At 45.7% G+C, this 67,124-nt stretch overlaps 2 protein-coding genes and 1 pseudogene across 2 annotated transcripts; 1 reads left to right on the top strand and 2 right to left on the bottom strand.

Annotated features, from left to right (window-relative positions):
- The first annotated feature begins 22,123 nt into the window (after positions 1–22,123).
- LOC120686806 (probable methyltransferase At1g27930) lies at positions 22,124–23,544 on the top strand. Its single transcript, XM_039969017.1, has one exon. The coding sequence runs from the start codon at positions 22,333–22,335 to the stop codon at positions 23,245–23,247; it is 915 nt and encodes a 304-aa protein (XP_039824951.1). The 5' UTR covers positions 22,124–22,332; the 3' UTR covers positions 23,248–23,544.
- A 17,827-nt stretch (positions 23,545–41,371) lies between these two features.
- Positions 41,372–42,842, bottom strand: LOC120684951 (annotated as a pseudogene).
- Positions 42,843–43,066: 224 nt separating this feature from the next.
- Positions 43,067–45,527, bottom strand: LOC120686424 (translation initiation factor IF-2-like). Its single transcript, XM_039968626.1, has 2 exons — positions 44,636–45,527; positions 43,067–43,186 (listed from the first exon to the last, which is right to left on the bottom strand). Exon 1 carries the CDS (start codon positions 45,383–45,385, stop codon positions 44,636–44,638), a length of 750 nt encoding a protein of 249 aa, XP_039824560.1. The 5' UTR covers positions 45,386–45,527; the 3' UTR covers positions 43,067–43,186.
- Between the last annotated feature and the right edge of the window lie 21,597 nt (positions 45,528–67,124).

Here is a 67,124-nt window from a genome sequence, read left to right on the forward strand (position 1 = left end):
CATGAATACATGAAAGAGAGATTACATCATATGGCAGCCTATTACATGACTACAAAAGAAAAGTCTTCAATCTTCTCGCCATAGTGATGAACGCTTGCCGAATGATGACGTAATGATATAGTGACCATTTATACATAGAGCGTGATCAATAATTTGCACATGTTTAGATGTATTAGCAATTCCAGTTTAATGATAACACACTCATGATTTATTTATTTTTTTACTACTAGCACTATAGCATATATGCGTGTAGTGTACTTTGGAGAAGGATATTTTATTTATATATCCATATTTGTTTTGATCATGGCATGGCATGCATATAATCTAATCACTTCTTTATTTGTTTTGCTAGCAGGACTACTCCAATCATGCACGGAGCTTATTTCATCCATAGCATTTCAGATATTTGTTGGTTTATGCATTACCAAAAACGAGCATATACATATACCAATTGAGTGATAATGCAGCATGCTCCTAGATGGTGCTTTATATATATATATATATATATATATATATATATATATATATATATATATATATATATATATATATATATATATATATATATATATATATATATATATATATATATATATATATATATATATATATATATATATATATATATATATATATATATATATAAGCTCGTAGCCAACACTAAACTGTATGAGTGCATGCCGTGATTCATTTGAAGCATGTATCTGTGTTTCTATACATGCATGGATGCCATTTAGTAGCATTTCTTTTATCTTTGGTGGGGAATATTGCCAGCAAACAAAATGATCTAGTGCAATTTATCATGCCTAGGACCATAAATAACTCCCGGAGGCTAAGATGGAGTTTATTTGTATATTGTATTTGGTCCGGTTCATGAGCGAGAAACCCAAACATGAGTACGGCCATTTTATGATTTATGCAATGCCGCTATGCACGACCTCAATTTGTATCCATGGTAGGGACCGAGCCAACATTTATGACTTGTATCCACTAACTAGACCAAATTGAAGGGCATAATGATATCAATAATGCAAATGCAATGAGAATAAATTTAGTTTATCTAAGCTTGTATCCAACATGGGGGATCGAACCTAGATGGTAAAATCATTATACATAGCCTCCGTTTGTATCCATCATAGGGACCGAGCCAACATTCATGCCTTGTATCCACTAACTAGACCAAACCGCAGAGCTTATGCAAAATTTGGTGGAGAATGGGTTGATGATAGATTTAATGCATGAGCCCTAGTTTGTATCAAAGTAGGGACCAAGCCAACATTTATGACTTGTATCCGCTAACTAGACCAAACCGCAATACTCATGCGAAATATGGCGTGAACACGTTGATGATGAATTTAATGCATGAGGCCCAGTTTGTATCAAAGTAGGGACCAAGCCAACATTTATGACGTGTATCCACTAACTAGACCAAACCGCAATACTCATGCGAATGCGAAGTGTGATGGCAAGAATTATATCATGAAGATGAGATAGAGGGAGATCCGGAGAGACGCCGATGGAGTGTCTCACCTTCCCGCAGCGAAGTTTGGTGCAGCAGTGGTTTGATGATGACGAGCGAAGCGATCTGTCGGCAAGGAGCGCAGCAACCTTCCGGCCTTGCCTCTCCCTGATCGATTATTGTTGATGAAGGTTGGTTGTAGACTGCAGAAGCTCTTCACGCCCGCAGCTGGACGATGCTTCAGATGGCGATTGCTGAATCAGCGGAAGTGCGCCGGTGCCTTATTGGCAGCCTGACGGTACTTCTCGGTGATGGATTACCAGGGCAGCCTATCAGTGGTTTGGATGGTGAATGGCGATCAGCGGAAGTATGCCGGTGCTTTTGGGCAGCCTGGCTGTACTCCTCAGTGATCGAATTGTGTGGGTGTATGAATGCTTTGGACGAAGGATGGCCGGGGGATTCATCTCTCTCTAATCCTGTATTTATAGAGTTGAGAGAGGGGCGATCTCTTGGGGAGTGGTGAGCGGCAGGCGCGCCAGCGCCGCGGACGTGCGCGCGCAACCAGCGACGTGCGTGGATGTGTCTCGTGCAGAGACTGGGCCAAATCAGTTTGCCTTTTCTTTTCACCGAAAGTGCCACACACTAGAGGATGATTTGTGGACCAATCAGATGATTAGTTAACGTACTCCAATATCCATTCACGTAAGCAACATCTTATCAATCATCAACGGGCCCGGCTGCATGCAACGAGTCCACACGCGTCTAACTAACCGGCCGTGTATCTTTTTTTAGCGGCGATGGTTATGGTGCAGGTACTGAGCCATGGGCCCAAAAGCTAAAAATCTTTGACTAATTAATTTAGTTGGATTTGTTTACCACAGATGATATTTTACTCCACGCGGAGGCAGATGGACATACCAGTTTTGATCAGCCTAGAGGCACGAAGTAACCATGTGTATTTTAGTTATTTTATTTGCATGGGTGTGACTTCTATTTTGATAAGCACCAAAGAGATATTTTAATGTTTTCACATAGCAAACATGATTCATTTAGCCTCCTGCATTTAATTTCCTCGCTAAAACAAGGCTACAACAATTTCACGCCCAATGTAAAATTATATTGATCTCTCACTATAGTTAGAAAATGTTTATATTTATATTTATAAGGGGTTTCATCACTGATATTATTTATATATCATTTAATATGTAAGGGAAGGCCAAAATCCGTGTCAACAGAAGCTTCCTTAAGTCGGTTCCCACTGCTTAGACTGCTGCAAACCAGCCGAGAAAGGGTGAGAATAGGAACACACATCCAAGTCAAGCTCAAGATCTCTTCTTGTTTTAGCTTTTAGGCTAGTGGTGTTTAGGTGAAGTAGTCGCCTAGTCCCCGGGTGTGCTTCGGAAAATAGGTATGAGTTCGATACTAGATCTCCTTTGTAATGCTCGATCGTTTCTAATAGACTTATCTTACTGTTATATTTTCATGATCTATGTCTTGCGGTGTCGGATATAGATTTCATGATTAGTTTGCTTTGTTCCTATATCCTTTGCATGGTTAGACAATCAGCTTTAGTTTACTTGTACCTGTTCCAGTATTTGAATGTTTGCTCAAGTATGATGTCTGTCCATCCGAAGGGCGTGGGGGCTCCGCGCGGGATACTAGAATATCGCTTATTAATATAGGCATGGTGTTTGGGTTAATTAAATATTGCTGGATATCGCCCTTTCTCATGGTTTGTAAAGGTAGCCTGCAGGTGGTGACAATCCTGTTTTGTGTCATCGTAACCCTCCACGTTCGGTTAGGGGGTAGGAGGTTTATAAAATGCTGTGATGGTTTGGCAGTAATATTTGTCTGTCATTATGCACAGTTCTCCCAGTGGTACTGTTGGTATTTCATAACATCTACTTCAGCAACAGGGTCGTTCAGCCTAATTTCGGTAAAGGCTTCAAAAATGCCCGGCATCGGCGCCAACAAATGCTTCGACATTTCATATAGCAATTACTGATAACCAAACTAATGAACCATGAATCATTCCGCAAGCAGACGGAATAACCTGTGTAGCATTTTACCCGGTGAGTATACCGGAGTGTTATTTATAATTCCACAGGAAAGGCAGTGACTAAGTTGTATAGATAGGCAACATGAAATTATCTCAATGGAATATTAATTGCATAAATAGGGGTAAGGTAATTATGGATGGAGGTAGTGTGCGAGAGAGACGAGCAACTCCTATTTCTAACACAAGGGTAAAAAGAAGGCAGGGAGCTAGGCAGAAGTTAGTTAGTCAAGGTCTATCTAATGTTCTTTTAATTATCTATACAGTTTACTAGCATTATATACTTTGCACAGATTAGTTAGGAACTATCAAATTATACCTAATTATATGGGAGCACTGTGCAAATGGCTGACAGATATGACTGTCAAGCCATCACAAACATTTATACCCACCTACCCCCTAAACGAACATGGAGGATTACAATGGCACTAAATAGGACTGTCACCACCTACAGACTACCTCTACAAATTGTGGGAAAGGGCGGCATCCAGCAACACTTAACTAACCCAGACACCATGTCTACACTAGTAAGTGATACTCTAGTATCCCACGCGGAGCCCCCACCCTTTGGATGGACAGACATCATACTAGAGCAAACATACGAACTGGAGCATGTAAAAGTTAACTAGAACTAAATCTCTAACCAGGCAAAGCACATAATAGCAAAGTAAACTAACCATGAAATCTATGTCTGTAACCACAGGGTATATATCATGCAAATATAAATAACTATAAGATAAGTTAATTACACACGACCGAACATTACAAAAGAGATCTTGTAGCGAACCCATACCTATTCCCTGACGAATGTCCGGTGACCCGACAACTACTTCACCTAAGCTCCACTAACCCTGAAACTACTCAAGAGAGGAAATGAGAGGAGTGCTCTTGTGCTCTTGTCTTCTCTCTACCTCATTCTTACCCCCTCCCCTCTCTCATATTTATAGGGGGAGCTCAATGGGCATCCTACAACCCGTTGCTTGACACGTGGCACCCAGAACCGACTCAAGGAAGGCAGTAGGAAGCTTCCCCAAAAGGCTGGAGGTCTGTGGAGGTGGGGCCCACTCGGCCGACCATAGTGGTCAGCCGACTGGCAGGCGGGCCCAACCACCTCCAGTCTTCTCTGGTTGCTTCCCACGTGTCCTCTTGTCCTTCTTCCACATGCTTGAGCTTCTGGTATGTCGGTTTGGTGCTGTATGTGGGCCCTTTGATTCATGTGAGCCTGAACTTTGCACTCTGATTGGTCGACGATTTTTCCCGTAGATCATAAGGTCCTACTAACCTGCACTTTAGTCCCATATTCCATCCTTACATAATTTCTAGGGGCATAGTGGATTTCTACTTTATTTTAGATAAAATGCATATGAATTATTTAAACTCTTAAGATTTTCTGATCAAATTGACACTTGAAATTGGTCGCTAGCAAGCATCAACAGGTAGTAGGATAACTAGAGCTAGACTAATGACATGCAAAGTATAAAATACTTTGTAAAACTGTATGAGTAATGTAAGTACATTAGAGACCTGATATGCTAACTTCTGACAAGCTCCCTGTCTTTTATCTTTACCTAAGCTGAGTTCACTTGTGTGTCACACTACTTTTTATCCAATATTTATCTTACCCCTGTTTATGCAATTGAATATTCCATTTAGATCAGTTCATTTGCCTACCTACACAATTTAGTCGCCGCCTTCCCTGCGGAAATATAACTGACGCCCTGAAAAACTCTCTGGGTAAAATGCTACACCAGTAATTCCGTGCGCTTGCAGAATGATTCATGGTTCATGAATACCTTTATTTCCAATAATTTCTCTAAGAAATGTCGAGGCATTTCTGGTGTTGTTACGGGGATTAGGCTAAATAACCATGTATCTTAAGTTGATGTTATGAAATACCAACAAGCTCCAGCTAACTTAACATAGGATATTTTAGTTCTTTCTTTTGTTCATTCTTTATTTTTATCCCTTCCTTGAGTGTGGTTGTGTGCTGTGTCACATTACCCTATGTATTTCTTTATTATGACTTACCCTTATCAGAGTTGTGCCTATTACTTAAGGGAAATTGTCATGATTATTACTAAGTACAATACCTTTGTCACTGTCGTCCTTTGGGAAAATATAAATAACGATACCCGAATACTCTTGGGTGAAATGCCACAATGGTATATTCGTGCGCTTGCGGATCTTTTTCTGTAGTCGTTAAATTATACACCAAAGCATGTCTACGCCGTTGCCGGGAACTAACAAACCTGGTGGCGATGCTAAGAAATGTCAACAATGTTATGACACGTATCGTACTCTGACTGGTCGAAACTTCAAACTTTGGATCATGCCTTGCCACTTACCTTCAAATTTGGCGTAAATTCACCTGGACACATTTTCAGACTAGAATATATGGTATTCGTTAATATTTAATCCTATGCTAGCATTTTTTCCTTTATATGCATGGTTTTTTTTGCAGAATTTGACTGTCAAAATAGGTCAAAATAGACCGTCAACAAGATCTCCACATTTAGTTCTTTGCTTATCCCGAATGAAGGCTAGGACTAAGGCGGAACGGCAACTCCTTGATAGAACATCCTGCACAAAGATTATTCAATATCTCACCTTTATTTGTGAACTTTAAAGTGTCTACCATGTTGCTTTGAATTGTTGAAGAATGGAACGATACTGATCCAAGTGCTCTCCCTGCTTTGCTGCTAGATTGGGGTTTTTAAAAGTTTTGCACAAAGACATTATTCATGGTCTTACCCCTTTTTTGAATCTCTCATGGTGGCTCATGTGTAAATCCTTACCAGAACTTGGCTTTCTCTTCCCTATGTATATGTGGATGGGCGAAGTGGAGCTCGATAGGGAGTATAAAGGCACAAACCTGTATCACATCTGTTGCAGGATCAAAGATCGGATTCATAGAGATAATACTTTTATTTACTAGCTGATCAAGCAAGTGCGCGTGTGGTGGCCATGGATATGAACTCCTTTCTTGAATGATTCTCTCTCTCCTTTATTTTTCTTCTTTTTGGGTCATGCTTCTTTGGCATGCCATCTTTTCTCTCCTTCTCTTCTTTCTTTTTTCCATCCTTGGAATGAGAGATTATCAATCAATGTTTTTAGAGAATTTATTTTGTGGAATATGTAGTGCTTGTGTACCTGAACTTGATCAGGTAAGTAAATAAAGCATGTCAGTCATGGGTCACAAAATTTGATAAAGCTCAATGTGGTAGCAAGTTCCACAGTATGGCTCTGGTAGGTGAACACAAGAGAATACAAATAATGAATTATTTTTCTCTTTTTAAAATAAATTCCCCAAACTTACAGACAAGGCAAGTTAAGTATCTTGAGAACAGATCATATCACATTAGTCAACAATTTAAACAGTATGGGTTGCTATAAAATATAGTTCACAAATTTAGGTTTAGTAAGGAATAAAATTTATGCAAGCGTTTATCAAGTTGAAAACCCCTTTTAATTTATTTATCAAGTTTTAAACAATTTTAGATTTTTATTAAGTTTGATCATGTTTAAATTTTATAGGGAGAAAATGAGTGAGAGCGTGCAAACTCGAGATACAGAGTAAGACGTGCACGTGACGCAGGGAGATGATCAAAGCGTATGTGTCACAACGTCACAGGAGTCTCCCCACACTTGTTTTCGACCTGCTCATGAATCAGACAAATACAAAACATAAAATTGATTGGGGCTCTACCGGCATTAACATCGGGGAGCCAAAAGTTTTTATTACTCATCATGACACCTGGGGCGCATACAAACTAAACTAACCGAAATGATGGCTAATGAACCTATTTGTTATACTAGTATAGTCCACGTAAAGCTTTCATGCATCGAACTAGCCTGAGGGGATTGTAATGGGAAATTTTGTACTACAATTTTCTGGATTATATAATAATTAAACCCATTGTAAGCATCTAGGCCCTCAAGGTATGTTTCGGTGATTAATGACAACCATTATTGTGACTAATGAGTTTGTGCAGCTTAATAGATCATTATCGCTCATTTGGTCATATGTCAAAAGAGGCCCCTAAATTTCGGTTATTCAAAAAGGCGATCTCGGTTTTCAACTTATATATGTCAAGGCTAAGGATCTTTCTAGTCCTAAGTGTCACAAGGTTGAGAAGGACACGTAGGTTAGTATAGGTTTTATAGTTTTGTAGTGATCGCACTATTAAGAGGGGTTAAGGCTAAGTAACTTGAGCATGGACATGGTCATTTGAAAATGGATGCACACTATGGTCACTCAGGTTTCTAGAAGTTCAAATAAGTGGTTCTCAAACTATATCTCAAGAATATTTGGATTTCATTCAAGACTCAGATCAGAAAAGACAAAATCAGAAAAAGTCTATACACCGGTTTAACCGACGCTCTCAATTTTCTATACGTCGGTTAAACGAAGTCAGCAGAGTCTGGACAAATTCAATACACCGGTTAAACCGACGTGTTTGAAATTAACGTCGGTGCATTAGTCCAGAGTTGGTTTTTCCAGGGTATTTCAAGTTCTATACACCGGTTAAACCGACGCTGTTTAAATCAAGACGTCGGTGCAATTGACCAGTGAGATGGTTTTTCAGAGGAATTCAAAAGTTGTACTCACCGGTTAAACCGACGATAGGTTTGAGTTAACGTCGGTGCAGTTGTCCAGAGACTTGGTTTTTCAGTTGATCAGTGGACAACTACACTCACCGGTTAAACCGATGATACGTCGGTTAATCTGCCCAAGTGGTAATGGCTAGTTTTCAGAAGTGGCAGTTTACATTCACCGGTTAAACCGACGATGACTATTGGAGGGACGTCGGATTAACCGGCGCTACGCAGTTTTCTGGCAGCTTTTCTCCAACGGCTCTATTTGTGTGAGCTGCCTATATATACCCCTCCAATGGGTCATTTCGCCCACTCTTGACACCAGGCAACATCCATACACTCATACTATAGTCAAGAGCCACATTGAGCTTCATCATTCACATACTTGTGCATTCAATCAATCAAGAAGCAAGATTAAGGACTTGAGTAGAGAGAAGCTAGTGTGCATCCGTTCTTGGTGATCGGTTCTTGCTCAAGTGAAGGCCTTAGCTTGTTACTCTTGGTGATTGGCATCACCTAGGCGATCTTGGTGATCGAGGTGTTTCTCGCGGAGCTTGCCAAGGATTGTGGGAGCCCGGAGAAGAAGTTTGTACGTGGCTTGAGCTCCACCACGCCGGGATGGTGAACGGAGATTCTTAGTGAGCGCCCAAGTCTCGGTGACATGGGAGGTTGTAGCGAAAATGGCCTCTCATGCCATATTTCAATATAATGTTTTGGCGATTGATGACACACGCAACACTTGAACTAATGTGTTTGCTTAGATGATATACTCAGGCTTTTAGGTTCAAGTGATGACAAAGAGAAGAGAGGCGAAGCTAGGCCCGAAGGGCCGCCCCTACGGGGGTTCCGCTACCCGGTTAGCGGACGGGGGTCGAGGGGGAGCCGCCCCTCGCGGGTCTCAGGGCAGCGCCCTGAAACCTAAAAGAAATCAAGTCACCGGTTGAACCGACGCCAAGCAAATTACACACGTCGGTGCATTGACTTGAGCACGTCTGGGAGTTTTAGTATCACCGGTTAAACCGACGTAAGGCAAAATGTACTCATCGGTGCAATGACAGAGATGGCCTGCGGGCTAGGGTTTGGCACCGGATGAACCGACGATAGCAAGTTTGAATACGTCGGTGCAATGGCAGAAGCAGACCAAGAAAAATGCATACATCGGATGAACCGATGATGCACCGGTTAATGGCATCGGTGCAGTTGTCCAGAGAGTTTGTTTTTCAAGGATCAGAGGACAGTTGCACTCACCGGTTAAACCGACGCTAATATTACATACATCGGTCGATTGCGTCGGTTGATTGCCCGTACACGTAACGGCTAGTTTTCAGTGGGCAGTTTAGTATCACCGGTTAAACCGACGATGCCAATTTGGGGAGCATCGGATTAACTGGTGTTAAGCACAATTCTGGCAGCTTTTCTCCAACGGCTATATTTGCTTGTGCTGCCTATATATACCCCCAAGGCCGGGTCATTTGAAGGTGCTGGAGTTCAAGGAAGTATACAAGAGCTAAAGATCATCTCCAACCACCATAGAGCTTCATTGTACATCATATAGGCTTAAGCACACTTGTGAGAGTGCTTAGTGCTTGATTAGGGATTAGTTCTTGAGAGAGCTCCCTTGAGAGAAGTCTTGCTGCGGCAAGCAACTTGTGTACTCGTCGTGTGACCCTCCGACTTGGTGTGGAGTGGCAACGACACTTTGTGCGGGGAAGGAGGCCCCTACTTGGTGTTAAAGCTCCAAGATAGTGAAGACGGTGCCGTGGTGACGCTTCGAGATAGACGGTGGCGGTGACCTCGTCTTTGTGACTTGGTGTCACTTAGCCTTTGCTTGTCGGGAGCCTTGGAGGCGTGGCAAGACGGTGATCAAGCGAAGAGACTCGGTATCACACTTGTTCTTTGTGAGCAAGTGGCCGTGGACGTAGGGAGGGACTTTGGTGTCCTAACCGAACCACGTTAAATCGTGTGTCTTGGTGTCTTCACGGGAGTTTGCATATCCTCTCCCTTACCGCTTTACTTACCACATTACGTTTCCGCATTTACTCTTTCTTGCTTACCTTTACTTTCCTAGTTAGTTTGATTAGGATTGGCTATAGGTTGCAAGTCTTTTGGGGTAAGTAGAGGGTAGCATAGATAAACCTTAGTCATAACTAGCATGTATAGGACGTGTTGGGTTTATCTTATGCAATTAGATTGAGCCCTAGGATAGAAAAGCGATTAGCGACCCTATTCACCCCCTCCCCCTCTAGGGTCGGACACCCCGGTGATCCTTACAGAGGTGACAAGACTCTTTGTGAGTGTCACAACGTGGATTAGGGGTTGTGCCAACACATCGATACCACGGGAAAAAATCCGGTCGTCTCTTGTCCACTCTCTTTATTCAAGCATTTTCTTTCATGCAATTTACTCATGTGCTTGACTTAGAGATCATAACTTAGCTCTACCTTGCTAGGCTTTACTTTGTTTTATCTCTCTTAGCTTGTGTAGGTAGCTTAGTTATCCGGTTGGTGAATTGGTGCCCTACTAGCATTGCCTAGGTTAAGGTTGCTTTACTTTGTTTTAGAAATTGAAAAAGGCCCAATTCACCCCCCCCCCTCTTGGTCCATCGATCCTTACAATTGGTATCAAAGACTCGTTGCTCATTTGGATCATTAGGCTTCACCGCCTAGAGCTATGGCCAAGATGGGTGGTTCGCCGCCTCACTTCGAGGGCAAGAACTTTGTTTATTGGAAAGTTCGCATGGCCGCATACCTTGATGCGATTGCCCCCGAAGTGTGGTTGGCCACTAAGACCGGGTTCACCGGAACTCCCACCACCGAACAATTAAAATGGAATGCCAATGCTAGAAATGCAATTTTCGAAGCCATTAGTGAGGAAGTCTTTGCTAGAGTTAATGGCATGGACTTAGCAAGTGATATTTGGAAGGAGCTCATTGAGATTCATGAAGGCTCCACTAAAGTTCGTGAGCAAAAATATCACTTGTTTAGAGCTAAGTATGATTCTTTTAAAATGCTAGCTCATGAAAATTGCAATGATATGTACTCTCGCTTGAATGTCATTGTCAAGGACATTAATGCTCTTGAAGTTTCCAAAATTGACAGTGGCTCCATCAACCGCAAGATTCTCATGCTTCTTCCTAAGCCCAAGTACAACATTATCAATGCTATACTTCAAAAGGAGAATCTTGATACAATGGAAGTGGGAGAGCTTGTTGGCGAAATTCGCGCTCATGAAATGAGTATCCTTGGTATGACCGAAGAGCCAACAACAAGCAAATCAATTGCTCTCAAAACCAAGGCCAACAAGCACCGCAAGCTCAAGATGGTCAAGTAAGAATCTAGCTCAAGCAATGAAGAAGAAGATCATCATGAAAGCTCATCCGATAATGAAGAAGATGGGGAACTTGCTCTCATGATGAGAAAGTTCACACGCTTGAGCGACAAGATAAACAAGAAGGGTTACAACTTTGACCCCAAAAGAAGGATGTTCCGGTATAGGGAAGATGTCAAGTACAAAACATGCTACAATTGTGGGGAAAAAGGACACATCTCTCCCGATTGCCCCAAGCCGGACAAAAGAAAGAAGGACAACAAAGGAAAACATCGCCATGATTCAAGCGATGATGAAGAAGATGAGAAGAAGAACAAGAACAAGAAGCTTGGGAAGAAGAAGAGCCATGACAAGAAGACCAAGCTCTTCCCAAAGAAGAAAGGGCACACCAAGAGAAGCTTCTTGGTGGAAAAACAAGAATGGGTGACCGATGTCTCATCAAGCGAAGATTCAAGTGATGAAGAAGACATCGTCACCATCGCCCTCACAAATGAAGAACCATCACTACCTCCACCTCCAATGTGCCTCATGGCCAAAGGTAACTCTAAGGTATGTGAGAGTGAAGATGATAGTGATGATGAGCTTGACCCTAATGAGTTTGCTAACCTCATTAATGAGTATACATCCGTTATCAAGAGGGAAAAGGGCAAAGTCAAGGTTCTTGAGAGCACTCGTGCCAAGTTAGAGCTTGCCCACTCCGATTTGCTTGGCAAGTACAATGACTTGCTCAAAAAGCACAATGAGTCACTTGTACTTGCTAAGCAAGTTGAAGAGAGCCACAAAAAGCTTAAACAAGGGCATAGGGAGTTGGCTCACAAGTATCAAGAACTTGAATTTGCCTATGAAGCAATTGACCCAAGTCTTGAGAACTTTGCTCATGAAACTATTGAGAAGGTCAATGCTTCTACTTCATGTGATGACCTACTCATTAATGCAAATGCTACTAATGCTTTGCCCGAGCTTGCACCTTCTAGGGAAAATGAATTGATAGATCAAGTTGCAAGCCTCAAGAGTAGTGTGGAGAAGCTCTCAAGAGGAGAATACATCCACAAAGAGATTCTCTTCAACAATGCCCGTGACTATGGCAAGAGAGGTCTTGGTTCATTTCCGGAGCCAAACATAGCTACTACTCCTTCTCCAGAGATAAAGATTAGCTTCATCAAGGAAGTTGGATCATATTGCCAACATTGCCAAGTCACCGGGCACCACACTAGGGAGTGCACTTTACCATCACGTCCTCTTCCTAAATTACCCAAGAATTACTCTTCAATGTTTCAAAATAACCATTTTCACTTGAGTAAAGTGAAGGGCAAGGTGAAGGCCAAATTCATTGGCAAACTCACTAAGGAGTCAAAGAAGAAGCTCCCCAAGCAACTTTGGGTCCCAAAAGCTCTTGTCACACATGTGCAAGACCCAAAGCTTGTTTGGGTTCCTAAAACTCAAAAGTGAATTCTCATGTGTGTAGGTGAACTACAAAGCTGGTGGAAAACATTGGGTACTTGATAGCGGTTGCTCTCAACACATGACCGGCAATGATAGCATGTTCACCTCCCTTGAAGACCCCGGCGATCATGAACATGTCACCTATGGTGATAACACAAGGGGAAAAGTTTTAGGTTTGGGTAGAATAGCTATCTCTAAAGATTTATCCATTTCAAATGTTTTGTTTGTAGAAGCACATAGTTTCAATCTCATTTCTATTGCTCAATTGTGTGATCTTGGACTAACGTGTACCTTTGACAAGAATGGTGTTATAGTAACTCTTGAAGAAGACAAGTCAATGGTATTCACGGGGTTTAGGCATGGCAACATCTATTTAGTGGACTTCTCTTCAAAACAAACAAGCACCATGACATGCCTCTTCACCAAGTCTTCTCTTGGGTGGCTTTGGCATAGAAGAATTGCTCATATTGGCATGAGCAACCTCAAGAAAGCCCACAAGAGAGGGATGATCACCGGCTTGAAGGATGTCACGTTTGACAAGAACAAGCTATGTAAAGCATGCCAAGCCGGGAAGCAAGTTGCAACACATCATCCCATCAAGACGATGTTGTCTACCTCCAAGCCGCTCGAGCTTCTTCACATGGATCTCTTTGGTCCAACTACATACAAGAGCATTGGTGGTAACCTCTATTGCCTAGTAATTGTTGATGATTTTTCACGTTACACTTGGGTCATGTTTCTAGGCGATAAGGGTGAAACTCTGGAAATCTTCAAGACTTTTGCAAGAAGAGCTCAAAGGGAGTACAACTCCCCAATTGTGAAGATCCGGAGTGACAACGGCACCGAGTTCAAAAATATGAAGATTGAAGAATGGTGCGATGAAGAGGGCATCAAGCATGAGTTTTCCGCCACCTACACACCTCAACAAAATGGAGTGGTGGAAAGAAAGAACAAGACACTCATCACCCTAGCTAGAGCAATGTTGGATGATTATGGCACGTCCGAGAAGTTTTGGGCGGAAGCAATCAACACGGCGTGTCATGCATCCAACCGAGTATATCCTCACCGACTCCATTGTAAGAATCTAGGCCCTCAAGGTATGTTTCGGTGATTAATGACAACCATTATTGTGACTAATGAGTTTGTGCAGCTTAATAGATCATTATCGCTCATTTGGTCATATGTCAAAAGAGGCCCCTAAATTTCGGTTATTCAAAAAGGCGATCTCGGTTTTCAACTTATATATGTCAAGGCTAAGGATCTTTCTAGTCCTAAGTGTCACAAGGTTGAGAAGGAAACGTAGGTTAGTATAGGTTTTATAGTTTTGTAGTGATCGCACTATTAAGAGGGGTTAAGGCTAAGTAACTTGAGCATGGACATGGTCATTTGAAAATGGATGCACACTATGGTCACTCAGGTTTCTAGAAGTTCAAATAAGTGGTTCTCAAACTATATCTCAAGAATATTTGGATTTCATTCAAGACTCAGATCAGAAAAGACAAAATCAGAAAAAGTCTATACACCGGTTTAACCGACGCTCTCAATTTTCTATACGTCGGTTAAACGAAGTCAGCAGAGTCTGGACAAATTCAATACACCGGTTAAACCAACGTGTTTGAAATTAACGTCGGTGCATTAGTCCAGAGTTGGTTTTTCCAGGGTATTTCAAGTTCTATACACCGGTTAAACCGACGCTGTTTAAATCAAGACGTCAGTGCAATTGACCAGTGAGATGGTTTTTCAGAGGAATTCAAAAGTTGTACTCACCGGTTAAACCGACGATAGGTTTGAGTTAACGTCGGTGCAGTTGTCCAGAGACTTGGTTTTTCAGTTGATCAGTGGACAACTACACTCACCGGTTAAACCGATGATACGTCGGTTAATCTGCCCAAGTGGTAACGGCTAGTTTTCAGAAGTGGCAGTTTACATTCACCGGTTAAACCGACGATGACTATTGGAGGGACGTCGGATTAACCGGCGCTACGCAGTTTTCTGGCAGCTTTTCTCCAACGGCTCTATTTGTGTGAGCTGCCTATATATACCCCTCCAATGGGTCATTTCGCCCACTCTTGACACCAGGCAACATCCATACACTCATACTATAGTCAAGAGCCACATTGAGCTTCATCATTCACATACTTGTGCATTCAATCAATCAAGAAGCAAGATTAAGGACTTGAGTAGAGAGAAGCTAGTGTGCATCCGTTCTTGGTGATCGGTTCTTGCTCAAGTGAAGGCCTTAGCTTGTTACTCTTGGTGATTGGCATCACCTAGGCGATCTTGGTGATCGAGGTGTTTCTCGCGGAGCTTGCCAAGGATTGTGGGAGCCCGGAGAAGAAGTTTGTACGTGGCTTGAGCTCCACCACGCCGGGATGGTGAACGGAGATTCTTAGTGAGCGCCCAAGTCTCGGTGACATGGGAGGTGACAAGACTCTTTGTGAGTGTCACAACGTGAATTAGGGGTGTGTGCCAACACATCGATACCACGGGAAAAAATCCGGTCGTCTCTTGTCCACTCTCTTTATTCAAGCATTTTTTTCATACAATTTACTCATGTGCTTGACTTAGAGATCATAACTTAGCTCTACCTTGCTAGGCTTTACTTTGTTTTATCTCTCTTAGCTTGTGTAGGTAGTTTAGTTATCCGGTTGGTGAATTGGTGCCCTACTAGCATTGCATAGGTTAAGGTTGCTTTACTTTGTTTTAGAAATTGAAAAAGGCCCAATTCACCCCCCCCCCTCTTGGTCCATCGATTCTTACACCCATGTTATGATTTAAATATGTGGTATGATTGTGATCTTTATCTAAAATGTGTTCTGTATATAATAGCATTTGATCCGGTAACTATCACAATGATACAGGAAGTTGGGTTCTCCCAGTTCGTTTCAGGGATGCACTACTTGCTAGCGATGACCCAATTGGCAAGTGATTTTCTTGTAGCCCGAGCATCTCCAAGAATCTTTCTAAATTTCACTGTCTAAATTCTTATTTGGAGAGTAATGTATATAAAAATCGCTCTTTATATATCTTCACTCTCCAATAGCTTTTTTATATTTTGCTTACACTCTAGAGAGATATTTTCGCTATCTATCTTTGGCTAGCGAGAAATCCGAAATAAATGATAGCTACATTTGGATAACCACTTAGAGAAACTCTTGGAGGCTATCTTTGGCTAACATGGCAGGATGAATATACGGAGCTGGTGGCCTTCCTGCACGCGAGAGAGTAAAATAATTTTTACCTTATTTCAGCTACATGGCTAGTGTTATTGAGGACGCACTAAACAATTAATATCCTCCTACCTAACATATGCTTCTTGTATCTTGTATGTTTGAAATTTAGGGGATACTTATTAATTAATACATTCATCAGAAAGGTACGTACTTCCATGCACAACATAAAATTAAAAAGATTCCAATCACCTCTGCCATATCGCCGAACCTATTGTTTAGAAACAATTTAATAGTACGTAGTAAAAGCAATGCAATAACTGCCTCGGTTACTAACAGTCCTAGGTAACAGCTGTAGCAAACTAGGTAGGAGTATGGTGAAGTGAAAGGCTGTGTTTGGTTTGGCGTAAAAAAGTTTTCGTGAAAATTTTTTCATGTTTTAACCACTAATTAGAGGTATTAAATAAAGTCTACTTACAAAATTACCTTCACAACTATAATACTGTAGCAGTTACTCTAGCTAATGAGGCATTTGACCGTACGATTAGGGAATGATTGAGCGCGGTCACTGTAGCATCACTGTAGCCAATCATGATGGAACTTGGCTTATTAGATTCGTCTCGAAAAGTTACACCCATCTCTGAAAAAGTTTTGCAAGTAGACTTCATTTAGTGCTCCATGCTGAAATTCGTCTTTTTTGTGAAATTTTGATGTGACATCTAACCAAGCAGGGCCAAAGATTCGTTTTCATAGAACTTTCGTTAGGAATCCCTAAGAAACTGTGCTATATAGGCCCTTGCCGGTTAAGATATTGAGGCCGTGTTTAGTTCCCTGGCGTGTAAACATAAATTTTTTTCGACGGAATCTTGCTAATTTAAAATACTAAATAAAGTTTATTTATAAATTTTTTTTGCATAGATGTGTTGTAAATCGCGAGACGAATCTAATGATGCTAATTAATCTATGATTAATTAATAATTAGCAGATGGTTACTGTTGCAAATTATGGATTAAGTATACTCATTAGATTCGTCTCGCGATTTACAGCCCATCTATACAAAAAGTTTTGTAAATAAACTTCATTTAGTACTTCAAATTAGTAATATTCCTTTGCAAAATTTTGCGTTTTTGCGTTTACAGGGTGGGAACTAAACAGAACCTGAATATATGACTATACATTTAGAACCATACCTGGGGTAGCATAGGTGGTTGTGGATTCAAACAAGGCCACTGGTTGGCGACAACACAAGGTAGGTGACAAGTGACAACAATAATGCATGGTGGATTAATAATTGTGACATGCACATCTGGATTACTATACCGACAGAAGTGTTGCTTAAGGGGTCCAGAGCGGCGAATTGCTTGTGGCTTAATGTACAGGTGCATGTAGAAGGGTTATATATGGAGACGAGAACCTACGAGATACTAAGGTTATTATATAATTTTTTCAAGTTGCCAATAGTTATTGGTTATTGTTTTTTCTAAAAATTTTCATTTTTTCATATAAAAGGAAATTTTATTAGCTTTTATATCATTGCATCAAGTTGCTGCAAAGTTCTTAAAAATATAACCAGGATACACACGGCCATAACTACTTGTAAAATTAAAAAAAGGGTTACAAATAACTTAGTTACACTCAATTTGTAGACACCATAACCATGTGGCTCAGGAAATAATTACGAGTTATCTAATTACAATATAGATAATTGTGACACCCTAGGTGTCTGCACAATCGAATTGCCTTCATTGTATGCATCATGTGCTCATTTTGTTTGAAAAAGGATCTTTTTGTAAATATTAAAGGTTATATGTGTAATTATGATTTTATGCAAGGTTCTTTCTTTAGTTTAATTTGAATTGAATGTGTAATTATAGCTTTTGTAGAGGGTGTTTTTGCAAAATTCAGTGCATTTATTGCATGGCAGCAAATTTTGCTTTTAAGTCTAAATTTAAAGTGAAATTACCTTGAAAAAGACAAGTTTCCTTTGAATTCAAAATCCCTTCTATGTTTTCAAAAATAGCTCTTGAATCTTTGATCAAATAAATTTTTGCACAACATCAAAGTTGTAGATCTTGAAAAATTGAACAACTTTCATGTTGGACACTTTTTCATTTGAGCTTTATTTTAAAAGTTATTGCTGGTTTACAGATTGGTCCCTAGAATTTTTGGAAATTGCAAAGCAGTCCTTTTTCTTCCACCTCAGGCCAGCTCCTCTGCTCCCCACCGCCAGCACTGCACGCCGCCCGCCCGCCGCTCTGGGCCACCTCCCCGCGCCACCTCTTGCTCGCGCTGGCTTCCACGCGTCGCACAGGAGCTTCCCCACCGCCCTCTACCCCTCGCGCTGTGCCCTCCCCGCCTCGCCACGCCGCCCAGAACCGCCCGCGGCCGCCACCTCGACGCCGCCGTGGAGGGCTCGGGATAGAGCTCGCCGCTCTTCCCTCTCGCGCACAGAAGCACTACATATACCCCCGCGAGCTAATCCTTTCATCCTTTTTGCTTTTTCCCCACCCCGCTCGCCCAGAACACTGCCGCCTCTACCATGGCCGCCGCTCCCCCTTCTCCGTGGAGTACCCCCATCCAACCTCTTCGACCCCAATCAACCACACCATTGGCTCCACCTCGCAATAGAGAAGCTCCCAAGCCCACACATGAGCTCTCTCTCTCCACAGAATCACCAGTAAAGCATCGCCAGACTTCCATTGCGCCCCCGCTCGCCAGCCTCACTGTGGAACTCCCTCCTCCGGCCATCCACGCCTCGAGCTGACCCCAGGAACGGAACCCCCTCATCCCCATGAAGCTTTCGATCCCATCCACCACCGCCCCCCTCGCGTCGGAGGGCCGCCACGCCGAGTAGTCAACGCCGCCGGCCGCTGGAGCACGCGGAGCCGCCGCCACAAGCCACCCCGAGCCGCCCCGAAGCCACCTAAAGGTGCTCCTGGACCTCCTCTTGCTTTCCCACCCCGACCCCCTCGCCGCCGGTGACCCCCTCGCCGGGAAACGGCCGGTCAAACCCCGCCCTCCCCCCCCCCCTCTGACCCGGCCAAGGGCCTCTAGTTGAGAAGAATCGAAAACCCAGGGTGTTCTTTGAATAGGCCTAGACTCAGTTGAATAGTGCTCTAAGGACTTCTTTATAATTTTTAGCTGAGAACTTTGAAATTCCATAGAAATTCGTAGAAAATTCGTAAAATAGCAAATCTTGATGTTTTGGAATCCTTAAGAGTAGCTCTTTGCATTAGAACCATAATATTGTAGCTGTTTGTTGCAAGTTCTTACTGTACAAGTTGTTTTGTGTCACTAGGTAAATAAAGACTAGTTATTTAATCTTTTTCTTATTTGATGATTAATAGCTTGTCTTGCTCTGAAATTTTTATGGTAGTTTACTCATGTGACACTAGTTTTTCTATAAAAATTTCGTGGTCAGTTATCATGTGTAACTATTTATTTGATTTAAAACTTTTTATTATACTTTAATTATGATAAATAGTTTTTACTGATGATAAATCATGAAAATATTTATGAGTGATACTTTTGGATATTATGGCTTGTACATGAATTTTGAGGCCTATTTCATGACTAGAACAGGAGCTAAAAATGAATCTTGCTAATCTGTTGTTCTGTTTTGTTTATTTTCTCATAATTATTTATGTGTAGATAAAATCATGCAAAATTGACAATAGCTAATTCATCCCTGTGTAGGTCTTCTGTTAAATTTTGAGCTTCTGTTTTGCTATGGTTTAGCCTATGTAATTCAATCTTTTTCTAGGTGTTATCTGAGTGATTGAATTGTTGTGATTATTTGGCTACATATTTTGGCATTAATTTTACAGGATAGCTTAATCTATTCATGTTCTGTTTAGGGTAATTTTTTCTAAATTTATTACTGTTTTTGCTCTGAGTTGTTAATTTATTAGCAAACCTTGGTTTGATTGCTATAGGATTCAACCACCACTCACTTTATGAAGTTAGTTTAACCTTATTGTGCTGTTGATCATGATGCCTTGTATAGCTAGATTTGTTGAGTTACTACTCTATAAACGTTTGCTCATATGTGTATTAATTTTGTTTGCTTAGCTTCACCACATCGTGTGTGTGTTTATAATACTGTTCTTGCATTTACATATAGATACGACTGCTTTGTCGGACGGGACGTACGAGCTGATCCCGGAGTCTGATGGAGGTGATCTCGAAGCTCAAGTGAACACTGCTGAACTAGCTGAAGCCCCGGACCAAAGTTCGGAAGAGCCTAGGGCTGAAATAGTTAGTGACTACCGAGAAGGCAAGCCCCGGACATAACCTATATTTCAAATTGTTATCATTTACTGTTATTATTTACTTGTGCATTTACAGTTCTTAGGATTTGAATTGAAACCCTAGATGCATGATCCTAGGAACCTATGTACTGAACACTAGACCTGAGTTCGACTACTTGCTAAGCTTATAGGACCGGTAAAAGTCGAGTGATTGTCTGTCACTCGCGAGCTTTATAGGAGTTGTTTGTTTACTTTCTGTTATCAATATAAGGACGACGGATGAGGTCGTGTTCGATATCATGACCTTTGGTGAGACCCCGTCTGTGTTGATGAACTTGCTAAGGTCGCGGTGTGTGGTAGTGCTGGTTAAGTTTTTGAATGTACTAGCCACATGCCGTAAATATGGTACGCGGTAAGCCTAGTCACCGATTGGACCGGGGAGTGGATATACCTTTCACTCTCTCTTAGGGATAGGTTTTATTTTATGTTGCGCAACACTACGACTATGGGACGAGAGAAAGTGCCCTGTGGGACGAGTTGGTGCCCTATAGTCGGGGAGAGTGACCTTATCCACAAGGCGGAAAGAAAGTCAAACGGTTGTTTGGAAATGACCCGACGGTGTTCCAGACGTGTGTGTTAGGTTTGCCTGGCCAGGTTAAGAAATTCGATTCGAATCGTTTGCTTCTCACAGTTTGGGACTGCTTGATCTCTTTGCCACACAGAGTAACAAGAGCAACATTATTATGATTAATTTTGATGTTTGCTTAAAGATCTACCATGGTTGTATAGTAGTTGCTTACATAGAATGGTTAATCAACTAGAATATGGAAAGCTAAAATGTGAAATAAGGACCTACTCTTTATTGCTTTTCAGCAAAAGGAAACCAGAGCCTCACAAACCCTGCATAGTCTAGCTAAAGTGGGTTTAGTATACCCGTTGTCGGTTAAGTCTTGCTGAGTATTAGAATACTCAGCCTTGCTGTTGGAAATATTTTCAGGTTTGAGTTTTGAGGAGCAAATCGCTAGCTTGACCTATCCCTGCTCTTTGCCTCCTGGCTGGTCCGTAGAGTGGGATACGTCTTCGACCGGCAATGACCCTGACGAGTGATACCTTGTTTGGGCTAGCTTGGTATACTTTGGCGACGTGTTGTAGCCATCGTGTTTTATCTTCCGCTGTTAAACTCTGAAGTTTTACCCTTATGTTTTGTATAACTGAGGTACTAAGTTGGTTTTGTAATAATGTTTTGAACTGGTTGTAATCACTACTGAACTTGCCTGTGTTGTAAAATTTGTGGTTGTAATATCTCTGGACTCGCCTTCGTGCGGGGTATGCTTGTTCGATCCGAGAACCGGTGGTTGTATCGGGACGTTACCCGACAGACTAAGAATTGTTCCGTTTGAAGTGCGTTTGAGCTAGTGTTGTCTTTATGGTGATGCCTTGCGCATTTGAGTTGGGATAATTCAGGTGGTTCTGCCATCTTTTATTCGGAAATACTATGTAGGTATTCTTGCTAGTTTCTAATCTGTTTTTACCTCATAATCTTTTCCTAGTTAGACTATATAAAATCCTTGGCCTGACCGATGAAAAATTACCAAGACGATAGATATGAACCCCGGCAAATTAAAAAAATTCTTAAAAACCTAATTGTGATTAGTTCACGCATGTTTTGTAAAGCCTCCACCTGTCAACTAATGATTTGCACATTCAAACAAATTGTCAACACCCACCTCTTACACTTGTCACAAGAGGACCAACACCACCTAACCCAGAAACAAAAGCAGGGCAAATTAGATTACACTGCCCAAAAAAAGGATAAAGTGAATGGCCGCGTGCACTACAAAAGGCCAAACCAAGGAGCATTGGAGCAACCCACACATCATTACACATACACACACCGTCTCCGTCTCCCCAACGACCCTAAAAAAAGCAGCCAATCCCCACCGCCCAGCGCGTGCTCTCGCTTTCCGACGCGCGTACGGACGGACGGACACTCCACGCGGGCGTCGCGTCGCGTCGAACACCTCGCCGGCGATGAAGCCCCCCGGCCGCCGCGGCCTCCTCTTCGCCGGCGCGTGCGCGCTGCTGCTCGCGGCGTTCTACCTGGTGGCCGCGCTCGTGATGACGCCGCTGGCGCCGTACCTGCTCCCGCCGCTGGCCCTGTCGCTGCCGTGCCTGCCGGCGGTCGCGGCGCCCTCCGGGTCCGGGTACGGCGCGCCTGGCGTGGCCGCGCTGGCGGACGCCGCCGTGGCGTACGCCACCATGGAGACCGTGCCGCAGCAGTCGCGGGACGAGATCTCGCTGTCGCTCGCCGTGCTCCGCCGCCGCGCGCCGCTGCGGCTGCTGGTGTTCGGCCTGGGCCGCGACTCCACGCTCTGGCACGCGCTCAACCCCGGCGGCGCCACCGTCTTCCTCGAGGAGGACCCCGCGTGGTACCGCGTCGTGCGCGCGCAGTCGCCGTTCCTCCGCGCGCACCTCGTCGCCTACCGCACGCGCCTCGACCAAGCCGACCGCCTCCTTGCCACCTACAAGGACTACCCGGCCTGCCTCCCCGGCTCCGGCGGCGGCGGCGGCGGCAACGGCACCCTGCGCGTGCGCGGCAACTGGGCGTGCCCGCTGGCGCTGCACAACCTGCCACCCGAGGTGTACGAGACCGAGTGGGACATGTTCATGATCGACGCGCCCAAGGGGTACTTCGCGGCGGCGCCGGGGAGGATGGCGGCGATATGGACCGCGGCGGCCCTGGCGCGCGCGCGCCGCGGCGAGGGGGACACCGACGTGTTCCTGCACGACGTGGACCGGAGGGTGGAGAAGACGTTCGCGGAGGAGTTCCTCTGCGACAAGTACCGGGTGGGTGGGACCGGCCGGCTGTGGCACTTCAGGATCCCGCCGGTTTCACGGCGCGGGGATGCGACGGCGGCCGCCGGTGGCCCGAGACCGTTCTGTTAACTGGTACGTTCTGATGTGGTGTTTCTGCAAAAATGGCCCCTGTTTGGATGGGGGTAAAATAGGAAAACCGGATGGGTATACCCGGTACTCTGCCCTGCAGTTCAAATTGGCAGTGTTCAAATGGATGTTTCGATCAAGAGCGGGGGATCGGAATCCCGAGAATTAGCAGTCATGACATTATTGACATGGAGCATCTCTTTTTTGTAATGTACTACTCATAAGTGATATCACATTTTCAATGTTGATTAGTACACTTTTTATGGAATGGATGAATACACATCAGCTCTAACGAGTTCATGTATTATGTCGGAAACACTCTTCAAATATGCAGTATTTTTTTTTTTGTCTCACACAGAATGCATGCACACTTATATGATACATGTAGGCATGCTTTCATAGTTACAATTCTAAGCTAGCAGTGTTCAGTTTTGGGTGCACATGAATTTTTTCTGTACAAATGAACAGGAAGTTCTGATCTCATGAAGTTTTCAGGATAATAAGAACTGACAATAACTGTTGATTTTCACCATCGTAAGTGTCCGGTAAACGTCTACTTCCTCGCGCAGCCATTTCTTGGATGAAGAGGAAAAGGTAGGACTTTTCACCTTTGAAAGTAAAAAATATTGTTAGGTTAAAATTAGTTTTGTAGCATAAAAAGATCATCATTTCAAGAAAATACCACTCACGGATCGTCGTTACGTAAAATACCACTAAAAGAATTGTTCTGATCCAAAAAAAATACATACTATTCAGTTAACTTTTGCAGGGAACCAGGTTTTTTTCCTCTATTGGACAAATGAAAAACCTTTTCAACCCTATATTGTTCGTGCGGGCAAGGAAGAAGATGAGGGTAAAAGAGACACTTCACTTGCCCAATACAAAGAAAAATGATTGGTTCACTATGGAAGTAAACAGAATAGCATTTCTTGGAACGGAACAATGCTTTCTGTTGTATTTTCTGTAAATGTGATATTTCAGTGGTATTTTCCAAAAATGATGATATTTTGATGCTATGGAACCATTTTTCCCAAAATACCATGAACAAAATATTAAACATTGCAAACATTTGTTTGGGTAGATAAAATAATTTATAATGAATATCACGAATAAAAGAGTTAACATCACCGAACAACTTAGTCTACAAAACGAACAAATTATTTAGCACTACGAACAAATTAGTGATGCACAAATAAATAATTTTGCTTGTAGAATAAACACATCTACTACGTGAAAATTATTCTTATATACATATATGCATGTGCTAAAAATGTTAGTATACAAAGAAAATAAATTCTTTCATATACCAAATAATAATTTTATAATGCAAATAAATTAGTATACATTAAGCATGATTCACTCTTAAATGTAAACAAATATACTATAGAAAAATTTAAGTAAAAATATGGATGACATAATTTATAAAATATATGGATTACAATCCAAAGAAAGAGTATGTAGAGGTAGGTATAGAATGATAAAATACCACTGAAGGATTGCTGCTACATAAAATAGCACTAGAGGAATTGTTCTATCCCAAAAAAAAATACCATTCAGTTAACTTTTGTACTGAACCATGTATTTTATTCTCTATTGGACAAATGAAAAAAATGGGGTCCCTTTTAACCTTATCTTCTTCCGGGCAAGAAAGAAGATGAGGGTAAAAGAGACACTTCACTTGCCCAGTAGAAAGAAAAATAACTGTTCATTGTGGCAATTAACAGAATAGTATTTCTCAGAACCGAAAATTTTGGTCTGTGCTATTTTACGTAAAGGCGATACTTCGGTGCCATTGTAAGAAAATGATGATCTTTCGATGCTATGGACCCAATTTTCTCTCGAATACCAATAACAAAAGATTAAACATTGCAAATATTTGATTTGGTATATAAAATAATTAAAAATAAATATCACAAATGAAGGAGTCAACATCACCTAACAACTTACTCTACAAAACGAACAAACAATTTGGCACCACAAACAAATTAGTTATGCCCATATAAATAATTTTGCTTGTCGAAACAATGCATCTACACCGTAAACAATGCCCATATGAAGTACCATCTGCTGGGACCGCTCCTCGCACATGACCTTGTCGTGGCACGTACGGACACATGGGCCGGCACCGACCGGCACCAGTGGGCCGGACCGGAGACGCCCTACTGAGCAGCTAGCAGCGTCTTTTTTATTTTTGTATTTTTCAAATAAAAATTACAAAAATATATTTTTGGTTTTAGGTTTTACAGTTCTATACCCCTGCCGCCCGACAGGGGGCGGCAGGGTGCCTACCGCCCGGCAGGTGGGCGGTAGGGACCTATATGTAAATTAAAAAAATTACGCAGTGGTCCTTGGAGGGAGCTTGCCGCCCCCCTGCTGGGCGGCAGGCTCCCACCACTAATATAAAACTCCGCCCCTTCCCCTTTGCGCCATTATTTTCTGCCCACGAGATCCAGAGAGGGGAGAGGGAGGGTGAGTGAGGTAATTCCACCGGCGAAGCCCTGCCGGATTTTGGATCCGAACCGCAGGTAACCAATATTTGTCAACTATTATAGACTTGTTTCTAAAATAATTATGAATTAGAATAGATTTAGTTTTTGGATAGTGAAATATAGAATTCTAAACTTAGAATGACAGTACCTTACTGTTATTGCAGCATAAGGCAATGGCTGCCTCCAATTCTGTTGGATTTTCATGGACCGAAAAAAAATCCAGTATATTTCTTGAGATCATGACACGTCTTGTAATCAGTAAGAAGTTGGATCCATTAGCGGATGGTACGATAGAGATGGTGTTGTCCAAATTAGTTGAGTTTAAAGATTTGACATTGTTTCGAGGTATTACAATGCAAGATTTAAAGGAACACCTGCTAGAACGTAGGAAGATATACATGAGGGTATGTGAACTAGCGAATCATCAACATGTTATTGGATTCTTACAAACTACTTATAAGATATGGATGCGGCCAGAGGTGTATGAGATGCACATTAAGGTAATTCTTATTCAGTTCTAATCACGTCCGTTATTTGTAATCCATATTTACGAAATAGTAAAATTATTGTGTAATTATATGTTAGGATTACCCCGAGGACACGGAGTTGATTAACAAATCGATACCAAATTTCAAAAAATTGGTATGTATCTTCGGTGGAGTTATGCCGCAAACTAGACGAATGAGGTGGAAAAGATCTTCGGGTAATAGTTCTCGGCCTCCGCAAGAACAGATGACCGGAGGTTCGTCAAGTCGTGTTGCACCACCTCGAGCACCTAGTTGTGTTAACTGGGATGACGATATGGATGACTTCATGCCCCCCAAATCATGGCCTCGAACACCTGATGTTCCTCCCCCTGTACATGAAAGTAGAACCATAAAAGAGAGAAAGGGAAAGTCAAGAGGTTCGTCAAGTCAAACTGCACCACCTCTAGCACCAAGTTCTGTTAACTGGGATGACGACTTAGATGACTTCATGCCCCCCAAACCATGGCCTCCAAGAGATGATGTTCCTCCCCCTGTGCGTGACTACCTAGATGATTTCATGAAATAATGTGTAACATATAGTGTTCATCGGTCTAGATTGTGAAGTAAATTGTACTGAAATAATTTGGATTCTTCAGTATCACGGATGTGTACTCATTTAGCTTTCTTCTATGTGTCACATTATGTGGTGGCTTGTGCTATAGGTGGCGACAAACCATGTGTCCAAGCATTTGGGGCTAACCAATTTGATACAATGAACGAAATATAAATAGAACGTTAAACAAGATACCACATAAGATATTACATTGAAGGTTACGTTCATTATAACCAAATTCTATAGAAATACACACTTCCAACTAGTTAAACAAGACATTTAGGCATAGTACATACACAATATACTTAATTTCGTACACACAAATAAATGCACAACTAGATGCGGCGAATTCTTGTAGGTGGAGCCGATCCATCCGTCGGATTCCCGGAAGGTCCAGCCTCGGCAGCAGCATTGGGTACTGAAAGCTGTGGGCACTTCATGTAAGTGTGACCGTTCGCTCCACACAAGTTGCAACGTTTTTTCTTCTTTCCAGCCTCGGACTCGTCCATTCCGTTCCGGATACGACGTGTCTGCCGTCGGCCTATGCCCCGCTTCGTAGCTGCATCAGGGATGAGAATTGGATGGGGATTTTTTTGAGTGAATGGGCATAGAATACCAATGCCGTATATCTTATGACACCAAGTCTGTGCTGCGGCTTCTTTTGTGAAATATTGACAAACATATGACGCAGCATCTAACCCAGATACAGAACAAGCCGCGATGACATGGGAGCATGGTAAGTGATGCACCTTTGGCTTCTGACATCGGCAGAACACCCTCCCGTCAATGGTTATCAAAACTTCTTGAATTACCCTTTGTCTGCGGACACCCTGTCCGGTCCTGTCACTGCATGATACCTCAAATCTTTGCTCCTTTGTGCCCATCGATATGACTGAGTGAAATCGAGCCTTTTCAATTTGTTTCTCCATGTACTCATTGACTCTTCTGCAAAAATGCACTCCTGGATCATTAAGTAAGGGAGCGGCTGATGCGTATCGCTCCCGAAAATACCTTATACATCCATACATGATGAACTCAACAATGCCAACAAGAGGAAATCCACGAACACGACGCATTATCATATTGTAACATTCAGCATGGTTGGTCATCTCGATCCCATAATGTCTCCCATCTGTGTCATACAGAAGTGACCACTTCTCTTTAGGCGCACCATCAATCCACTGTGAAAATGGCTTAGCATGTCCAACTAATGAATCTGTAGAACGTCTCCTGCTGGATGATGAGGCCCGGCTCTTAAGCAATTCAGCACTCATGTCATCAATTATACCCCACAAAGCATCAAACTTCCTCTGCTGATTCTGAGTGCACAATCGCTTGAACAAATTCATCATATCCTTATTCTTGAACCACTCATAAAAGTTAGCAGCCATATGCCTCACACACCACCTATTGACAACATCTGGCCATATAAGAAGTGAAAATTGACTACCTTCTTGGAGCTGCCTTATAGCTGCAAGTAGACCTGCATGCCTATCACTGATAAGGCAAACATTAGGCCTTCCAGCAACAACGTGAATCTTAAGACGTTCAAGAAACCAGTACCAGCTTTCTGTGTTCTCATTCTCAATAAAGACAAAGGCGATGGGAACTATCGGCTTGTTGCAATCAATTCTGATTGCCGTCAATATTGTTCCCTTATATTTTCCTGTTAGGAAAGTGCCGTCAATACACAGAACAGGAAGGCAGTAAATGAATACCCTCACACATGCTCCAATGCAGAAGAAAGCTCGCAGTAGAATGCTTGGCCCCCCTGACAAGCTCGGTACACTGTATGTATCAAAAGCACTTCCAGGATTTCTTTACACAATTGCTTCAAGCAAACGAGGTAGGTTGTCATATGATGCTTCATAAGTGCCAAACCTCATCTCAAATACTTTTTGTTTAGCCCGCCAAGCCTTTGCATAGCTGATCACATACTGGAAATTCTGTTCAATGTCCCTAATTATCAATGCAGGCTCATAATCCATTTTGTCAAGAATCACCCCATACATCTTCTTAGCCATGAAAGTTGATGTGATATTACGATGATGTCCCACAACACCTGTCAATCTACAAGTATGTGGTGTAACAATTGAACATTCCCAGTGTGTCTTGAACTTTCCCTTGTATGCATGCACTCGCCATGTACAGTCTCTATCTGCACACATCACCTCGTATTCTTTGCTGCTAGATTTCAGTACTCTGAATTCCTTCCTCAGAGATACAGCCCAGAGCTTCACAGCATCCTTTACATCCTCAATGGTACGATACTTTGCCCCTTGTATGACCTCATTCAGTCTGTATTCAAACTCCGGACATCTAATATCTTGTACCACTGGATTACCAAAACCCTATTTACGCCATTCACCTAGCACTGGGAAGCGCTCATCGTCATCATCGTCCGATGAGTCCCCACATTGCTCTATTATTTGTGCATCCTGGTCTTCTTTCTCCATGTCCTCCATAATTCCAGGTATCCGCTCGCCTTCATCTGCTAAACCTTGTGGTTCTGGTTCTGGTTCTGGTTCTGGAGCTTGCACGTTATCTTCTTCTTTATCCTCTTCCATCTGTTCATTGCAGTCAGATGTTGTGTGTGTTGACCCTTCACCTAAATAACCGGTCTTCTGGTGAATTTGAATTACCATTGCGAGAGGCCACCCACTTTCAAGAGCTGCGTGCATGTAATGTTGCCATTCTTCTGTACTACTTATATGCGTCAACTCCCAAAAATCTCCATTAGTTTCCCAGGAAGTCAAGGTATGAACCGTAAGCAAATGGGTCTTTGGATTCATATTGAACATCCTGTAAAGACATTTCCGTATGGACTCAAAACTCATCTCTAGGGGTTTATCTTGACTGCACTGTCTTCTTTCTAATGCTGATAGATTTACTCCATAGGAATCATGAGTAATTCTATAGAAGTCACCGTAATGAACTTGAAATGCCACTTTGCTCGACATATCTGGCCATGCAAAGACTTCATTTTAATTAATCTAATATCTACAAATATAATATGGCTTCAATTATAACCACTAATCCGAACCCTAAGTGTTTACAATAATAAAAAATACTAATCATAAAATTAAACATACAAAAAATATGGAATGACAAAGTTGAGAAATATTGGTTACCTGTGGATCGGATCCAAAATCCGGCAGGGCTTCGCCGGTGGAATTACCTCACTCACCCTCCCTCTCCCCTCTCTGGATCTCGTGGGCAGAAAATGAGGGCGCAGGGGGAAGGGGCGGAGTTTTATATTAGTGGTGGGAGCCTGCCGCCCCCCTACCGGGCGGCAGGGGGCCTGCCGCCCGGCAGCGGGGCGGCAGGCTCCCTCCAAGGACCACTGCGCAAATTTTTTTTATTTACATATAGGTCCCTACCGCCCACCTACCGGACGGTAGGCTCCCTGCCGGGCGGCAGGGGTATAGAACTGTAAAACCTAAAACCAAAAACATATTTCTGTAATTTTTTTTTGAAAAATACAAAAATAAAAAAGACGTGCAGCTAGCAGGCCACACAGATCGAGCTGAGTCCATTTCTGCCCTTTTCCTGGCTACATTTCCCCTGTAGCTGCGTGATGGATCTGTTACACGAGTGTGTGTGCCATTTCTGCTTGGTGTGTTTGTCTATCCACTGCTAGCTAATCCTTAAAAGTTTTTCGCCAGTTTCCTTTTGAACAAAGAAACCGCGGGTTCGAAATTTCGGAGAGGCACAAGCATGATCGAGTAGAAGCAGAGGCAGAGCGTTCGTCTTCATCAGTTCATCGTACTATAGGAGAGAGGAATCATGACTAGAGCCGGTTCGAAATTCCTCGCAATGCGGGGCGGCGGCATGCGGCTCTCGCCGCCGACGCGTGCGTGCCCGGGGTTATGGGCCGGGCCGACGGATTGACCACTGCAGTGGCAGCAGCGATCTCGCGGTGAGAAATAGTCACAATTCTTCGCCGGTGACTATAAGTATTGACGACCAAAATTAGTACTAAGCTGATCAGATCGAACAAGCCAGTCTTACTGATACTATGAGGCGGTCTGACCGGTTATGGAGCACACCGTTCAGTATCCTGGGCAGACCGTCTGCCATTTAGATGTTCAGAGCTCCAGACCTTTTAGCTTAAAATGTCAACAGAACACAATAGAGCGGACCATCGAGTACCTTGGGAAGACCGTCCGCTAATCTACGCCTTGTTCGGCTGGCGGATTCAGCCGGATTCAGCCAGCCACAACAGTATTTTTCTCTCACGCAAAATCAGTCCAGCCACCAACCAACCAGCCAGCCAACAGTATTTTCCTCTCACACAAAATCAGCCAGCCATCCAGCCAGCCAGCCAGCCGAACAAGGCCCTAATACTCAAGGATCGGGCATCCGAACGAAGGAGGGATCCATTTGGGTCTGAGGGGTAGCAGGATCTGACATCCAAACATGCAGACCGTCTATTTTCCATCGGCGGACAATCCACCGTACAGGGGTTCGGACTTCCGAACTCTTATGGTCTAGCCACAGTGGGATACGACGTTCGACATCCGAAGGTGCGAACTGTCCGTATACTGCAGGCAGACCGTCCGCAAAAGGCCAACCGATCTGACCGGTGGGCTTGATCGGTCGGACCGGTCATGACTACAAAATTCGAGTCGAGGTTGATTTTGTAATTAGAAGTCCTATTGTAATCCGATTTGGAAGGGATCCGACCTCCCTGGCCTATAAATATAAAGACCACGGCCGACTGGAGTTTCTAACCATAATTGACTCATCAATCTACTATTTACTTAAACCCTAGCTTTTTAAAACCTTTCTGTTATTCTTTGCTCGTCTCTATAGTGTTCAATAGTATTCTAGGTGGCCTGTCAAGTCCAGAACAACTCTAAATCTCCAAGCTCCGATGGAATTTCTTTTAAGTTATGAGATTTTAGATCTTCGCGATTTTCTTTAGAAAACCAATCTGACCGGTCACGTCAGGCGGTCTGACTGGTCACGTCAGACCATCTGACCAGCCTGGGCAGGGAAGCCCGTTGTTGCTGATCTAGCATCTCGCCCGTGTTCAGTTCCAAAAACCAAAATTCCAAAAAAAAATTCCGGCACCCGCATGGAGACTTAAATCTAGACGAAATAAAAAACGCATTGCGACTGCTGTCTGTAAATGACGAGACGAATCTAATGAACCTAACGAGACTGTAATCAGACGCTAAATTGCTACAGTGATGCTACAGTAAACAACCTCTAATGACGGATTAATTATGCTCGTTAGATTCGTCTCGCGATTTACAGACGAATTCTGTAATTATTTTTGTGATTAGTCTATGTTTAGTACTTCAAATATAGAAAGATGTCTTTTCAAAAATTTTACACCGCGCAACCAAACGGGCCGTGCTTGAACAGGAAGAAGAAAACCCGTGCTTGGCTCTGCCTCTGCCGTCCGGGATACCAGGGCGTATCGCCCGCCGCTGTACCTCTGCTTCGTTCCTTCTCTTCTCGTCCCCGCCTCCCACGGCTGGCAAATGGAATTTCGCATCGCACATTCACAGATGATGCCATTCCGGCGGGGCAGGGCAGGTCAGCGAGAGAGAAGAAAAGAAAAAGAGCGGACGGAAAGCACCACACCGGCCGTGGACCGCCCGCACATCGTCGCCACATCTGGATCCAAATACAAAAAAAAGAAAAAACTTAAAGAAACAAAAGACTAAAATGCAATAACAAATAGACGGATTGACCACTGCAGTGGCAGCGATCTCGCCCGTGTTCCACTCGAGATTATAACAAATATAGTTTCATGTGATCAAATATAGTATTACTAAATAAAAGTAAAAAAAACACCCGTGTCCCACGCATTTACACGATCAGGATTTTTTGCCGTTGACCACGGGGAAAGCTCATGCTTGGCTCTGCCTCTACTAGCCGGGAACGGGGAACAAAGGCATATCGCCTGCCGCCGACCTCTACTTGCTTTCTTGTCGTCTCAATTCGAGTAGGACAAATTTAACTGAGAATCAAGAATCGAACCAAAGATCCGAGAATTAAAACAGAAAGAACCAGAACTGAGAAATTCGGTTCTGTTCGGTACCTCTTTCTCAAAAACCAAATTTACTCAGTTAATTTGGCTCGATTCTCGTTTAACAGAGGAAGCTAAGACTTATGACATTCAGCCCAATAACTCAATAAGCACATCATCCCAATAGCAAACCTAGGGGTGAAACCCGAACCACAACCCCGCACCGCACCTCCCACTCTCCCAGTCCCAAGCTCCCACCAGTTTCACACTCCCGCCGACCGCCATCACATTCAGCATCTCCGCCCCCGCCATCCCTCCATTCCGCCAGTGCCATCACCCCACCGTCTGCTCCCGCCACTACCCTAGGCCCTTGCCGCTGCCCAGCGTGACAACGTCGGCCACCACCCACCCCCCAACCCAAGGCCTAGCGCTCGTCGCTCGCCGACCCCGCCACCTCGGCCACCCAGCCGTCCACCCTCGCCTCGGCCTAGGCCCGCGGCTACCATGCTGCCGGGGCAGTCGTACGAGGAGGCAAAGGAGGTGGCGGTGAAGATCGGGTAGCAGGTCTCCTTGGACGGCAGTGGCAGCGGACGGCAGAAGGTGAGGGTGTTGTTGTAACCCCCGCAATAGGGTCCCTCGCCCGCCATGGTGTGCCCTAGTGATTCTAACTGCTCGCCGTCAGCCCGCACGACACAGGCACCTACGGCCACTTCGCCTTCTCCCCTTATTCGTCTCGAACAGAAAATGAAATTCATGGGTTCCAGCATCTAAAAAGAACCGATCAGTTCCTTTATTTTTGAACGAACCGAGGAACCAACGCTTCCCCGCGGCCGGCAAATGGAATTTCGCGTCGCACATTCACAAATGACGCCATGCCACGGCAGGAGAGAAGAAAAAAAAAAGGTGGACGCACGAGGGCGCAGATTCCTTTCTGCATCCAAACAGCCACCATCTACCGTACGAGACGCTGACGTATAAACCCAACGGAAAGCACCGACCGTGTACCGCCCGCACGTCGCCTTTCTTCTTCCCCGGCCACATTTTCCCCTGCAGCTGCCGCCCACGATGCAAGCAGACACCTCGCCGGATCTGGGTACACGAGTGGCGTCAAAGAAACACCAACAAAAGTGGGCGGCGAATCCGACAGCCGCCAGCCGTGCACAAAAGCCGAATGCCGGTGGCACCATACCGTACATGCTTAGCTCCCAAGGAAAGAACGGAACACGCACGGCTGGCTGCCACAATCGGGCCTCTCTGCTTCAACCAAACTGCCTGCCCAATTCAATCGACCAACCACAAACGGGTAGCGTTCACACCAAAACGGTTGCGCTTGACATACGGGAGTTTGTATATCTTGGGCTACAGGCTGTCCACGTTAGCGAAAGCACATCCAGTGTCCAGTATCCACAGAAACCAGTCGAAAGAAAGAAAGGGGAAGGGGTGTGCCTCTGAGCCTTGGATGGTGAGTGAGGAACAGCCCTCAAGCATGGAGAGCGACCCCCCTTCCCCACGCCGCTCGCCCCCACCACAGCCCGCCGGCGACCACTCCGGCGCCGTCGGCCACCCCCACCAGTCCCCTGATCCCTGAATCCCAACGCCTCTCCCTTCTCCCCATCCCCCGGCGCTAGCCCTAGCAGTCGTCGCAGCGGCACCCCAGAGGGTATCTGCTTCAGCATACCCTCGGATTCCGATGACGATGCCGACGATTTGCTCTGGCCAACCCCTCCCCCCTCCGCGAAGGGCAAGGCGCCGCTCCACCCGGGTCGTGGTTCTCCTCCGACACGCCGCGTCGCCGGCGGTTTCATGGCGGACGCCCGTCGTCAGCCCTCGCACCGGGAGCCGTCACCCCCTCGTCCCGTGCGGACGCGTGCGGCTCCCCTGGTCGATGAGGATGGCTTCCAGCTGGTAGTCAGCAAGCGCCGCCTGAGGTCAGAATTCCATGTCCGTGATGCCCGCCCACCGCCGCCACCTCGTCGCCCGGTTCCTGCCGACCTCGTGGGCAGGTGCTTCAACTGCCTGGCCTTCAGCCATGTCGCTGCAAGATGCTCCTTCCCTTCGCGCTGTCTCCGCTGCGAGCGGCAAGGCCACTCCGCCAAGCACTGCAAGAAAGGCCGTCCTGCTCCTCCCCCGCGGCGCATCGGTCACATCGGTCGCTATGGTCGCGGCGCATGGCATTCTGCAAGCTCGACGATGGTGATAGTCCTCCGCCGATTGGCGGCGTTGCCTGTGGTTCCGGTGCTCCGGCGGATTCTGTGACCGCCGGTGTTGGGCGTTTGGAGAAGGGCCCACACATTTCAAACTTGGGATGGTCGCTTCGCTTTCCGCTTCGATTCGGGCGCCTTCCGGCTCGGGGCTGCTGGTGTAGTGGTGTCCTCCTGCGACAGGCCCTCGTGACGACTCTGCACTGGTCGCTGCTCTGGCCGCACCACGCCCTGCGGCCTGCGGGGCCGCTGTTGACCCTATGCGTCTTGAAGCTTCTCTAAGACGCTGCGGTCGACAACAGCTACACGACAATTTGGCGCTGCAGCTTCTCCAGGATCCCCTCCGGTGGTGCAGCGACCATCGGCTACCTCGCCTGGGCCGCCTTGGGCTTTTGGGCTTTTGGGCTTGACCCGATGTCTTTGGAGGCCGCCATTTCTTCGGTCGCCGCCATTTGGAGACCCGATACATTGATTAAATAAAAAATTTATGTGACAAAAGTTGTAGATATTATTTCATAGAATCCAGAATAGTTGAGTTTATATTTTTCCGATTTTTCTACAATTTTATATTAATTTTATAAGTTCACTGTTTAATGCGCCCTGGGCGCGACTTAAATGTAATTTTTTTTATATTTAGGTCCCGTCGCCCACTGGATGGGCGACAGGCCTGTCGCCCAATAGACACCCATTTTTGAAAATTTCTCTATTCGACATATATTTTTGAAATTTTGTTTTTTTAATATAAAAATGAAATTTTCCCCAGATACTGTTCACAGGTCGCCGGCCCATGCGAGGTGCTCGGGTGTCACTCCCGCCTCCCCGGTGTCAGGCGCTACTCCGACTCGTCGGCTGATTGGTGTCGAGCTTGAGTCGGTACGTTTTGCTCCTGGGTCGCCGTTGTGCTCGCTTTCTAGTCATCCTGAATCCATGAGAAACATCACCGTCACGAGGGGCTCGCGCCAGCCTCTGCCGCTCGAGATCCTCTCCGGCGTTGCCACGCCTGTGAAGGAGGTCGCAAACAATTTTGCATCTGCGTGCTGCAGGGCAAACCCACCTGCTGTGCTCTGCGCCACGCCACCCCGGCGAGGGCAAGAGCTCCCGAGGTTCCGGTGCCCCTACGTCGCAGCGAACGCCTCGCCAAGAAATCTCGACACCGTGCAACCAAGCCTGCTGTCCAAGCACAGAACGTCATGATGCAACGCCTTGGGGTGACCTCTGCTTCTCGCCCCCCGGATGCTTCCGCCTTTTAGGAATATGTGGCTACCTTCTCGTCCCTGCTTACACCCTCACAGTGTGAGGCGTTAGGTGAGCTGTTGCCCGCCGGCGCTCCTCATGTCGGCGTGTCGGTCACTGAGTCGCTCGCTTGAGCTCTGTCGCTCTATTTGGTCGCTTATCTGTGTAACCATGAATGCTGAAAACTTTCTCATTTGGAACGTGCGCGGGCTTAATTCCAGGGCTCGTCGCAACGTAGTTAAGGAGTTGGTGGGTGAACATCGTGCGTCGCTCATCTCTTTTCAGGAGACCAAGCTTGATACTTGTACTGATGCTATCGTTCGTGATCTTCTGGGGTTGAGTTTTGACTACTTCTCTCTTCCGGCGACGAACACAAGTGGTGGCATCTTACTCGCTTGGAACAGGGACATCTGGACGGTCGCCGCCTGTCCTTTGTTCCGTGAATTCTCCCTCACTGTGCAACTAACCCTCAAAGCCTCTGGTGAATCTTGGTGGCTGACGTCAGTCTATGGGCCGCAGGGTGATCAGCTCAAGTTGCAGTTCTTAGATGAGCTAAGAAGCATCCGACTTTCCTGTTCTGGAACTTGGATGTTGTGTGGGGATTTTAATCTTATCTACAGAGCTGAGGATAAGAGTAATGGTCGCCTGCATCGCCGGATGATGGGCCGTTTCCGCCGGCTAATCAATGACCTTGAGCTTCAAGAGTTGTATCTCAATGGGCGCCGCTTCACCTGGTCAAACGAGAGGGGCTCCCCTACGCTTGAGCGACTGGATCGTGTCCTTGTTTCTGACGATTGGCTCACTTCCTTCCCAGATCACAACCTCTCGGCCCTCTCCACAGAATGCTCGGACCATGCACCTTTGTTGCTGCGCACTGACTGTGCTATCCCACACTTCAAGCGCTTCAGGTTTGAGAATATTTGGCCGAGATTTGAGGGTTATTTGGAAACGGTCGCTGCAGCTTGGAATGCGCCACTACCGCGAACTGATCTCGATGCTTTCAGAGTCTTGGATATCAAACTCCGAGCCACAGCCAAAGCTCTCAAAAGCTGGAGTGCAAAGCATGTTGGAAGTGTACAGCTGCAACTTGCAATTGCCAAGGAACTAGTTTTCAGATTTGACTGTGCACAAGAGCTTCGCACCTTGGCTCCGTACGAGCTAGCGTTGCGACGCAAGCCTAAATTGCACTGCTTGGGGCTGGCATCTCTCCAGAGGACTATAATTCGACAACGGTCGCGCATCACTTATTTGGCCGAGGGGGATGCTAATACCAAGTTTTTTCACCTGCAAGCTTGTCACTGCAGCCGGAAAAATCACATTGACAGCATCCGCGTTGGTGATGCACGTTTGACGAGTGAGGAGGATAAGGCTGATGCTTTTTTTACACATTTCGACAGCATCCTGGGAGCCGACTGTGCCCGTGAGGCTAACTTGAACTTCCAGTTCCTGGAGCTACCAACGGTGGACACTAGCACTTTGGATTTTTGTTTCTCGGAGGAAGAAGTTTGGCGCATCATTCAGGAGATCCCAATCGACCGTGCACCAGGTCCGGATGGTTTCACTGGATTGTTTTACCGGACCGCATGGAACATCATTAAGCCTGACATCATGCGTGCATTCCATGCGCTTTGGGCTCTTGATGGTCGAAGCATCTACTTGATTAATCAGGCTTATGTAGTGCTTCTCAAGAAAAAAGGAAACGCATCTGAGATCACTGATTATCGGCCGATCAGTTTAATCCACAGCTTTGCTAAGCTATTTACCAAAGTCTTAGCTACAAGGCTTGCCCCTCTGATGCAGCAGCTCGTCAAGCCGAATCAAAGCGCTTTCATTAAAGGTCGTGTGATTCATGAGAACTTCCGTGCAGTGCAACTGACAGCAAAATATTTAAGAAGAAAAAAGAAGCCCTCTGCTCTCATCAAGATCGACATTGCCAAAGCATTTGATACTGTTAATTGGTCGTTTCTCTTCTTACTTTTGGAGCACATGGGTTTCTCTCGTCGGTGGATCAATTGGATCTCTTTGTTGCTCTCGTCAGCCAGCACCAGAATCATACTCAATGGCGCACTTGGTCACCGTATCTGCCACGCTAGAGGACTGCGCCAAGGCGACCCACTATCGCCGCTCTTATTCGTCATCGTGATGGAAGCTCTTAATGCCATGTTCGGAGTTGCTGATAATATGGGTCTGCTCTTTGGTTTTGATGACAAAGTAAAGGAAAGAGCTTTCCTTTATGCTGATGATGTCGTTATTTTCCTCTCACCCCGGAAACAAGATCTGGTGATCGCTCGCAGAATCCTGGAATTATTTGGTCAGGCCACCGGGTTAAGAACTAATGGCTGCAAATGTCTCATCACCCCAATTCATTGTGATCTTGAAGATACGGTGACCCTGCTGAATTTCTTCCCTGGCAATCTTGCCCCCTTCCCCATCAAGTACCTAGGCATTCCATTGGCCCCGATTAAACTGAAAAAGTCTGAGCTGCAACCAATAGTGGACAAGGCCGCTAACTGTCTCCCGACCTGGAAGGCTTCACTCATTAACAAGGCTGGCAGAGCTGTCCTGATCAGAGCTAAACTCTCTGCCATACCAATCCACACTGCTTTGGCAATTGAAATCTCCCCCTGGGTTATCAAGTGTGTCGACAAAATCCGTCGCTCCTTCTTGTGGACCGGTAGTGCCGAAGCTAAAGGGGGATGTTGTGCACTTGCGTGGCCAAGGGTGTGCCGACCACCTGAACTTGGGGGCTTGGGTATTATTGACCTGCAAATATTTGGCTATGCACTACGCATGAAATGGATGTGGCTGCAGAAAAACGGACGCCTCCCGTCCTTGGTCGCACTTCTCTGTAAAGCATGAACCGATTGTTGTTGCATTGTTCAATGTCTCTATCTCTGTACAGCTAGGTGATGGCTCTACCACCTTATTCTGGGAGGACAGATGGCTGCACGGCCACTCCATTGCTGAGCTTGCACCGTGCCTATACAGCGCGGTTCGTCCCCGTATATGGCGGTCTCGGTTGGTGGCGGATGGTTGTTCTCAAAGGAAATGGGTCAAGGACATTACAGGCACTCTGACTGTGCAGGTCCTATTGGGCTATCTTAGGATTTGGGATTTGGTGGAGCAAACACAACTGCACACTAGCACACCAGATAAGCTCCTCTGGAAATGGACTGCTGATCACGCTTTCAGCACTGCATCGGCATACCGGGCATTCTTTCTGGGACAGTCCTCGGTCGCGGGCGGCAAGATACTTTGGAAAACTAGAGCGCCGGGAAAGTGCAAGTTCTTTGGTTGGCTGGTTATTCATGATCGCTGCTGGACTGCCGAGAGGAGGAAACGCCACAATCTTCAGCAACAAGATCTATGCGCTCTCTGTAACCAGGAATCTGAAACCATTTCGCACCTTTTGGTAGGCTGCTCCTTCTCCAGGCAAATTTGGTACCGCATTCTCCTGCGAGGTCGGTGGCATGCAGTCTCTCCCCAAAGCCCGAACTCCAATTTTGTAGACTGGTGGAATGACGGTCGCAAAACCTTTGAGAAGGCTGACCGGCGTTGTTTCGATACGCTGGTGATCTTAACATCCTGGATCATTTGGAAAGAACGTAATCGGCGAAGTTTTGATCATGTCAACAGCACAGTTGAGGACATTGTTAGTTTGGTTTTCGATGAGGCCACTGCTTGGGTTCGGGCAGGCTACTGTACTCTAGAGTCTTTCCTACTAAATTGTGGGGTACCGTTCCATCGCCCTATAGGTCGTGAAAGTCTTATCGTGTAATTTTTCTTTTCACTGTATCTCCGGGAATTGCGGTTCCCGTAGTTTCTACTTGTACTCTCTTCTCCTCTTAATGAAATATGTGCCTAGTCACGTTCGCTAAAAAAAAAAAGAAGGGGGAAAAACTGCACTGGGTCGAAGATTTAGGCGTTGTTTGGCATTCTTCAAAACTAGCGCGCACGTTTCCCGAAAAAAAATTCTCGCATGCATGAAGTACTAAATGAAGTCTATTTGTAAAATCTTTTTAGAGATGTGTGTAACTTTTCGCGACGAATCTAATGACGGTAATTAATCAATAATTGGCTACAATGATGCTACAGTACCATCCTCTAATCGCGCGTCAAAAACCTTATTAGATTCTTCAGGGTCCACTAGCGCGAGGGTTCTGGAGTTGGTTTTGTAAACTGACTTTGTTTGACACCATAATTAGTGGTTAAAATATCACTATTTATTAGCACGCTAAAATCCTAGCGCGAACCAAATAAGGTCCTAGTAAACAGCAACATACAAGTCCATTTCTCCTATAGAACTGGCAACCAAAAAAACCTAGAGATTAGTCCTACCACCACACTTACTGCACGCTGAAGATCCCCACCAAAACAGGGCTCCTCAGGTTTTAGTACTTATCAAGAAACTCAGGGGGCGCCTCTAATCCAAACTTCAGAGCCAGTCAAAGCCCTAGTTGACTTGAATCTTTGTCACCAACCGAAACTCCTAGCCGGCCACTGGCCATTGATTACACTGTCCACACTGGCAAAACCTTCCAGCTCAAAAAAAAAAGCCTCAAGATTTGACCTACCAACTGGACCAAGCAAGGATTTGCCACAGCAGGCAGTTCATTACTTCGTTTCCCCTGTAGAACTAGCAAAGAACTTGACAAGATATCACCTCAGACATTCCATTGCTTGAAAAAGTTAGCCTGGATGTTAGGAGGAAGGATTGAAGAACTCTAGAGAAGGCCCGGAAAGGATGGTTGGCCACTAGAAAGCAACAATTCAGCTGGAAGTTTGGACACATTGGCTCTCGTCTTAAAGTTCCCATTCCCACCAAAACAGGTCCCTTCAGGTTAATTATCAAGCAAGAAGCGTTGCGCAAAGTTAATTCAGGACGGCTAATTCAAGATTCTGAGCAGTCAAAGCCCTAATCGACTCAAATCAAATCATTTGCATTGCACATGTATAGCAAGCACTGACTGAAGAACACCCTACTGAATGAACATCGGCACCGACAGTCCTAGACATTCAGATCATTTGCACTGCACATATATACTGTAGGAAGTACTGACTGCTACTATTCATTTACAGTGGTGGTTACATCAACCACAAGATATCAATTCCAACAAACAAACAAATCTGTTAGACTGACTCCAATAATAAAAGGCATTTTGGAGAGGCAAATTGGCGTTTGCCTTCTGTCTACAGTGTTTTCCATTCCCCTCTCAAACCACCGGCTCCAACAGAGGCGAGCAATCGCAATTGCAATCCTCTTTTGCTGCCCACGCCGAGCTCCGATGGCTCCGTGTTCTGTTGCCCCTCGAGCTCCTGCCGCCGCTGCCGGTGCCGACGGTCCCGCCGTCGGGCGTGGAGAGCCAGTAGGAGGACGAAGGAGGGGCGCGGCGCCCAGGCCACCGCCGAAGAAGCCCGCACACTTGATACGGTGGTGCTGGTCTCGCTCGTCGTCGCCGTGCGCGCCGCCCAGGTGGCCCAGCGCGCCGGCGCCCTTGGGCTTGGGCTCGCGGTGGGACTCCACGCGCCGGAGCGCGCAGTCGCCGAAGCCGGTGGAGAGGCGCTCCAGGAAGTCCCCCAAGAAGCTGCAGCTGCCGCACCCCATGGAGCGCGACTGTGCCACCTTCTGCCCGAACGACGACGACGAGGACCCCTCGCTCCGGCGGCCCGGGCTCTCGGGCTCCGCGATCGCCTCCAGCCGGCCCCTGAGCGCCGCTGCCGACACCGACGCCACGGACACGGAGTTCCTCGTCGCCACCGCGCCGCCGCAGCTGTTGCCCGGGGCCGCGGCCGACAACGCGCTCCTGTGGCTCCCGGACGACGAGGACAGGTGGAGGAAGGACCAGAAGCTCTTCTTGCGCGGGCTGTCGGCAGTGATCCCGGACAGGACGGGCAGCGGCAGCGGCAGCGGCTCCTCCGGGCGCGGCGCGACGGACTTGCTCCGCTTGAGCCCGGCGCCCGCGCCCTGCGCGGGCATCACCTTGCGCGAGGCCACCGCCAGGGGGTAGAGCGGCAGCGGCGCCTCCGAGGAGGTGTGGTTGGACGGCGGAGGTGTGGAGGATGCCGACGCGGAGGCCGGCGGCGGGTGGAAGGGGCTGGACTTGTGGCCCAACGCGCCGGCGCCCTTGGGCTTGGGCTCGCGGTGGGACTCCACGTGCCGGAGCGCGCAGTCGCCGAAGCCGGTGAAGAGGCGCTCCAGGAAGTCCCCGAGAAGCTGCGGTCACCTCCTCCCCCTGGTGCGGTCGCCGTCGTCATCTTCGTCTCCGGTCGCCTCGTGCGAGGTCGCCTCGAATCAACGCGTCGAGGGAGAGAGGCGCCGGAAGAGTCGAGGCCGGCGGGCCACCACAGCGCCGCCGCCCTTCGCCTCCTCGCTCTGGTCCTTCTCCCCGGCAGCGGTGGGGAGGCGCGGCGGAGGCGGTGGCGAGGCCCGGCGGAGGCGTGGTGGTGCCGTGGCGGCGGCGCAATGCGGTGGCGGGTGGTGACGCGGCGGAGGCGCAGCGCGGTGGCGAGGCCGCGGAGGAGGAGCACGGCGGCGTGTCCCGCATCTATGGCCGCCTCCCTTCTCCCTCGACCCCGCATCCTCGATGGCCCCGCGCGGGGCGCCACCGCCATCGCCAGCCTCTGCTCCCCAGCCCTCCTCGCGGCGGCCGACGGGACCACCTCGCGGCCGGCCTCGTCCCTCCTCCTGCGCCCGGCCTCCCTGGCCCCTCCCCTGCGGATGCTTGAGGAGAGAGGCGATGCAATTTTGCTTCATCTCTCTCCTCGAAGGCAATATGCCTTCCGCGGTTGCGTCGTCTGTTGGAGGACGTCTCGCGCGTGCACAGGGCGCTGGGACGAGGCAAAAATGCTTTTGCCATACCTGTTGAAGTTAGTCTTACCTGCATACATATGTACATCAACCTGCTAGGCTACTACTGAGCCAACATTATCCACCACACCAAGCTGATGAACACATCCTCATTAGAGTAAAATGCGCCACAGGCCCTTAAACTTTCTTGGGTGTCGTCCCGGTCCACAAACTTTTAAAGTATGTCATCCCGGTCCACGAACTCTTAACGGGTCTCTAATCAGTCCATAATAGGTTCAGGTGGTCTAATCTTTACTCAAAAACCCCCCTGCAACTTTGTTTCTCGATAGAAACGTCCCTCCACCAAAAATCAATCTAATCTACGGAAGGCATGCTGCAGTCCTCTGCGCACGTTCGCTTGCTGCAGTCACAACTCAGAGCATGCAAATCAGGTATGTCTCTCCATTCATTGGCCATCACGTCCGTGCTGCTGTCGTTGGTCAAGGACATACCGAAGGCCATCCCAGCTGCTAAGGAACGTACGTGGAATATTTGTTGTGCATGCAGACACCGAGACAGCTACAAATTAAAACTCACAGGAGTGGAGTACTGCACTTGGCCACGCACCTTTTTGCCATACTTGCAAGGCTGTCAACATCTAAAAAGGAATTTAAGAACCAGTTTAAAGAAACACCGATCAGGTAATGCTTGATTCTTTCACATTCAGGTAAGTTAACAGAATTGGATCTCACTTTTAACCATCTTTGTTCAACCAACCAATATAATAAACATGCTGATGATCTTAACATAGTTCATAGAGGTAAAATCTTAACATAGTGCATAGATACTGATACGTTCTAGCATTTCATTAAATTTTAACATAGTTCATAGAGGTGAAATCTTAACATAGTGCCTTGGCGCCGCTCCTCTCTAGTTTACTCGCATGCATGCTGTCTTCTCCGATCCTTTGCTTTCAACTTGAACTCAGATCACAATCACCAACGTAGGGATGGAGGAACTTACTGTACACCGGCGCAGGATGCCCTTTGCCGCGCAATCGCGCCGCCATGGTCAACCGCCACACTACCCACCTCGCCTTCTTGCCTGCCGCGCTCGCCGCACTCTCCTTCCCGCCAGGCGCGCTCGCCTCTCGCGTGCGTCGCGTGCCCGCACGCGAACAGTCACGGGCGGCAGAAGAAGCGGCGGCAGCGGCGAGCGAATGTAGGGAACGGTCAGTAGATTAGATTGATTTTTGGTGGAGGGACATTTCTATCAAGAAACAAAGTTGTAGGGTGGTTTTTGAGTAAAGATTAGACCACCTGGACCCATTACGAACTGATTATAGACCCATTAGGAGTTCGTGGATCGGAATGACATACTTTAACTTTAAAAGTCTGTGGACCGGGACGACACATCTAAGAAAGTTTAAGGGACGGTGGCACATTTTACTCTCCTCATGGGTATGAGAGTGTCAATGCTAATTTGACATGCTAAGCACGTACACACCTAGTAGTATTGAACATTCCCTAATCAACCTGATTTCAGCTGCTTGCTAAACCCCCAACCCAATACCAGAAGGAAAAGAAAAATGGGGGGGACCAAAACCCCCCAAACGAACCTAATTCAGCAGCAGAGAGGAGGAAGGGGGCACCAACCAACCGGGGCTCGCTGACTGGTGGGACCCCCACAGGCCCCAGGACCTCCAGTTGAGCACGCCGCCCCACCCGCGCCGCCGCTTCTCCTCCTCCCCGGCCGCGGCGTCCTCCGGCTCCTTCTCCACCTCCGCCGTGAGGTACTCGGCGCCGTCCTCCGCCTTCGGGGCCTCTTCCGGAGCAGGGGAGGCCGCCGCCGGCGGCGGCGGCGGTGGCGGGAGGGGGAGGGGGTCGACGGCCACCTTCTTGCCCTTGCCCTTGCCCTTCCCCTTGCCGGCCATGTCCTTGGCTGCTGCGGCGTCCTTGGTGGCGCGCTTCTTGCGGCCGCGGCGCCCTCCGTCCTTGCCGCCGCCGCCCTCCCGCTCCTCCTTGGCCAGGTGCTCCTCGAACGCCTCGATGGCGCGGTGGATGGCCTCGCGGTCGGCCTCCGGGGACCCGTCCCAGCGGGACCAGTAGGCCGTGTAGCACCCGAAGCACCCGCAGCCGAGCTCCGGCCGGTGGCCCCCCGCCCTCGCCGCGGCCGGCGGCGCCGAGGACCGCAGCGAGGCGAGCACCAGGTAGGCCAGCACCTCCGTCCCCTCGGCCCCGAGCGGCGCCGCCGCCGCGAGCGCCGCCGCGGGGAGCAGCCGCATCAGCACCGCCTCCGCCGTCAGCTCCCCTCCTGCCGCCGCCGCCGCCGGCAGCGACGGCGACGGGTGCACCTTGCCCTTCCCCATCGCTCTCTCCTCCTTCGCGAGGCTTCCTCGGCTTCGATTTGTTTTTGTTTTCTTTTCTTTTTCGGAAAATGGAATAATTTCCGTGGTTGGTTAGCTTGCTTGGGTTTTAAGCGACCTCCTCTGCCCGCGCTCGTGTGGGCCCCGCCGGTTTCCTTTTTATGGGCCGTGGCGGTAGTGTCGGATAGGGCCGTGGCGGAGTGGATTAGGTGCGGGGGGGGGGGGGGGGGGGGGGGGGTGGAGCGTCGGATGGGCGGTGGACAGCTAGGATGTGGCCCGAGGTGGCGAGGGACGGGACACGGGGTACGGCCGTATGGTGCCGTAGTTTCTGACGTTCCGCTTTCGGGGAACCTGGTTGGTTAATTTTAGAACCATGCTTTTTGGTTGAGGTTAGGAGTGGAGGATGCACGGCGGATTAGGGACTGCTTTCCTTTTTCCTGCCAATTGATTGCGGCAGAGTTTTGCCAGCCCGGCATTGAGTACTCTTCCGTTACTCTATGCTCCTAGGCATGTGAACTTGGCAATCGAAATTTATCCATAAATATAGAAGATTTATAGATATGTTAGGAGGGTTGATAGTTGGATCCCACTATCATGTAGTGTCCACATCAGTAAAATCACCATCAAAACCACCACGATGGCCAAATATAACTGATTTTGAGAGTTGGGTGGTTGTGGGTGTTTAGTTTTAGATTTGCATTGTCAAAACCGGACGCAGTCAATAGTTGGATGACTAAAAATGAATTTTACTTTTATTTTTACGGCTCATAAGTGTTTGTCAAGAAATTATTGGAGAATCTTGCATGGAACCTTGACAATGAACTGTAGTGTAAAGGTTATTTCTCTGTTCCCAAAGTTTATAGATCCATATGATATAGTTATGGTACATCGGTATATTTCACTTTTATTTTGTACTCCCTCCATTTTAGAATATAACTACATTTAATTTTTTTCCAAAGTCAATTATTTTAACTTCGATCATTAGTATCTGTAAAAGTAAATTATTTGAAATAGAAAGGATTACATATTATAATAGTTGGTTTCATAATAAATGTACTAATATATTTTTTATGATGTTATTAGTCTCTATAATTATTTTGCTATTTATATTAACAAAATTGAAAACTTTTTACTTTGAAAAAGACTAAATGTAGCTATATTCTGGGAAGTATATTCTGGGAAGTATATTCTGGGAAGTATGGAGTATGAATGCGAGGGATTACAAATTTCACTTTTACCGAATCCTATCCATCTCGATAGTCTCGAACTAATTGCTCCTCCCGGCACTCATGCGAGATTGTAGTTGAATATGGGCAGTATTTGTAACGTAAAACATTAGCGTTTCCTACAGTAGACGATGTGATAAAGGCCATTGGAGGTGTTCTAAGGAGAAGTGAATTTCAGTGAGATTGCTAGCTATTTATGCTCTTCATAAATGCAAAAACTACATCATTAAATTAAATTTGTCAGGCAGGCCAATCACAGGCCGGCACTGCTGCACACGGCCCAGCCGGGGGGTGTGGGCCAGCCCGGCAGCTGCCCAGGAGGCAGACTACTATAGAACATTTTATGCCATGAACAGTCTCACACGGTTTTTTTATTTTTTTATTTTTTATTTTCATTTTTTTTACAAAAATATATTTTCGATTTGGAAATTTATAGGAATATACCCCGGCCGCCCCGCTGCCGGGCGGCCGGGACCTGGCCTTCCGGCGCGGGGCGGCAGGGGCTTTTGTGCAAAACCTTTTGCTCAAATAATTGCGCGGAGGTCCCTGGGGCCAGTCGCCCGGCAGCGGGGCAGCCGGCCCCCCAGCCGCCCGGCAGCTGGGCGGCCGGCCCTGGCCTCCTGGCTGCTGGGCGACCGGCTCTCCCACCCATATATAAGGGTTGGCTGGTTCCCCCACCCCTCATTTGCATCACTAAAATTCTAGAAACCAAGAAAAAAGAGGGAGGGAGGGAGAGCGGCGAAGCCCTGCCGGATTTTCGAGCCAACGACTGAAGGTAACCAAAATTCTTCTACGCTTTACAAATAGATTATGTTGTAATTATTTTTGTTGAAATAGTAGATTAGCAATCAATTTAATTATTGTTAGAAGTGATTAGTGGTTCATTTAGGTGCAGTTACTTGTAATGATTAGCGTTGATACAGTACATTTAGTGTTAGATTAAGTATTAGAAAGTACTAGAAAATTGTTAGAGAAGTATTAGAAAGTCTTAAAAATTGGAAGATAATATTAAATTTTTTAAGAAATGTTAGAAAATTGTAGAAAATATTTTGTTGAAACAGTAGTTTAGCAATAAGTTTAATTATTATTAGGAGTGATTAGTGATACATTTAGGTGTAGTTACTGATAATGATTAGCGTTGATATAGTATATTAGCAATCTGATTGCTCACTTGTGATTGTCAGGGCTCAACACCATGGCATCCTCAGGATCCACCTACATTCCATGGAGTAAGGTGACGGAAACAGTCCCCCAAGGAGTCCAGGTGCCTATATGTTTTTGCGGATCCTTGTGCAAACTAATGAAATCAAGGGTTTTGGGGGGACGACTTTGGCAAGAGATTCTTCATGTGCGAGAATTATGAGTACGACCCGCCCAAGCATTACGGCAAGGACCGAGCAAAGGTACTACAAAACACTATCAGAGTTTGTCACTTTCAGATCTAGTAATGACCTCTAACATGATTTGTGGAAAGACTCCACCGCCTCTATGTGATTTCTTGCAGTGGTTAAACACCGAGCAATCTCAGCAGGATAAGGACCACGTGGAGCGTCAAACAAGGTGGGCTACACAAAGATGGCAACTAATGCTGCATGAAGAACAGATGGAGGAGAAGCGCAAGAAAAACCAGGAAGAGATTCAGAAGAGGATTGCGGAAGTGGAACGTCAGAAGGCAGAGGAACGTGAAGCTGATAGGGAGAGGAAGTGAGAGAGGGCCCGTCGTGCTAAGAAAGCAGGGTCTGAAGCTATTAGGAAGGGAAAATATCCCCGGTGCACTCAGTAAAGCACTACCATGTAATCCCGGCATTTTACATTTCCTAAGGCATATTAGGTTTACTCACAACACGAGGTTATCGTGTTGCACATGCCATGCTTTTCATTGTTCAAGTATCTAGTAGTATGAACGCCTTAGGCCTCTGCTTTGTAATCGTAGCATTGTTTACAAAACTGTATTGCGAACCGAAAATTTATGATTCGTAACTACCCTTCTATTTTCAGTACACTACATTCAGTGAGCAATCTAATTGAACAAACCTACACATTTAGAACTACAACCAAGAAATCTTACTACACAAATACCTTCGTAATATTACATGCTACAATCTGGTGCAAATATATATCCATACATAACGAAATGTAATTATCACATACAGGTCGGAATACATATCCATACATCTGGTTCAAATACATATGCACACATAACGAAATCTAGACGCGATGGTCTCCAAAATCCGGAGGCAATCCATCGGCGGGATTTCCATAAGGTCCAACCTCAGCACCAGCATTATCTTCTTGCATTTTAGGGCACTTCTTGTAAGTGTGACCATCTGCTCCACACAGGTTGCATCTTTTTTTCTTCTTTCCTGCCTCAGACTCATCCATTCCGTTACGGATACGAAGTGTCTGCCGTCGACCTACCCCTCTCCTAGCATCTGGATTGGGAATGTACATTGGAGAGATATTTGGTGTAGTTAATGATCCCAGACTGCCTGTGACACCTCAGGTGTCAGTACCCTTAAACACCATCACTGTACCTTACTAAACTTAAAAGAAAAAGGGGAAAAAATTTATTCATAAAGAAGGAGTCAAATAAAAGTCAAAGTGAATAAAAGAAATTAAAGGAGAAAGGAAAAAGAATGAAAAGCTACTCAAATTTCAATTCAAAAGGGTGCACAAAATTTTTCTTGGTTCATGGGAGGTACTTCAAATGACATGTGCTCAATTGAATTTCAGTCAAAAACCGGTCAAAAACAGAATAAAACTAAAGCTCTTTTGTGCAAGATTGCAAATTTACAAATAGTTCAAAATGTGAGTTTCAAATGAAAATTTTCATAACACGAAAGTTGTAGATCTTGAAAAGTTATGCAAGATTGGTATTCAACACTTTTTCATTTGAGCCCTCAAAATAGGAGATATTTTTAGATTACCGATAGGTCCCTGGATTTTCAGAAATCACAAATAGGCCCTCACCTTCATCTCTCTCTCCTCCCGTTACTCTGTTTCGCGCCGCCCGCCGTACGCCGCCGGTGGACTTCGTCCACCGCGCGCCCGCGGCCAAATGGACCCGGGGAACCCCTCTGGCGCCACCTGGCCCGCCCCTTGGCACCTCCTCACGCGCACACGCGTCCCAGGCGCGCTCCCGAGCCGCCACGCCACCCCCGCCATGCGCCGCGCCACTGGCCGCTCCGCCCACTCGCCGTCGTGCGCCCCAGACCCAAATCGACCGCCCCCAGTCGCTACTTCCCTCGCCCAGGAGCTCCTTGGCCTATAAGAACCCCCAGAGCTGCACCGTCGCGCGCCTTCTCCTCTTTCTTCCTCCTCCCGCCGCTCCGCCATGGCCGGCGAGATCTAGCTCGCGCGGACCGGCTACCACAGCCCTACATTGTCCCGTACAACCACCGCAGCAGCTTCCCCACCTTCCATTTGAGCTCCACGCGCGCGGAATCGAGCCCAATCCCTCTCCCGATGTCGTTCCCCTTCTGCGCCGCCGCCGGTGAGCTCGGGCTCACCGCGGACCGGCCAGCCCAGAGGGAGTCCGTGCACGACAGCTACCCCAGGCGCATCCTCAAGGTCACGTGGTGCTCGTGCGCGCCTTATTCCCCTACCCCGAGCCCTCATTCACCTCCAACGCCGGCGAACCGAACAACTGCTCCGCCATTGACGCCGACGAGCTCGATTCCGAGCACCAAGCACTCGAACGCCGACCAGGGTAGGTGTTCCTCGATCCCTACTCCCCCACGCGCCTCCCCGTTGCAGCCCCGGTAAGCCCTGCCTAGCAGAACACCACCGGGCGAGCTGCAGCGACGGAGAAGGCCGGCGAAGGGCCCAGTTGTAATTTCTTTTTTTTGTTTAAGGGTGTGTTTGCAAGATTTCCAATGTATACCAGTGAACTTCTAAAATATAGAAAAAATCATAGAAAAATCATAAAAATTAAAACTCAACGGATCTGGAATCCTTGTAAGAAGATCTACAAATTTTGTAACAGTCACATCTGCAGGAACTAAACCAATTTTAATTTGGGAAAAAGAATAAGAAAACCACCTTATGCATGTTCAGGATGTTCTACTCAGCAAATGACCATGATTTTTGGATATGTCATCACTAATGGAATTTTAAGATTACAGTAAAAAGATGACACCCAACTAAAATAGTTATCATGTTGGAACAATCAAGATTCTCTAATCTGTTGCTAGCTTTCTAGATTTAATATTGGAAAATATGCACCTGAACTTGCTCTAGAATTTTTACTGCGTGCATGTACAATAGAAACCCTGTTAATACCTAAATTTCAGATTTATTAGAGTTCATTTGCTATATACCATGATTTATGATTTTTTAATCAAGTTAATGCATCATATATATTTATTTTGCTCAGAAAAATGTATATTTATTTCTGAAGTCTCTTTTTGGTTCTGTGATCCCGCCTAAAAATTTTGAGCTGCAGTTAACGAGTTTTGCTTTGGCGAATAATCATGCTTAACATCTTAGTACTAGGGTTACTGTTTTTGTTCTGAGTAATCTACACCAAAACAGATCCTGATTTTTGGACATAATCTTGTTTAGAGTATATTCTATCTGTAATAAAAAGTTCATATGCAGTACTGATTAAATGCACCTTGAGAAATTTATGCTAATTCATGTTAAGTTAAATTCATAACTAATTTATCTGGTGGTTATAAAGCTCGATAATTTTTCTGGAGTGTGTTTAGCTCATGATTAGACTCTGGTAAAAATTTGAGAACCATATCCCTAGTAAAACTCTCTGTAGAATTAATCTTGCTTAATGGCTTGCTGTTTTATTCTTTTTGTCACCACTACTGTATAAGGGAATAAAATCTGGAAAAATTTCAGTGCTGAGTAGATGCTTGGTAGATACTTCTATAAAATTGGTAGCACCATAACCCATGTTAAATGTTCTGTGAAAAAAGGTGAAGCAACTAGAGTAATCCACTTGCATGAATAGTTGTGGTAAATGCTTTATGGTTAGAGGCTGGAAATTATACCATAAATACTTGAGTGAAATCTGTGTTGTTTTAGTTTTTCCAGCACTAGCTCATTAGTAGTTTTGTTGTTATGAAATAATGAAAGCATGCTATGTTCTAATGTTGGAAATGCAAACCAAACCCCCACTCATTCATGAAGAAACGTAGTTATGTTTACTACTCTATAAATGACTGCCCATGAAATGAAATGTTGAAATCATCATTAAAGTAACTTTTGTTGAACTACAACTTTATCGTGAAGGAAAGAAATCGTTATCCATGAATAACTCATAATCTGGCATTGCATATAGAAGCGGTCAATCTCGCGGACGGTGACTACGAGTTGGTGCCCACGGACTCTCGTGTGGATCAGGAGGTCTCTTTGAACTGTACTATCTTGTCTCAAGACCTGGGCCAAGCCCCAGAGGCTTTTCTGCCTGACAGTGCCCAAGAAGGCAAACCCCGGAGCATAATCCCACTATTTTCCGAATTATCTTTCAGCTATCTATTTATTAATGTATTGTAATCTTTTGTTTTCTGCATTTAAGTTTTCTAGGCGTTAATCGAAACCCTTAGACGCATGATCCCTAGGAACCTATGTTTGATACCAGATCTTTTTATCGACTAGTTGCCATGCTAAATAGGTACGGTAGAAGTCGAGTGGTTTCCTGCCCCTCGCGAGCAAATAGGAGTTGTACTGACTTTAATTCCAGTTGAAATGTAAGGACAACGGGCGGGGTTGTGTAGTTGTGATACCCCGCTGATGTAGTAAAAAATGGTTAAGGTCGCGGTGTGTGGCTCATTTCGTAAAGCGTTTGAAAGTACTAGCCACATACTGAGAAATATGGTAATCGGTAAGCTTAAGTATCTGATTGGACCGGCGAGTGGAACGATCTCGCACCCTCCTGGTAGAAGTAGGGTTTATATTTTGTCGCGATGTACGGGTGCAGAGTGGTCGGACTCTGTAGTCAGGGAGGGTGCCCCGGATCCACGGAGTGGAAAGAAAGGGGAACTTTAGCGTGGGCGGGAGCGAAGTCAATCCCCATGCGTGTGGTCTAGGTTCCCCTGGCCAGGTTGAAATTCGATTCAGAATCGTCCGCCTCTCACGGCATGAGATTGCTTAATGTTTTCGGTCACACAGAGTAACAAGTGGAACATGATGATGATAATACTACTGGCTGATTAAATGGTTGCTCTACCATGTTTGTGTAGAGTTAGTTGCAAATTTAGAATGGTTAATCCAACTAGAACATGGCTAAGTAAAACCTGAAAGTAAGGATCAACATTTAGTGGCATTTTGGCAAAACAAACCCCACCAACCAAAAAGCCTTGCATGTCTAGTTATCGGACTATGTTCTATCTGGAGACGGGTCAGTCTTGCTGAGTATTAGTATACTCAGCCTTGCTTGTGGCACTGTTTTTCAGGAACTAACTTCGAGGATCTGTTTGCAAGCCTTACTTGGCTGTGTACCTTACCTCCGGGTTGGTCTGTTGAGTGTGATGGTCCTTCAACGGGTGCTGATCGCCCTCCTACTGAGTGACGCTTTCGTACGGGCTTTATCGATGCGTCACGTTATCTCACTAGTTATCTTTTACTGCTTCCGCTGAACAATGAGACTTGAATAATTTGAGTAGATGGATCTCTGTAGTACTTTACTATACCGAACCCAGTTTGTAATAAATTTCTTCCGCTGCAATCACTCTGAAATGTATGAAATGTTTTGTGTTGTAATCTCTGGGCTCACCTTCGTGTGAGTGTTGTCTGCTGATCCTGGAATAGCGTGGCTCTAATCGAGGCTTCACTCGAGGAACTACCGGTGAGTGCCAAATTGGGTCAGAGTTGCTTAGCAACAAAGATCAGTGCACCCGGGCCCAGTAGTTTTGGGTGGTTCCGCCACAGCTGGCATCAGAGCTCGCAGACAGCCTACCAGAGATGGCAGCCTCTGTTTTGAAAACAACAAATTAAGACTCGACTTCAAAACTACTAAAGTTTTTTTTTGAAGAGTTTAGGATCTCCAAGGACAAGTCTAGGACGTAAAGCCCTAGGGAGTATTATGGGTATAATCAGGTGGCTTATATTGTATGGCTAACTTCCAGCACTTTACTTTCCGGTATTTAAATTTTGTAATTTAAATTCTGCAACCACGTCGTCGCCCCGGAGGTATGCTTACTCAGTTAGCTGAGGGAGTCTGACCTTCCCGTCGGTGATGCGAGCCGAATGCTGGAGCTCAAGCAGTGGCCTACTTGAGCTGCTGCCCATATACCAACTTCGGTTGATTATATGGGGAGTAATGGTTCGAAATTGGAATTCAATTCCCCGTCAAAGACGGTACTCGGTCAATACGTTGTTCTCAATAACGTATGCTTAATGTTGTCCATACGGCGGTAATTGTATGGATGCCGGTTCTATAGTGATTGGTAATGTATGGGAACGCTTTCGTGAGTGCTGGCACGGAAGGTTCAATCTATATATTGTCCATTTTCTGCAGGTACGCTAACTCGAAATCGAATCCTAAGCTATCTAGCTATATCTAGTAGCTATATAGTGAGAGACGTAATATGTATGCCACCAAAGTCATTTGTGTAAGACCAATGTTACTTGGCAATTTTTTTTCTTGGTGAGGACATTTAGGTTCTGCATTCATCCTCAAAATGGTTAATAAAGGAATCCTTGGAAGAAATCCCAATCAAATCGGCTAAAAACCTATCTTAAGAAGCATCTAGATAGTCTGCAAAATCAGAGAAATTGGTTTCCACGAATTTTAATCCTCTGTTAAATCATTCAAATCGACTTTGGATAGTAAGACGAAATGATGTTCCTTAAGTTACCAAACTCTTGTAAAATTTTGAAATTTTTTGAAGCCTTCTTGCTGGGTATTTGGGATTTTAGATCAACCTTGTGTAAAACTGTTAACTCTGAACAGTCTGGACAACTGAAAATTTTCGACCTTCATAATTTGTTCAAACGAAAAATCTCTCAAAATTAGAGTTGTAGACAACTAAGGGATGAACTTACCATAAAAATTTTAATAATTTTTGACAATTAGTTTGAGAGTTGTGGTCAAAATACATCCTCTCTGGACACCCAGTTTTTCTGGTTGACGTCACTCTGAAAACCTGAGCATATCACCCCTTTAGAGTCCGAATTGATCTTAGTATTGACTAGATGAATTGTTCCTGGTTATCCTAGGGAGCTGGTGTAAATTTTTGAGAATTTTTGGAACAAAATATCTATCATTTTAGCAATTTCTTTCGCTGTCCAGAGTCAGCTTTTCCTTGTTACCATCGGCTGATCCATCGGTCTTTGTTTGGGACAGATGGAGGAGCTGCTGGATGTTGACACGCAGGGGCACGTGCACTCCACTTGCTTGCACTGGGACGGTTTTCCTTGCCGTCTTTGGGAGCTTTTGAGTGCAGCCGGTTACCTCCAGCCACCGATTTATGATGGCCACGGGTTTGTGGAGGACGGAGTTCGTCGCTGCAGTGTGACGATGGTGATCCCGCAGCACCCGCTTAACGGGTGGGAGCCGATCGTGACTCAGATTGTCGGTCACTACCTGCTGGACACTTGGGAGCTTACCGCCATGAGGGCGATGACCACTTTTTGCTCTTCGCACCCTCTGGAGGTGGTTCTGACCGCGTTCGGGTTGTTCCCTGCACCTGACCCGGCAGACCCGCTTTGGCTCGACCGGATGGCACACGTGGACGTGGTCGCTACCCTTGACCTGGTCGGGGCACTTCGGACGACAACGATGTGCTTGGACGATCTTTACAGACTTCACACTTACCAGAGTTATGCCGTCGCTCAGTTGGTGGACCACGCTCAGGCCTTGCACCTGGCGGTCCAGCTGAGAGATGGGCAGCTTCAGGAGGCTAGTACCGAGCTCGAGAGCAGGGCTACTCTTACCGCCCAGCTCCACGGCCAGGTTCATGAGCTTCAGGACACGGTGATGGATCGTGACTCTACGATCAACTTTTTGGAGGATCAGTTCCACGACCTGCAGCTTGAGTTGGACGAGGCCCAGGGGCAGCTCCACGCGATACAGCACGCGCAGGATGCCCTTCACGCACCCCCCGACGAGATGCAGGTGGACGATGAGGAAGGGCCCTAGGAGATCGAGGGCGTTTCAGAGATGGACTCCGAGGACCAGGCGCCGCAGCCCGCACCGGTTGAGGTTCACACTCCCGCGGCGAGTGAGGCATCGGTCAACATGTAGACCGAGACGCTGTTTTCTTAGCTTTTGTAGACTCCTCTTAGTGTAGCCTACTTTTGGATCATGGCTACTAGGCTAACTTAGAGTTGAGTAACCCCCTTAGTACTGATGTTAGAAGTAACCAAGTAGAAATGAGAGGATGATGGATGTAATAAATCCCTAATGTTACTAGTGTGAATTATCAGTGATCTGTGAAAAGCTGAAGGCAGCAGCTAGTTCGAATTTTTATCCTCTATTCCTTTCTGAATTAGCTCCTGAGTTGAATACCAAAGTTGTTCCAAATTTCATCGGGAAAATTCTCACAAAATTCCAGCCCAAACGGATTAGTATCGCAGGAGATAATCGCAAATTACAGAAGCTCTGTTTTCTGTAAAACAGAAAAACCAGGGGAGGAGTAAATGAATTTTTCGACTAACCTACTCTGGAAATCTGACTTTGGGATGACTACCAAAGTTGTAGCTCATGAAATTATCTATCTCCTGTAAAAGTTTCAAGTTTATATCATGTACTAAACTCCAGTTATGAGCGCTTTCGTATCACTAGTTTTTCTGCACAACGTGATTTAAACAATTCCGAATACTTCCATGTCATTTTTCATTTTGAGTTGTATGTTCCATTTGAAATGATAATAATGTTGAGCGTAATGCAAAAGTACTCACATTTCAGATGGTTGGATCAACTCGAGGTACCCCTAGTGGTTTTGGAGCCGGGGGGAATGGCGATCCACCTCCACCTCCTCCACCAGTGGGTATCGCGGAGGTTCTTGCCGCTCAGACGGAAATTTTGTGGCAGTTGGTTCAAGCTCAGCAACAACCGCGGGGTGGGCATCATGCTCACCAAGCATAAGAAGCGAGCTACCAAGATTTCCTCAGTACTCAGCCTCCGCTGTTTAATAAAGCGGATGAGCCTCTGGACGCGGACGCTTGGATTCGCACAATCGAGTCCAAGTTTTCTCTATTGACTACTCCTTGTTCCGAAGCGAACAAGACTCGCTACGCCGCGCAGCAGCTTCGCTGATCAGCTCGCATGTGGTGGGATCATTACCACGGGATGCTACCGGCTGATCATGTGGTGAATTGGAATGAGTTCAAATTGGCTTTTCGAGATCATCATATTCCAGCTGGACGTCTTGACCGTAAGCTCAACGAGTTCTTGGCTTTAACTCAGGGCACTCGTACTGTGGTGCAGTATGCCCAAGTATTCCATCAATTGTGTCAGTATGCTGGACATCACGCGGATACCGACGCTAAGAAGCGTGAACGCTTCCGTCGAGGCCTTAGCACCAAGTTACAAGAAAGGCTAAATCTTGTCCGGGCGGACTCTTTCAATGAATTGGTGAATATGGCTATCTCTCGGGAGGATCTTATTTCTGCACACCGCGCTGAAAAGAAGCGCAAGGCACCTGCTGGACCCTCGAGTGCCTCTGCACCGAGGTATCGTATTGTGCAGAATAACCCACCCGCACCCTCTCAGAAGGCCCCTTAGCCAGGGCGTTGGATTATTCGGCCTCCTCAACAGCAGCAGCAGACTCAATTCGGATTTCCTCAGCAAGTCCGATTCGCACCTCAGCAGCAGCTGAACGGCCCTAGGCCGAATACTCAGCCAGCCGCTCGCCCTGATAATAATAACCGCTTTTTCAGATGCAGGAGTCCGGATCACTTTGCCAAGATGTGCCCCAGGCGGGACAATCTCAAGGGCAGGCTTTTTGCAGAAATGATCAGAAAAAGGGCAAGAGGCAAACCATTCAAGTCAGGCAGGGCCGACTTAACTTCACCAGCCTTGCTGACCTTCCTGAGGGAGCACCAATCATGTCGGGTACATTCTCTATAAACCAACACCCCACCGTTATCTTATTCGATTCTGGTGCATCTCATAGCTTCATTAGTTCTAAATTTGGAGCAAGTTGGGTTAGATTTTCGACACACGAAAGGGTCATTTATGATATCTACTCCGGGTGGTAAAGTTGCATTAAACCAAATCGTTCGTAATGCGCCACTTAGTTTGGGTAGTAAAACTGTTCCTACCACTTTAATCTTGTTGCCACTAGAAGGTATGAACATTATTCCGGGAATGGATTGGATGAAAAGACATGGGATAATGTTAGATATCTCTTCCCGAGCTGTTGAAATAAATTCTCCAACTCAGGGTCATTCGGTTCTATATTTACCTCATCACCAATGTAACAACTCTTGTGCCTATGCCATGAAAGACATTCATCTCGAAGATATTCCGGTAGCCCGTGAATATGCAGATGTGTTCCCGGATGATTTACCTGGTATGCCGCCAGACCGGGATATCGAATTTGTCATTGAGCTGCAGCCTGGCACCGCACCTACTTCAAAAAGGTCGTATCGAATGCCGCCTAAAGAATTAGCTGAACTAAAAATCCAGCTACAAGAACTGTTGGACAAGGGTTTTATTCGCCCAAGTGCTTCACCTTGGGGCTGTCCAGCATTGTTCGTAAAGAAGAAGGATGATAGTCTGAGGTTGTGTGTTGATTACCGTCCTCTCAATGTGGTGACCATCAAAAATAAATATCCACTTCCCCACATTGATGTACTGTTTGATCAGTTGGCTGGAGCAAAGATCTTCTCCAAGATTCATCTTCGTTCGGGGTATCATCAAATTAAAATTTGACCTTGTGATATACCCAAAACCGCCTTCTCAACCCGATATGGTCTCTATGAATATTTGGTTATGTCTTTCGGTCTCACCAATGCTCCGGCTTATTTTATGTATTTCATGAACTCGGTATTCATGCCGGAACTTGACAAGTTTGCCATGGTTTTTTATTGACGACATTCTGATCTATTCCAAGAATGAGGCCGAACATGAGCAACATCTGCGCATTGTTCTTCAACGTCTCAGAGATCATAAGCTGTGCGCAAAATTCTCCAAGTGTGAATTCTGGCTGGACACAGTCAAATTTCTGGGTCACACTATATCCAGTGAAGGCATCTCAGTTGATCCCAGCAAAGTACAAGAAGTGATGGACTGGAAACCTCCTACCTCAATTCATCAGATCCGTAGCTTTCTCAGCTTGGCGGGGTATTACCGCAGATTTATTCCGGACTTCTCCAGAATTGCTAAACCCATGACAGAACTACTAAGAAAGGATGTCAAGTTTAAATGGGATGCGAAGTGTGATGAAGCATTCCATGCTTTGAGAGCACATCTAACCACAGCACCAGTCTTGGCTCAACCTGACAACAATAAATCCTATGATGTTTATTGTGACGCTTCAGGCACTGTTCTTGGTTGTGTTCTAATGCAAGACAATCAGGTTATAGCTTATGCTTCCCGAGCTCTTCGGCCACATGAGCTAAATTATCCCACTCATGATCTTGAACTAGCCGCCGTTATTCATGCTCTCAAGATTTGGAGACATTATCTTATGGGCACACATTGCAATATCTACACCGACCATAAGAGTCTCAAATACATTTTCACCCAAAGTGAGCTGAATATGAGGCAACGAAGATGGCTGGAATTAATCAAAGATTATGACCTGGAAGTTCATTATCATCCAGGCAAAGCTAATGTCGTAGCCGATGTGCTCAATTGTATGGTTCACTGCAATTGCCTTTCAGTGGAGTCGTATAATGACACATTGTGTGCTGAAATGCAAAGGCTGAAATTGGAAATCATTCCTCAGGGCTCGTTGAATCATATTTCGGTGGAACCGACACTCTATGACAAGGTCATCATGGCACAATTACACGACAAAAGTGTTGGTATCATCAAGCAGAAAGTATTAGAAGGTGAAAATAAATACAAGTGTTTTCGAGTGGACCATAAAGGAATTTTGTGGTTCGAGGATCGCCTAGTCGTTCCAAAGAATCATGAGCTGCGGAAACAAATCCTGGACGAAGCACATCTCTCTAAATTCTCCATTCATCCGGGTAGCACCAAGATGTACCAGGATCTCAAACAAAATTTCTGGTGGACTCGCATGAAGAGAGAAATTGCCAAATATGTCGCAGAGTGTGACACCTGTCAGAGAGTGAAAGCTAGTCACTTGAAAGTTGCTAGAACTCTCCAACCTCTGCCAATTCCGTCTTGGAAATGGGAAGATATCAGCATGGACTTCATAGTGGGCTTACCAAATACTTCTCAGCATCATGATTCCATTTGGGTCATTGTTGATAGGCTCACAAAGACCGCTCATTTTATTCCAGTGCATACTGAATATCGAGCCAAGAAATATGCTGAAATCTATATTGATCGGATTGTCTGTCTACACAGTATACCCAAAACGATTATCTCTGATCGTGGTCCTCAGTTTGTGGCAAGGTTTTGGGAGCAACTCCAAGAGGCTCTCGGAACTAAATTAATTCGAGGCTCGGCTTACCATCCACAGACTGACGGACAGACCGAAAGGGTGAATCAAATTCTTAAGGATATGCTTCGAGCATGTGTCATCCATTATGACAAGAACTGGGGCAAATGTTTATCCTTGGCTGAGTTTTCTTATAACAACAGCTATCAGGCAAGTCTGAAGATGGCACCATTCGAGGCCTTGTATGGTCGACGATGTCGAACTCCTTTGAGTTGGTCCCAGACTGGAGAACGTCAAATATTTGTACCCAAATTAGTGGTCGAGGCTGAGGAGAAAGTAAAAATAGTACAAGCAAATCTCCAAGCAGCCCAGTCTTGGCAAAAGAGTTATTTCGATAAAAGAAGGGATCCTTTGAAGTTCATGGTTGGGGACCACGTCTATTTACGAGTGTCCCCAACTCGAGGCGTTCAACGTTTCGGAGTCAAGGGTAAGCTAGCACCTCGCTATGTCGGGCCATATGAAATCATTGAAGAATGTGGACCCGTGGCTTATTGTTTGCAACTTCCTTCACGACTCGCTGCCGTCCATAATGTTTTCCACATATCCCAACTCAGGAAATGTGTTCGAGTTCCTACGAAAATCATCGATCAGCAAGAAATTTTAGTGGAGCCCGATATCTCTTATATCGAATATCCACTCAGAATTCTGGATAAAAAAGAGAGAGGTACTCGTCGAAAGGTGGTAAAAATGTATAAAATTCAGTGGTCTCATCACACTGAAGAAGAAGCCACCTGGGAGACGGAAGATTATCTTAATCGACATTATCTGGGTTTTCTTAGCTCCACCTTAGGTATATCACTTCCCTGTGTAATTTTCAATCATCCAATCTCGGGCGAGATTCTTTTTAAGGGGGGTAGGCTGTGACACCTCAGGTGTCAGTACCCTTAAACACCATCACTGTACCTTACTAAACTTAAAAGAAAAAGGGGAAAAAATTTATTCATAAACAAGGAGTCAAATAAAAGTCAAAGTGAATAAAAGAAATTAAAGGAGAAAGGAAAAAGAATGAAAAGCTACTCAAATTTCAATTCAAAAGGGTGCACAAAATTTTTCTTGGTTCATGGGAGGTACTTCAAATGACATGTGCTCAATTGAATTTCAGTCAAAAACAGAATAAAACCAAAGCCCTTTTGTGCAAGATTGCAAATTTACAAATAGTTCAAAATTTGAGTTTCAAATGAAAATTTTCATAACATGAAAGTTGTAGATCTTGAAAATTTATGCAAGATTGGTATTCAACACTTTTTCATTTGAGCCCTCAAAATAGGAGATATTTTTAGATTACCGATAGGTCCCTGGATTTTCAAAAACCACAAATAGGCCCTCACCTTCGTCTCTCTCTCCTCCCGTTACTCTGTTTCGCGCCGCCCGCCGTACGCTGCCGGTGGACTTCGTCCACCGCGCGCCCGCGGCCAAATGGACCCGGGGAACCCCTCTGGCGCCACCTGGCCCGCCCCTTGGCACCTCCTCACGCACACACGCGCCCCAGGTGCGCTCCCGAGCCGCCACGCCACCCCCGCCATGCGTCGCGCCGCTGGCCGCTCCGCCCGCTGGCCGTCGTGCGCCCCAGACCCAAATCGACCGCCCTAGTCGCTACTTCCCTCGCCCAGGAGCTCCTTGGCCTATAAGAACCCCCAGAGCTCCACCGTCGCGCGCCTTCTCCTCTTTCTTCGTCCTCCCGCCGCTCCGCCATGGCCGGCGAGATCTAGCTCACGCGGACCGGCTACCACAGCCCTACATTGTCCCGTACAACCACCGCAGCAGCTTCCCCACCTTCCATTTGAGCTCCACGCGCACGGAATCGAGCCCAATCCCTCTCCCGACGCCGTTCCCCTTCTGCGGCGCCGCCGGCGAGCTCGGGCTCACCGCGAACCGGCCAGCCTAGAGGGAGTCCGTGCACGACAGCTACCCCAGGCGCATCCTCAAGCTCACGCGGTGCTCGTGCGCGCCTTGTTCCCCTACCCCGAGCCCTCCTTCACCTCCAACACCGGCGAACCGAACAACTGCTGCGCCATTGACGCCGACGAGCTCGATTCCGAGCACCAAGCACTCGAACACCGACCAGGGTAGGTGTTCCTCGATCCCTACTCCCCCACGCGCCTCCCCGTTGCAGGCCCCGGTAAGCCCTGCCTAGCAGAACACCACCGGGCGAGCTGCAGCGGCGGAGAAGGCCGGCGAAGGGCCCGGTTGTAATTTCTTTTTTTTTGTTTAAGGGTGTGTTTGCAAGATTTCCAGTGTATACCAGTGAATTTCTAAAATACAGAACAAATCATAGAAAAATCGTAAAAATGCAAACTCAACGGATCTGGAATCCTTGTAACAAGATCTACAAATTTTGTAACAGTCACATCTGCAGGAACTCAACCAATTTTAATCTGGGAAAAAGAATAAGAAAACCACCTTATGCATGTTCAGGAAGTTCTACTCAGAAAATGATCTTGATTTTTGGACATGTCATCACTAATGGAATGTTAAGATCACAGTAAAAAGATGACAGCCAACCAAAATAGTTATCATGTTGGAACAATCAAGATTCTCTAATCTGTTGCTAGCTTTCTAGATTTAATACTCGAAAATATGCACCTGAACTTGCTCTGGAATTTTTACTGCGTGCATGTACAACAGAAACCCTGTCAATACCTAAATTTCAGATTTATTAGAGTTCATTTGCTATATACCATGATTTATGCTTGTTTAATCAACTTAATGCATCATATATATTTATTATGCTCAGAAAATCTATATTTATTTCTGAAGTCTCTTTTTGGCTCTTTGATCCTGCCTAAAAATTTTTAGCTGCAGTTAATGAGTTTTGCTTTGGCGAATAATCATGCTTAGCATCTTAGGACTAGGTTTACTGTTTTTGTTCTGAGTAATCTACACCATAACTGATCCTAATTTTTGGACATAATCTTGTTTAGAGTATATTCTATCTGTAATAAAAAGTTCATATGCAGTACTGATTAAATGCACCTTGAGAAATTTATGCTAATTCATGTTAAGTTAAATGCATAACTAATTTATCTGGTGGTTATAAAGCTCGATAATTTTTTTGGAGTGTGTTTAGCTCATGATTAGACTCTGATAAAAATTTGAGAACCATATCCCTAGTAAAACTCTCTGTAGAATTAATCTTGGTTAATGGCTTGCTGTTTTTATTCTTTTTGTCACCACTACTGTATAAGGGAATAAAATCTGGAAAAATTTCAGTGCCGAGTAGATGCTTCCATAAAATTGGTAGCACCAAAACCCATGTTAAATGTTCTGTGCAAAAAGGTGAAGCAACTAGAGTAATCCACTTGCATGAATAGTTGTGGTAAATGCTTTATGGTTAGAGGCTGGAAATTATACCATAAATACTTGAGTGAAATCTGTGTTGTTTTAGTTTTTCCAGCACTAGCTCATTAGTAGTTTTGTTGTTATGAAATAATGAAAGCATGCTATGTTCTAATGTTGGAAATGCAAACCAAACCCCCACTCATTCATGAAGAAACGTAGTTATGTTTACTACTCTATAAATGACTGCCCATGAAACGAAATGTTGAAATCATCATTAAAGTAACTTTTGTTGAACTACAACTTTATCGTGAAGGAAAGAAATCATTATCCATGAATAACTCATAATCTGGCATTGCATATAGAAGCGGTCAATCTCGCGGACGGTGACTACGAGTTGGTGCCCACGGACTCTCGTGTGGATCAGGAGGTCTCTTTGAACTATACTGACTTGTCTCAAGACCTGGGCCAAGCCCCAGAGGCTTTTCTGCCTGACAGTGCCCAAGAAGGCAAGCCCTGGAGCATAATCCCACTATTTTCCGAATTATCTTTCAGCTATCTATTTATTAATGTATTGTAATCTTTTGTTTTCTGCATTTAAGTTTTCTAGGCGTTGATCGAAACCCTTAGACGCATGATCCCTAGGAACCTATGTTTGATACCGGATCTTTTTATCGACTAGTTGCCGTGCTAAATAGGTACGGTAGAAGTCGAGTGGTTTTCTGCCCCTCGTGAGCAAATAGGAGTTGTACTGACTTTAATTCCGGTTGTAATGTAAGGACAACGGGCGGGGTTGTGTAGTTGTGATACCCCGCTGGTGTAGTCAAAAATGGTTAAGGTCGCGGTGTGTGGCTCATTTCGTTAAGCATTTGAAAGTACTAGCCACATGCCGAGAAATATGGTAATCGGTAAGCTTAAGTACCTGATTGGACCGGCGAGTGGAACGATCTCGCACCCTCCTGGTAGAAGTAGGGTTTATATTTTGTCGCGACGTACGGGTGCAGAGTGGTCGGACTCTATAGTCGGGGAGGGTGCCCCGGATCCACGGACTGGAAAGAAAGGGGAACTTTAGCGTGGGCGGGAGGGAAGTCAATCCCCATGCGTGTGGTCTAGGTTCCCCTGGCCAGGTTGAAATTCGATTCAGAATCGTCCGCCTCTCACGGCATGAGATTGCTTAATGTTTTCGGTCACACAGAGTAACAAGTGGAACATGATGATGATAATACTGCTGGCTGATTAAATGGTTGCTCTACCATGTTTGTGTAGAGTTAGTTGCAAATTTAGAATGGTTAATCCAACTAGAACATGGCTAAGTAAAACCTGAAAGTAAGGATCAACATTTAGTGGCATTTTGGCAAAACAAACCCCACCAACCAAAAAGCCTTGCATGTCTAGTTATCGGACTATGTTCTATCTGGAGACGGGTCAGTCTTGCTGAGTATTAGTATACTCAGCCTTGCTTGTGGCACTGTTTTTCAGGAACTAACTTCGAGGATCTGTTTGCAAGCCTTACTTGGCCGTGTACCTTGCCTCCGGGTTGGTCTGTTGAGTGGGATGGTCCTTCAGCGGGTGCTGATCGCCCTCCTGCTGAGTGACGCTTTCGTACGGGCTTTATCGATGCGTCACGTTATCTCACTAGTTATCTTTTACTGCTTCCGCTGAACAATGAGACTTGAATAATTTGAGTAGATGGAACTCTGTAGTACTTTACTATACCGAACCCGGTTTGTAATAAATTTCTTCCGCTGCAATCACTCTGAAATGTATGAAATGTTTTGTGTTGTAATCTCTGGGCTCACCTTCGTGTGAGTGTTGTCTGCTGATCCTGGAATAGCGTGGCTCTAATCGAGGCTTCACTAGAGGAACTACCGGTGAGTGCCAAATTGGGTCAGAGTTGCTTAGCAACAAAGATCAGTACACCCGGGCCCAGTAGTTTTGGGTGGTTCCGCCACACTGCCTATGCCATATATCTCATGGCCCCAAGTGTGCACAATGATTTCTTTTCTGTAATATTGTGAAACAAAAAATCACTCCTGGATCATTAAGTAAGACAGCAGCTGCCTGGTACCGCTCTCTGAAGTACCTTGTGCATCCGTACATGATGAACTCAACTATACCAACAAGAGGAAATCCAAGAACATGTCGCATTACCATATTGTAACACTCTGCGTGGTTGGTTGTCTCGATCCCATATCGACGACCACCAGTGTCGTATAGAATTGACCAGTTCTCCTTAGGTGCATCCTTAATCCACTGTGTGAAAGGTCTGCCGCCGGAACGTCTCCGGCTGGAAGTTGAGGCATGTTCCTTTAACACCTCGGCGTACATGTTATCTAGCACCTGCCACAATGCATCAAACTTCCGCTGTTGATTCTGAGTGCACAATCTCTTGAATAAATTCATAAGTTCCTTATTCTTGAAGCGCTCATAAAAGTTTGCACACATATGCCTTATGCACCACCTACTCACAACATCTGGCCATAGAGCAAACCAGCATGTCTGTCACTGATGAGGCAAACATCAGGCCTTCCAGCAACAACGTGAATCTTCACACGTTCAAGGAACCAGTACCAGCTCTCTGTGTTCTCATTCTCAACAAAAGCAAAGGCGATGGGAACCACCTGCTTGTTGCAATCAACTCCAATCGCTATCAGTATTGTCCCCTTATATCTTCCTGTCAAGAATGTGCCGTCAATACATAGAACAGGAAGACAATACATAAATGCCCTCACACATGCACCAAGGCAGAAGAAAGCACGAAGCAGAAACCCAGGTCCCCCATCTAAACTCGGTACAATGTAGGTATCAGCCACGCTTTCAGGATTTCTCTACACAATTGCTGACAGCATGTGAGGCAGGTTATCATATGATGCCTCATATGTGCCGAATCTCATCTCAAACACCTTTTGTTTTGCCCGCCAAACCTTTGCATAGCTGATTTTGTATTGAAAACGGTCGTCGATGTCCCTAATTATCAATTTTGGCTCATAATCAATTTTGTCCAGAATCACCCCATACATCTTCTTGGCCACGAAAGTGGATGTGATGTTATGGTGAGTTTGCGCAACAACAGTTAATCTACATGTATGTGGTGTAACAATTGAACACTCCCAGTGTTTGCCCTTGTAGGCATGTACTCGCCATGTACAGTCGCCATTGACACACTTCACCTCATATTCTTTGTTGCTAGACTTCACAACTCTGAATTCCTTCCTCAACGATATAGCCCAAAGCTTCACAGCATCTTTCACAGTTTCAATGCTAGGATACTTTGCCCCCTGCACAACCTCATTCTCTCTGTATTCGTACTCATTACTCCTAATATCCTGCATCACTAGATTTCCAAAATCCTTATCTCACCATTCACCTAGCAACGAGTAGTCCTCATCGTCTGATGAGTCCCCACATTCTTCCATCATTCGAGCCTCTTGGTCTTCATTCTGTACAGCTTCCACTATTCCAAGTATCTGCTCCCCCTCATCAGCTAAACCTTGCGGCTCAGGTTGAATGACATGTACGTTCTGATATTCCTTTTCTCCTACCTAATCAGCCATATCTTGCGGCTCAGGTTCTGTGACATGCATGTTCTGATCTTCATTTTCTTGTTCCACTGCTTAGTTCATATGAGATGATGTACTTGTTGACCCTTCACCGAAATGGGCTGCCTTCTGGTGAATCTGAATTAGTATTGCAAGAGGCCACCCG

The sequence above is a fragment of the Panicum virgatum genome, chromosome 8N (assembly GCF_016808335.1).
Source record: "Panicum virgatum strain AP13 chromosome 8N, P.virgatum_v5, whole genome shotgun sequence".
Taxonomy (NCBI): Eukaryota; Viridiplantae; Streptophyta; class Magnoliopsida; order Poales; family Poaceae; genus Panicum; species Panicum virgatum.

Bases quoted from the DNA above. Each gene is read 5' to 3' on its own strand.
- LOC120686424 (XM_039968626.1), bottom strand. From the start codon at position 45,385: ATGGGGAAGGGCAAGGTGCACCCGTCGCCGTCGCTGCCGGCGGCGGCG.
- LOC120686806 (XM_039969017.1), top strand. From the start codon at position 22,333: ATGAAGCCCCCCGGCCGCCGCGGCCTCCTCTTCGCCGGCGCGTGCGCG.